Source organism: Caretta caretta, chromosome 14, assembly GCF_965140235.1.
Source record: "Caretta caretta isolate rCarCar2 chromosome 14, rCarCar1.hap1, whole genome shotgun sequence".
In the NCBI taxonomy this organism is placed as follows: Eukaryota; Metazoa; Chordata; order Testudines; family Cheloniidae; genus Caretta; species Caretta caretta.
In genome coordinates this window covers 32316042-32387200 of record NC_134219.1, presented here as the reverse complement: position 1 = coordinate 32387200, position 71159 = coordinate 32316042, and the positions used below count along the sequence as shown (strand labels likewise).

Here is a 71159-nt window from a genome sequence, read left to right as displayed (position 1 = left end):
CTTTCAACCCTGATATTCTATGATTCTATGATTCTATATCTATTCATGGTGCATCTCATTCTGAATCTATACAAGTGCTTTTGGGGAGTACCCTGACTGCCAAGACAAGGAGTCCAGGAGGCATGCACACAAGTGACATAGTAACCATAGTGACTCTGTGCTGCCATAACTTGAGTTAACCCATGCTTAAAGTGAAGATATGGCCTTAGGTATATTAAATGTTTCGGAGAGGTAACAGGAACAGTATGAGGGTAGACTAAGATTCATTCGGGTGTTTAGGCTTGTCATAAATATAAAGGGAAGGGTAAACACCTTTAAAATCCCTCCTGGCCAGAGGAAAAACCCTTTCACCTGTAAAGGGTTAAGAGGTAGGATAACCTCGCTGGCACCTGACCAAAATGACCAATGAGGAGACAAGATACTTTAAAAGCTGGAGGGGGGGGAGAAACAAAGGCTCTCTGGCTGTCTGTGTGATGCTTTTGCCGGGAACAGAACAGGAATGAAGTCTTAGAACTTAATAAGTAATCTAGCTAGATATGCGTTAGATTCTGTTTTCTTTAAATGGCTGAGAAAATAAGCTGTGCTGAATGGAATGTAGATTCCTGTTTTTGTGTCTTTTTGTAACTTAAGGTTTTGCCTAGAGGGATTCTCTATGTTTTGAATCTAATTACCCTGTAAGGTATTTACCATCCTGATTTTACAGAGGTGATTCTTTTATTTTTTTCTTCTATTAAAATTCTTCTTTTAAGAACCTGATTGCTTTTTCATTGTTCTTAAGGTCCAAGGGTTTGGGTCTGTGTTCACCTATGCAAATTGGTGAGGATTTTTATCAAACCTTCCCCAGGAAAGGGGGTGTAAGGTTTGGGAGGATTTTGGGGGGAAAGACGTTTCCAAACGGGCTCTTTCCCAGTTATATATCCGTTAGATGTTTGGTGGTGGCAGCGATAAAGTACAAGGGCAAAAGGTAAAATAGTTTGTACCTTTGGGAAGTTTTAACTTAAGCTGGTAAAAGTAAGCTTAGGAGGTTTTCATGCAGGTCCCCACATCTGTACCCTAGAGTTCAGAGTGGGGAAGGAAACTTGCCAAGTTTCAAGGCTCAGGAACAAAGAGACACATTAAAAAAAGATATGTATTTATTAAAATTTCTTGACTCGAGAGTGTGTAACTCATGATTTTAGAATTCTTGTGGTTGTAAAGGTATCTTGGGGTTGTAGATGTGTGTTCACTATATTTTGAAAGGCAAAACTATGAATGGGTTGAACAAAGAGTGCCTGATTGGCTGGTAGCCTGCAGGGGGCGGGCACTGGGGCTGTCTGTTTGTTTGTTTCAGGGAAGCCTGGCTGTTTAAAAATAGCCAGAGCTTCCCGAACCAGCAGAGCAGCACACAGCAGGAGTTTGCCTGGGAGTTCGCCTGGAGTGAGCCCAGTGACGCTTACATCTTGCAAACTTCTCTGAGGAAGCTCATAGTAGGAAGGTGATATGGAAGGGGGTGGGGGGGTTCAGCTGTTGTGACCTGCACTGGATGTGCCATGTTTGTCTTTCTTCCACAGGACAGAAGCAACTTTGTCTGTACAAAGTGCAAGCTGGTCTCCATATTGGAAGAGAAGATTGAAGGTCTGGAGCAACAGATAACGACCCTGCGTTGCATACGAGAAACGGAGGATTTTCTGGACAAAAGTCAGGATATGCTTCTACGGGCACAAAGCTCTAAAGATTTAGAGCAGGTTGCACAGCGGAGCCAAGAGGCCAGTGAAGAAGCTTGGCAACATGTGACCTCCAGAAGAAGGGGGAATGTCCGGGTTCCAGCAACGCGGACACAGGTAACTAACCGCTTTCATGTTCTCTCCACAGGTACCATTGCGGAGAGGTGACCAGATGATATGTCTGGGGGGAGAAAGCAGAAGGAGACTCCGCTGGTTGGAAGGCATGAGATGCACTGTCCTGAGATGGGGGGTTCCACGACCACCACTCCCAAGAGAAGGAGGCGGGTGGTGGTGGTCGGGGACTCTCTACTCCGGGGGACTGAGTCATCTATCTGCCGCCCTGACCGGGAAAACCGAGAAGTCTGCTGCTTGCCGGGAGCTAAGATTCGCGATGTGACAGAGAGACTGCCGAGACTCATCAAGCCCTCGGATCGCTACCCCTTCCTGCTTCTCCACGTGGGCACCAATGATACTGCCAAGAATGACCTTGAGCGGATCACTGCAGACTACGTGGCTCTGGGAAGAAGGATAAAGGAGTTTGAGGCGCAAGTGGTGTTCTCGTCCATCCTCCCCGTAGAAGGAAAAGGCCGGGGTAGGGACCGTCGAATCGTGTAAGTCAACGAATGGCTATGCAGGTGGTGTCGGAGAGAAGGCTTTGGATTCTTTGACCATGGGATGGTGTTCCATGAAGGAGGAGTGCTGGGCAGAGACGGGCTCCACCTTACAAAGAGAGGGAAGAGCATCTTTGCAAGCAAGCTGGCTAACCTAGTGAGGAAGGCTTTAAACTAGGTTCACCGGGGGAAGGAGACCAAAGCCCTGAGGTAAGTGGGGAAGCGGGATACTAGGTGGAAGCACAGGCAGGAATGTATGTGGGGGGAGGGCTCCTGCCTCATACTGAGAATGAGGGGCGATCAGCAGGTTATCTCAAGTGCTTATATACGAATGCATCCGAGACTGCTAAAGGAATTGGCGGCTGTGATTGCAGAGCCATTGGCCATTATCTTTGAAAACTCGTGGCGAACGGGGGAAGTCCCGGATGACTGGAAAAAGGCTAATGTAGTGCCAATCTTTACAAAAGGGAAGAAGGAGGATCCTGGAAACTACAGGCCAGTCAGCCTCACCTCAGTCCCTGGAAAAATCATGGAGCAGGTCCTCAAAGAATCAATCCTGAAGCACTTACATGAGAGGAAAGTGATCAGGAACAGTCAGCATGGATTCACCAAGGGAAGGTCATGCCTGACTAATCTAATCGCCTTCTATGATGAGATTACTGGTTCTGTGGATGAAGGGAAAGCAGTAGATGTATTGTTTCTTGACTTTAGCAAAGCTTTTGGCACGGTCTCCCACAGTATTCTTGTCAGCAAGTTAAAGAAGTATGGGCTGGATGAATGCACTATAAGGTGGGTAGAAAGTTGGCTAGATTGTCGGGCTCAACGGGTAGTGATCAATGGCTCCATGTCTAGTTGGCAGCCGGTGTCAAGTGGAGTGCCCCAGGGGTCGGTCCTGGGGCCGGTTTTGTTCAATATCTTCATAAATGATCTGGAGAATGGTGTGGATTGCACTCTCAGCAAATTTGCGGATGATACTAAACTGGGAGGAGTGGTAGATACACTGGAGGGCAGGGATAGGATACAGAGGGACCTAGACAAATTGGAGGATTGGGCCAAAAGAAATCTGATGAGGTTCAATAAGGATAAGTGCAGGGTCCTGCATTTAGGACGGAAGAACCCAATGCACAGCTACAGACTAGGGACCGAATGGCTAGGTAGCAGTTCTGCGGAAAAGGACCTAGGGGTGACAGTGGACGAGAAGCTGGATATGAGTCAGCAGTGTGCCCTTGTTGCCAAGAAGGCCAATGGCATTTTGGGGTGTATAAGTAGGGGCATAGCGAGCAGATCGAGGGACGTGATCGTCCCCCTCTATTTGACATTGGTGAGGCCTCATCTGGAGTACTGTGTCCAGTTTTGGGCCCCACACTACAAGAAGGATGTGGATAAATTGGAAAGAGTCCAGCGAAGGGCAACAAAAATGATTAGGGGTCTGGAACAGATGACTTATGAGGAGAGGCTGAGGGAACTGGGATTGTTTAGTCTGCAGAAGAGAAGAATGAGGGGGGATTTGATAGCTGCTTTCAACTACCTGAGAAGTGGTTCCAGAGAGGATGGTTCTAGACTATTCTCAGTGGTGGAAGAGGACAGGACAAGGAGTAATGGTCTCAAGTTGCAGTGGGGGAGGTTTAGGTTGGATATTAGGAAAAACTTTTTCACTAGGAGGGTGGTGAAACACTGGAATGCGTTACCTAGGGAGGTGGTAGAATCTCCTTCCTTAGAAGTTTTTAAGGTCAGGCTTGACAAAGCCCTGGCTGGGATGATTTAATTGAGGATTTGTCCTGCTTTTGAGCAGGCAGTTGGACTAGATGACCTCCTGAGGTCCCTTCCAACGCTGATATTCTATGATTCTATGATTCTATGAAAGAATTAGATCAGTCCCTCAGGATAAGTACATTGGCTATTAGCCAAGACTATCAGGGATGCAGGCCCATGTTCTGCATGTCCCTAAACTGTCCTTTGATTGCTAGATGCTGGGAGTGGACAATGGGATGGTTCACTGAGTCATTGCCTGGTCTGATCATTCCCTTAGAAGCACCTGGCATTGGCCACTGTCACAAGACAGGATACTAGATTAGGCGGACTATTGGTCTGACCCACAATGGCAGTTTTAATTTTATGCAAAAATTACAATAGATTTTTTTCAAGGGAGAAAGACATTATAGGAGATAGTATACTGCCTTTATTGAATATTTGAGATTCAAGTTGTACACAATGGCATGCAGAAAAACACTAAGAGCTCGACTGAGAGGCAAAATAACAGTTACTAAAATGCAATGCCCATTGGTGGATTGACTCAAAACAAAGTTTTGATGGTAGGCCAGAAATTCAGTCAGTTCTAAAATAAGAAGAAAAAATTAAATTTAAAAATTCAGGGAATTCAGGGAATACCAGCAGCAGATAAGACAACTTGGGAAACTGCTAGGAGACTCTATGCAATCAGATACAGTGACAAGGCATTCTTTGTTTCTGAAGGGGTATATGTAAAATGTTTCACTGAATTAAATCTCAGGGATTATCTACACTGGCAAATTAAAGCACTCTAACTTGCTGCCTCAGAGGTGTGAAAAAGCACCTCCCCCCTCCCCCACCGAGGGCAGCAAGTTTGAGCGCTTTAAAGCGCTAGTGTGGACAGGCTCAGCTCACAGTGCGTGGAGCTAATCCCCTCATCGAGGTGGATTACCAGGAGGACTGGCACCCGTTGCAGTGCTTTGAACTTTGTAGTGTAGACATACAAAGAGGAGCTGCATTGACTAGGCATTGGGATGCCTGTGCCTTTAAGAACCCAGCCCTGGGAAGCCCATGCTGAGAGGTGCTGTCTGTGAGAGGGGAAATAAAAAAAAGCCCCTTTGCCCCCGCCATTTTTGCAAACACTGGTGTCTCAATCCCACTGGAGTAACTGTTACACCCTCTGCCCCTGTCTGTGCCAGGTTTTGCCCTCTGACACCCTCTGCCAGTGCCTCACCCCAAGGTTAACTCCTGCTCCTTCCCCCCAGCCCTGATTTTGCCCTTTAGCCCCTCTCCTAATCCTGCCTCAAACTGCTTGACACCCCCCCCCGACCAGTCAATTTCTGCCCCCTGCTCAGACTCTGGCCACCCCCCTACTCCGACTGGCCCCCTTTGCCACTTTTTAACCCCTGTCAAAAGCAGTCCGCAGAGTCAAAGGGATAATAAGGGCAGGGTGAAGTGCAGTGGCTTCAGCAGATGTTACTGAGCATGCTCAATTTATGTGACTATACAAAAAAGCAACTTTGCTCAAATAAAAAAGCCTCTCGCCCCCCTCCCAACAAACTATTTTGCAAGCACTGGTGTCTCAGTTCCACTGGAGTAACTGTTACACCCTCTGCCCCTGTCTGCGCCAGGTTTTGCCCTCTGACACCCTCTGCCAGTGCCTCACCCCAAGCTTAACTCCTGCTCCTTCCCCCCAGCCCTGATTTTGCCCTTTAGCCCCTCTCCTAATCCTGCCTCAAACTGCTTGACCCCCTCCCCCCGACCAGTCAATTTCTGCCCCCTGCTCAGACCCTGGCCACCCCCCTCCTCCGTTTTGCCCCCTTTGCCCCTTTTAGCCCCTGTCAAAAGCAGTCCGCAGAATCTTAAGGATAATAAGGGCAGGGTGAGGGGCAGTGGCTTCAGCAGATGTACTGAGCATGCTCAGTAGAGCATAAGTAGCACAGTGCTGCGCAGAGCACTTTATTACACTACACCGGCCCTGGGTAGGAGTCCGCCTAGCAGGAGAAGCCCTGCACGTTGACCGTGAAGGTGTCCGTGTACTCAAAGTAATAAACCAGCATCACGGTTCCTGCCGCGATCACCATCTGGAAGTAAAGCATGCTGGTGAGCAGAGGGCACTGGCAGGGACTGTGGCTCTGGCGGCCCTGGCAGCCCCCTGCTCGGCTGCGCACTCCGCCCGCTCCCCGGAGGCATCCGCCAGGGGAGGAGGTGGCTAGTCCCAGGTAGCTGCATCGTCGTCGTTGTCGTCCGGGTGCAGGCTGGAGCACATGGGCAGCGCAGGAGGCTGGTTCGTTCCGGGCAGCGGCTCGGCCCATGGGCTAACGCTGGGCAGCTGCACCAGCACGGCCTGGGCACGAGCCCGTGCCCAGGGGCTGCTCCTGTCAGGTGGCTGCACACGGGCACAGGCCTGTGCACTGGAGGAGCAGATGGCGGCTAGACCGGGGCAGCAGCACCAGCTCCATCCAGGCACGTGCCGGGGGCGGCCGGTCCCCTCCCGGGAGCATCCCCTGGCCGCCAGAGCGGGGAGCCCGGCTAAGAAGCGGATCCGACGGTTCCCCTCTCCAGTGGAGCTGGGGCTGCAGCATTTGAGCCAAGCCCGCCCCTGGGCAGGTGCCTGACTCCTCTGCCCAGCCTCAGCCTTCCGTGGGAGGGAGGGGGGCAGGAATCCCAGTCACTCCGAGCCTGCCAGCTCAGTCCACAAAAGCCTGGCTCCTGACAATGCAGCCGCCGCTCCTGGGCTGCCGAATCCTCCACCCTTTCCCTTCTTAGGATTTTGTGTCTTTGTCCAAACAGCTGGAGCAATAATTCCCCCTGCTGAGCAGCCTTGTGCACAGCCCCTGCTGCTGCCTTCTCCACTCTAGCTGTAAATTCTTTTACAGATGTACCAATATATTCTTCAAAAAGTTATGCTCTGAGATCAGAACTCCAAAAAATAAATAGAGATAATAAGTAACTTTCAGGTTGTGCCCCAAAAGGACAAAAGCCAGAGACTGTAGTCAAAAAACTCAAATGGTCTTTTACAAGGCCATACTGTTAACCTTAAATCCATGTTAAACTTTACTTGGCTTTGTTACTGCAATCAATCAGTCTGATCTCAGTGGTGAACCAGCTTTGCCAGGTTTTTTCCCCCCTCTCCTGCCAGAGCAAAGGAACCTCCACAGATTTTGTGTCTGCTTTACCTTTTTTTGCTGTACCATACTAACAAGAAATACTCCCTACAGAAGGACTGGCTCAGTGTAGCATGGAAATCTGGCACTGGAACAGCAATAGAACCGGTTGGCAGATTCTGTCACTTTGGTAAAGAAAGTGCTAAACAGGAGAATATATTTAGTAGATGGGGAAAATTAGTCTTTCAAATGTAAGCAGAGTCAGAATGAGCTCTACCCTGACATTTGGTGGTGAGCTGTGGAAAAGGACTTCAGGGGCTGATCTCATTTGCCTAGCATGATAGACTGCTTGCTCAAATGGTCACTTTGGCTGCTGTGGGATCCCCAGTCTCTCTGTTATTGGGGCACTGGAGTAAGAAATGGTTGTTATCCTGGTTATGTGAATCAAGGACAGTAGAACTGTACTTGGCATTTTATGACGGAGGGACTCGCCCTCAACCAAGTAGCACTCGCTAGGCAAGGGACACGGGTTCCAAAACTCAAGGAATTGAAAGAGTGTATGCTGAATGCTACTTTGACTTCTCTCCTCAGTGTACCAATAGAGCTAATTTTGGCTTCATTAGGAGTCTTATTAAATGCTGAAGAGCTGAAATCACTGCCATTTAGGTCTAAGCATTAGACCTACTTTAGGCTAGTGGTGCACCAGTATTGAGGCTCCCCTACTACCAGCTAACAATCACTGAGAGCTGAAATCACTAAAGAGCTTGAAGTTGCTTAGAGCTGTGTTAAGGGGGAGGGCCTGAAGATAAGTTGGTGAGCAGACAGCAAGATGGCTAGAGAGGAGCAAATAGCTGGGTGGCTGGTGGAGATGAGTGGACAGCAGGAGAGCAGAGTGGATAGCTGGGTGGCTGGCGGAGAGGTATGGCTGGTGGTGAAGACTGCAGTAGAACTCCATGGAGAGGTGTGGCACTTGGCCTTCGACCTGAGCAGAGGAGCATGTAAGATACCCCCCATACCCCCCTCCACTTCCACCCAGGCTGGGAGGTAAACTCTCCAGATGAACTTCTGAACTCTGGGGGGGCTGCCAAGGACAGAAACTGTGGGGGGGGGGGTGGGGGGTGGGGATGGACTACTGGGTTGCTGGACTTAAGACCCTGAGGGGAAAAGGACACTGTCAAACTTACTTGGGAGGGTGGGTCTTTTGCTCATGGTTGGTGTTATGAATCCTGTTTGTGGTGTTTCCCCAACATAATTCCGCACTGTTTCCCTCCTTTATTAAAAGGCTTTTGTTACACTCAGACTCCGTGCTTGCGAGAAGAGAAGTATAGCCTTTTAGAGGCACCCACGGGGGTGGTATGTAATTGTCCCAGGTCACTGGGTGGGGGCTTGAGCCAGTTTTGCATTGTGTTATTGAAACAGAACCCCTAAATACTGAAGCCGGCCCTTGTTGCTGCCAACTCTGATGGGCAGAAGGGATACACAAACACATATACAGCTTTGAGAGAAGTCAGATTCACTTATACTGAAAAGTTGGACTCAGAATGTAAATTATTCACAGTTGATTAGACCAAGACAAGCATTTCTCAAACATTTCTCAATGCTTAAAATTAAATGAGTATACTAATAGGAAATTGTTTTATTTCACTAACTACAAATTCTCTGTTTTCATTTTTTTTAAATTTTAAACAGTCAAAAAAATTTGCAAAGTGCAAACATTTGTAAAAGCCAAAAACAAAGGGGGGAGGATGGCAAAAAACCTAGAGCCGGCCCTGGACCAGCCAGAGTTAATAAATCAAAGTGAGAGGCCCAGAGAACTGTGGCTCCTGCTTCCCTCTAGGGCTCCAAGCACTGTCAGCCCTGGAGTTATTTTGTTGTCCCAGCAAGAACAGTCCCCAGTCTTTCTAAAATTACCCTCCCCCAGGCGGGCTCCTGGAGTCTCCTCATTCATCGATTCCCTCCACGGCCAGAAGGGTCTGTTGTGATCATCTAGTCCAGGGGTTCCCAAACTTGGTTCATGGCTTGTTCAGGGTAAGCCCCTGGCGGGCTGCAAGACACTTTGTTCCCAGCCAATGGGAGCTGCAGGAAGCCCGGCCCGCGCTGCTTCCCACAGCTCCCATTGGCCAGGAATGGCAAACCACGGCCACTGGGAGCTGCGAGCGGCCGTACCTGTGGCCGCTCAGGTAAACAAAAAGTGTCTCGCTTACCCTGAACAAGCCGCGAACCAAGTTTGGGAACCCCTGATCTAGTCTGATCCTGTTAACACAGGCCACAGAGCTTCCCCAAAATAATTCCTAGAGCAGATTAGCAGAAAACATCCAATCTTGATTTTAAAATTGCCAGTGATGGAGAATCCACCATGGCTCTAAATAAACTGTTCCAATGGTTAATAACTCTCACTATTAAAGTGTATGCCTTATTTCCAGTCTGAATGACTAGTTTTAATTTCTGGCCACTTGATTAGAAAAAGTTGTTACAAGGAGGAGGGAGAAAAATTGTTCTCCTTAACCTCTAAGGATAGGACAAGAGGCAATGGGAGGTTTAGGTTGAACATTAGGAAAAACTTCCTAACTGTCAGGGTGGTAAAGCACTGGAATAAATTGCCTAGGGAGATTGTGGAATTTCCATCATTGGAGATTTTTAAGAGCATGTTCGACAAACACCTGTCAGGGATAATACTTAGTCCTACCATGAGTGCAGGGGACTGAACTAGAAGACCTCCTGAGGTCCTTTCCAATACTATGGATTCTATGGTTGTGTTATAACTGTCTCTGCAAGACTGAAGAGCCCCTTATCAAATATTTATTCCCCATGTAGGCACTTATAGACTGTAATTAAGTTACCCTTAACCTTCTCTTTGTTAAGCTAAATAGATTGAGTTTCTTGAGTCTATCATTATATACAGCCACATTTACCCTACAAACTTTGGTCAACACAAGTTACATTGGCATGCAGCTACCAAAGTCTATACATTGCTTGGGCATGTGTATACTTGGCTGCTTGTGTCAGCGCTGCGTGTATTCACCTGGAGTGCTTGTGTTAAAATCATAGGGTTAAAAGGGACTGCAAAGGCCATCTAGTCTAACCCTCTGCCAAGATGTGAGATAAAGCATCCAGAACAGATGGCTATCCAGCCTCCTTTGAAAACCTCCAGTGAAGGAATTTCCATGACCTCGCTAGCCAGTCTACCATTGTCCTACTGTTCCTACAGCTAGGAAGTTTTTCCTGACATTTAATCTAAATGTGCTATTGTCAAGGTTCCTTCCCCACTTTGAACTCTAAGGTACAGATGTGGAGACCTGCATGAAAACCCCCTAAGCTTATTTTTACCAGCTTAGGTTAAAACTTCCCCAAGGTACAAACTGTTTTACCTTTTGCCCTTGTACTTTATCGCTGCCACCACCAAATGTCTAACAGATATATAACCGGGAAAGAGCCCGCTTGGAAACGTCTTTCCCCCCAAAATCCTCCCCAAACCCTACACCCCCTTTCCTGGGGAAGGCTTGATAAAAATCCTCACCACTTTGCATAGGTGAACACAGACCCAAACCCTTGGATCTCAAGAACAATGAAAAAGCAATCAGGTTCTTAAAAGAAGAATTTTAATAGACGAAAAAGTAAAAAGAATCACCTCTGTAAAATCAGGATGGTAAATACCTTACAGGGTAATCAGATTCAAAACACAGAGAATCCCTCGAGGCAAAACCTTGTTACAAAAAGACACAAAAACAGGAATCTACATTCCATTCAGCACAGCTTATTTTCTCAACCATTTAAAGAAAACAGAATCTAATGCATATCTAGCTAGATTACTTACTAAGTTGTAAGACTCCATTCCTGTTTTGTCCCTGGCAAAAGCATCACACACACAGACAGAGAGAGAGTTTTTTTCTCCCTCCCTGTAGCTTTTGAAAGTATCTTGTCTCCTCATTGGTCATTTTGGTCAGATGCCAGCGAGGTTATCCTAGCTTCTTAACCCTTTACAGGTGAAAGGGCTTTTCCTCTAGCCAGGAGGGATTTTAAAAGGTGTTTACCCTTCCCTTTATATTTATGACAGCTATGCTGTAGTTTGAACCCATTGCTTTTGTCCTGCCCTCTGTGGCAAGAGAACAACTTTTCTCCATTTTTTTTATGGCACCCTTTCAAATATCTGAAGACTGCTGTCATGTCCCCCCTTAATCTCCTCTTTTCCAAACTAAACTAAAAATACCCAGTTCCTTCAGCCTTTGCTCATATGACTTGCATTCTATCCCTTTGATCATTGTTGTTGCATGCCTCTGATTCCTTTTTAGTTTCTATACATCCTTTTTATACATTGGTAACCAAAATTGGACACAGTACTGCAGGTGAGGCCTAACCAGCGCCGAGTAGAGCGGTACTATTGGTTCCTGTGACTTGCATGCTATGCCTCTGTTAAAGGGCTTATGCCTTCACCCACTTACTTCCCTGGTCCTTCTCGCATGAACAGAGAGCAACAATACCCGAAGTCCAAAGGTGCAAACAATTCATTGTTTATTGGGGTGAACTTCCAGCAAGCATGATTCCAGTTTCCTTCCTTAGTGTCCCCCTTCCCAGCTCTGACACCACAGAGCCTTACACCTGTGTCCCTGTTCCCATTCCCCCGCTTAGCAAAACATGATTCCAATTTCTCCTCCCCCTTACTTCCTGATTGACTGCAGACTATATAGTAAAACCTGAGTTCTGCTTAGCTATACCTTAACCAATCATTTTCCTGAAATTTAACTAACCATTCCTAACATATTGTAATATGATTATGTAACCAATTATATCCCACCACCTTAGTTTACACCCAGCAAAATTAATTATACAGCAGACAAACAATCACAGAACCAGACAGAGATTATACAGACAAACAATAGCAAAGTGGGAACTATAATGACAAAACAATACAGAAGTGAGGATTTCACAACTACATCTATAAAGACATAAGGGTTTCCCAGCTGTGTCTATTGATGTGAGTTCTTACCGAACAGAAAACTATCAAACTAAACTTCCTTTTACATCCTCTAGCTTTTCCCTTTCTCTAGAGGTGATAGATCGGATCACCTTTCTAACAGCCCCAGATTGCCTTATTTCAATGTGACTAGTTTGGAATGTGAGGATGTGACCATTCGCTTCCCAGCTTATGGCTGCTTCTGCTGCTTAGCCAAAGGCCTTAGCCTAAGAACAGGGCCTCAGACTGTCACAGTAAGAGAAGGCCCTTACACTGGCAGACAGTGATTTTGTTTCTTTCTTTTATACCTCTATAACTAGCTATGTGATAAGAATACACCTAAATTCTTAGAGGATAGGCCTTTACAGACAGGCCTGAATATCTATATCCTAACAGCCTCTGCTAATGCAACCTAAAATTGACTTCCTTTTTTTGCAATAGAGTTGCACTGTTGACTCATGCTGGGGATGTGATCCACAATTCCCAGATCCTTCTCAGCAGTGCTGCTGCCAAGCCAGTTATTCCCCATTCAATATTTGTTTTTTCTTCCCCCAGTGCAGCATCTTACCTTTGTCTATGCTGAATTTCATCCTGAGGTTCTGCCACCATGGCTGTTCCTCCCTGTTCTGCAGTGCTATCCCGTCCCATCAGCCAGTGCTAGTTGGCAGACTAGTCCCCTCAGTGGTCCCCTCAGGAAACTGTCATGTAAAAGTAACTGCTCTATTTCTTTCTTCTCTGCTAGCCATATTGCCTTGGCTGTCTCCCACCCATCTGAAGCTGTCCAGCTGCATGACTGCCCGTACACACAGAACAGCCTGTTCATATTAGGAACTGTCAGGACCATGGCCTCAACAGTAGCTTCCTCATGCTGCCTTACTGCAGTTTGAAAATGTCACTGGTGAGGGACAAAAAAAATGGATGAATGATGGGATGCCAGAAGAGGAATCCTAGGAGTTTGTTAGTTTGACCCCAAGTCCCAGTTGGTTGTGGTAGGCATCCCACAATGCACCATGAAAAAAATCCCACAATGCAGAGAGCCCAGTGGTGAAACATTGTGTCCTGGGGTATCTGCTCAGGATACTGCACAGTTATTTTGGCTAAAGTGAAGAGCAACAATTCAGAACGAAAGCAGCTAAAAGTGGCATATACAAAGAGAAGTGAATACACTCTTTCATGATAGTTATACTGATACAGTTAGAGCAGAAAAACATACACCAGAAAACTCTTTCCCATGCAGACATGGCCTAACTTCAATGAGTCTATCAGCCTAAAATTCAAATTCAAATGTAAACCTGTGGTTTCAATTTCACTGCGTTCTTCATTTCACCTGTCCTTACCACTAGTTCATACAAACAGCCGATTAACTTTACAATGGAATCTTTTAATATTAACACTCCCGCTCCAAACTCAGTTGATGAGATATTTTTGGAGTACAGAGAATTAGCTTCTATGTTTTTTCACTGTCCTGACTCTGAAGTGAACTCTGATATTTTTGTGTGTTTTAAGTGCCTGTATAAAAAAAGAAGAAAGAAACAGCGAGATAATTACAATGGAACGACAGTGCATTTAATGGACCTAGATTCTAAATGTACAAGGGATGATTACTCAGCCTTGTGGTCAGCCCCTTTGGTCTGACCTAGCATGGCTGTTGTTATGGAATAGGAACAAGTAAACGGGACATGCAGTTCACCTACTCATTACGGGGGCTCTGTAGTGTATACATGTATTGAAAAGGAGAACTGCAGACCCATGACAGTGTATGTATGTAACTTGACTGGCAGATATCATAGAATCATAGAATATAAGGGTTGGAAGGGACCCCAGAAGGTCATCTAGTCCAACCCCCTGCTCGAAGCAGGACCAAATCCCAGTTAAATCATCCCAGCCAGGGCTTTGTCAAGCCTGACCTTAAAAACCTCTAAGGAAGGAGATTCTACCACCTCCCTAGGTAACGCATTCCAGTGTTTCACCACCCTCTTAGTGAAAAAGTTTTTCCTAATATCCAATCTAAACCTCCCCCACTGCAACTTGAGACCATTACTCCTCGTTCTGTCATCTGCTACCATTGAGAACAGTCTAGAGCCATCCTCTTTGGAACCCCCTTTCAGGTAGTTGAAAGCAGCTATCAAATCCCCCCTCATTCTTCTCTTCTGCAGGCTAAACAATCCCAGCTCCCTCAGCCTCTCCTCATAACTCATGTGTTCCAGACCCCTAATATCCAGATATCCAGATATCAGTAACTCAGTCATCTACCTAAACCTTCTAGATCTGTGAATTCATAGTAACTACAGGGGAATAAAAAGCAGAATCCAAGTGTAATTTCAGCTGCTAGATTGCACAGTATAAAATAAACCCTTAAAGAGACTTTCCTGGAGGCCCATTTCACCCCACAAAGATAAATTTTCACACACTTGTCCTCTCCAGATAAAGGACTCTGAGCATTTGAGGAACTGGGATCTATCTCGTTCCTCCTTGTTCAAAGCAAGAAAAATCACAATTAAACCATCGCCTTGACTCAGTGCTCAGAGCCCAAGATAGGATGTTTTGAACCTGAGTCCAACATTACTCCTGTATGTATCAATTCCATTAAATAACACACTGGGAAGAATAAACCAGAAGTTACAAAGTAAAGATTGTTCTAGGTTTCTAGTACCAAACTTAAATGTAGGAGCTGAAGAGGGGGCACTCAAAGCTTCCTTGAGAAGTGAGAATCAAATCCCATCACAACGTCTCAGTCTCTTGCTCTATTGGACTCCCTTCCAGGAATGTGATTTTATTCTCTGCTTTAATAACCGTTACACGTCCTTGTTACCTGGCCACTCCAGCCTGGCCTGACACTCAGATTCATGGGAATCGGCAAAGGTGTTATCCATCCCATCCCTAGCCAGGACCCCTCTAGGGTTTGTGTCCGGTGTAGATTCTCTGATATGTATTAAAGTCTGCTCTGAGATGTGCCCTCATTGCATTTTTAGGGTTTCTATCCCATGTGTTTTCTCTGATGTTTGCTGAGGTCTGAGCTGTATTGGAAGCTTTTTCCACAGGTCAGGCATTTATATGATCTCTCTCCTGTATGGACTCTCTGATGTGCAATAAGATTGGAGTGCCAACCAAAGCTTTTCCTGCACTTGGGATATTCACAGGGTTTTTCACCCGTGTGGGTTCTCTGGTTTGAATCCAGGTGTGAGCGCTGACCAAAGCTTTTCCCACACTCGGGACATTTGTGGGGCTTTTTGCCCATGTGGGTTCTCTGATGTTTAATAAGTTTCCACTTCTGATTGAAGCTTTTCTCACACTGGTGGCATTTATAGGCGCTCTCCCCCATGTGAGTTCTCTGGTGTGAAATAAGGTGCGAGTTCTGGTGGAAGCTTTTCCCACACAGGGAGCATGCGTGCGGCTTCACTCCTGTGTGGCTTCTCTGATGGGTAATAAGGTACCAGCTCCGGCTGAAGTTTTTCCCGCAGTTGGGGCATTTATAGGGCTTCTCCTCTGTGTGGATTTTCTTGTGTCTGATAACCGATGAGCTACATTTGAAGCTTTTATCACACTTGGGATACTTATAGGGTCTCTCTCCCCTGTGGATTCCCTGATGTGGTGGGAGGTGGGAGCAGAGTCTGAAGCTTTTCCCGCACTCACTGCAGGTGTAGGGTTTTTCTCCCATGTGGTTTCTCTAATGTTTTGTGAGGTCTGAGCTGAGACTGAAGCTTTCCCCGCAGTCACTGCATGTATAGAATTTCTCTTCTGTGTGGATGTGCAATGAGGTTTCCGCGCTGGCTGAAGCATTTCTCACAGTCAGGGCACTTGTAGGGTTTTTCTCCTGTATGGATTCTCTGATGAGTAAGAAGAATGGATTTCCAAGGGAAGCTTCTTCCACAGTCTCCGCACATGTAGGGTCCCTCTCCAGTGGGGATTCTCTGTTGAACAGCTTCTTTGATTTTCTTGTTCCTTCGAGAGGATCCTCTGCTCCTTTGAGAGGATTTACACTGTATCTTCTCTGGCCTGCAGACTCTCATGGGCTTCTCGCTGCTTAGGACTCTGAGAAAAGTTCACTTCACCTCTTCCTGGGACCACCCTGTGTGATTCCACTGGCTCAGGACATTCCTGCTGAGAGTTCTCCCCTCCTTTTCACTCACTGTCCAGTCACCTGCTGGGACAGAGGGAAACCAGACAGGAGTCAGTCAGTATATTGAGGGGAGGGAACCAACCGAAATAGCTGATGGGGAGACTGAAATATTAGGAGATGAATCCCTCAAACCCAGCCACTCCCCTGCTGTCTCCTCTCCCGCACAGCCACACCACCACACGGCTGGTGCAGCTGGCTGCCAGACATGCTGCTCTGAGCAGCATGGTAAGGGTACCGGGGCTGGGGGGTTGGATAAGGGAGAGAGGGTTCCAGGGGGCAGTCAGGGGACAGGGAGTGGTTGGATGAGGCGGAGGTTCGGCAGGGGGGATGGTCGGGACAGGGAACAGGGGGCGGTTGGATAGGGCAGAGGTTCTGGGGATGGGAGCGGGGGTGCGGTCAGGGGACAAGGAGCAGGGGGGAGGGATAGCTCAGTGGTTTGAGCATTGGCCTGCTAAACCCCGGCTTGTGAGTTCAATCCCTGAGGGGGCCATTTAGGGATCTGGGGCAAAAATTGGGGATTGGTCCAGCTTTGAGCAGGGGGTTGAACTAGATGACCTCCTGAGGTCCCTTCCAACCCTGATATTCTATGATTCTATGATGGGTGGGGGTTTCTGAGGGGGGCAGTCAGGAGGTGGGAAGTGGGAGGGGTCAGATAGAGGGTGGGGCCAGGCTCTTTGGGGAGGCACAGCCTTCCCTACCCAGCCCTCCATACAGTTTCACACCCCGATGTGACCCTCGGGCCAAAAAGTTTGCCCACCCCTGTTCTATACACTATTTTCTACCGTGCTCTGAAAGATGAATGTGTGTTAGTTATTGTGATTCCTGCTTTGTAGAGAATATTTGTTAAGAGTCTGTAATTACAATATCCTGCAAATGGTAGGTTGTAAATCTAGAAACCATTTGGTCAAAAAGCAGCCAAACCCATAAGAGTGTTTCATGAAGAAACAGAACACTTCCCTCTTGTACAAGATGCCAATGTGGTATAGATATGATCTTTATCACCAGAAAAGAGATTTTATCAGATATGTATGGCTGAGAAAGAGTCCTGGATGTGAAAAAGAATAGGAGGATGTTTTTATTCAGAAAACCTCAAAAATAAGTAATGCTTAAGATGTGCTATCACAGTTCTAAACCAAGTCTTTTATAGCCATCATGTTTACAAAGAAAAACTTCAGTTAAACCCACACAAGGAATTCTAGAAATATCCTGATTGAAATTGATTTCTTTTGTAAACACACTAATGTCTTCATTCTTTAAATATGGAGAAAATGTATGGTCAACATAATTACATCACACAATGCATGAAATTTTTGTCATCCCTGAGCAATATAGCTAAGGTGACCTAAGTTTTAGGTGTTGACCTGACTTCAGCCTGTTCTTGTGTGATTTTTGTTCCTACACACACACTCCCCTACCCAAAACAATACTTAGCCAGACGCTCCTGGTTGGGTTCACATGCACCTTTTGTCTTAGGTAGGGCTTATGCTTACAGTTCTGTTGACTGAAGGGTAACTTCATCCCTACAATCTCAATAGAGTTTTAACTCAACCCATAACAAGATTTCACCCAACTCTTAATACAATGTCAAAGAACCCCTATGATTAAAAGTAGTGGGAGCCACACCCGAGTTGGCAGAAGACAAGCAATTAGTAAAAGCTGACCTGACATTGCTTGTTTATCAACTCTACATATTTTTAATAATTTTTAAAATTAAGTGCATTAGCATCCACCAATTAAAATTACCTCTTTCTACCTCACACCCTTTCCCAGAAGAGAGTGAGCCAGGGACCAATTCTACCTCCTCATCCCATCCAACTAGAGATGAGGGTAGGGGCTACAGGGTCACACACAACCGGTGAAACCCCCAGAGTGATGTCTGCCATGAGGATACAAAAACTATGTCATTTTAGCAGAATCCTCACCTGTGTCAGTATCTCTCGGGATCTCCCTTTTCTTGTAGCCCTGGAGATCGAGGACCCAAGGCTCCCCCCTAGTTCCAGCTGGGAGATCACATCCAGTTTGGAAATTGGAAATCCTGCTGTAGGGGGGTAGGGAGGAACAGGAACAAGGGTTGATCTTGTTCATTAAGGTCAGTGTACTTCCAGACCCAGGGTATGAGTAGTCCCCGAGAGAGGCTTCTTCCTCTCCCCAGCCCCACCTTACAGGGACTGGGCTATAAATCATACAAGATCCCAAGACACACTGGTCTGGAGCAAGGATTCAACCACTGCCTAGGGAACAGTCCTAATTTATTCCCTGGGGGAACTGAGCAGGTTGCTACACTCTCTAGGTATGTGGTTTGCAACTAAGTTTCCACGACAGATTACAACCTCTGCACCCCCTCACACATGTGCCCCCACCCACCCATAGGCCTCCACAACACAGGCCAGAACAGGAATATGTTACTTAGGTTGACCCAGCTACTTCACTCACAAGTGTGAAAAATGCACAATTCCTCCCCCTCCCCCACCCCGAGCAATGCAGTTATCCTGACCTAAGTCCCCAAGCAGACAGCACTAGGTTGACAGAAGAAATCGTCCACAGACCTAGCTGCTGCCTCTTGGGGAGTTGGATTTACTATAGTGAAGGGAGAACCCCTCCCATCATTGTATTAAATGTTTACACTGAATCACTACAGTAGCCCTGTCTACACGGGGATTTAGGCTGGCTTAACTACGTCACTCAGAAGTGTGAATTTTTCACACCCCTGAGCAGTGTAGCTGGGTTGATCTAATTTTCTAATGTGGACCAGCCCTTAGGCCATGTCTATACGTACAGTGCTGCAGCTGTACCACTACAACCTCAGCACATCCGGTGGAGACGCTCTACGCTATCGTAACATCCCTTAGGGCATGGCTGCGTTTGCAGATGTAGAGCGCTGTGAGTTAAACGAGCCCTCAGAAAGCGCAGTAGGGAAAGTGCTACAGTGTGTTCATACTGTCAGCTGCAAGCGCACTGATGTGGCCACGTTTGCGGCACTCGCAGAGGTATTGGGAGTGGTGCATTATGGGCAGCTATCCCACAGAGCACCTCTTCCCATTCTGGTATTGTGGCTTGGGTGGGGCATTCTGGGTCCTGTCCCAACGCCCCACGATGCATCGCTTTGCATCTCAGCAATCCCTGTGCTTCTGTCCACATTTGGCACCCTCTTTCAACGTTTTTTGTACTGTCTTCCCTTTCGGTCTGCGGGAATGGATCCTGAACTGCTGAGGAATATGCTGATGGGTCTCGCCAGCACATCATGAATGGCAGTCGAGTTACTCCTTAAGCTACCAACTGACAGTGAGGAGTCCGACGATGATGTTGACTTACATAATGCATACGACATGAGATTGCTTGTGGCATTCACGGACATGTTCATCACAGTGGAACGCTGCTTCTGGGCTCGGGAAACAAGCACTGAGCGGTGGGAATCACATTGTCACGCAAGTCTGGGATGACGAGCAGTGGCTGCAGAACTTTCAGATGAGAAAAGTCACTTTCATGGGACTGTGTGCTGAGCTCGCCCCCACCCTGCAGCGCAAGAACACGAGACTGAGAGCTGCCCTGCCAGTGGAGAAGCAGGTGGCTATTGCAGTCTGGAAGCTGGCAACTCCAGACAGCTACCGATCGGTCGCTAACCAGTTTGGAGTGGGAAAGTCGACCACTGGAATTGTGTTGATGCAAGTTTGCAGGGCCACTAATTGCATCCTGCTCAGAAGACCCGGGACTTGGATATTAGGAAAAACTTTTTCACTAAGAGGGTGGTGAAACACTGGAATGCGTCACCTACGGAGGTGGTAGAATCTCCTTCCTTAGAGGTTTTTAAGGTCAGGCTTGACAAAGCCCTGGCTGGGATGATTTAACTGGGATTTGGTCCTGCTTCGAGCAGGGGGTTGGACTAGATGACCTTCTGGGGTCCCTTCCAACCCTTATATTCTATGATTCTATGACTCTGGGTTACATGCATGCCATTGTGGCTGGCTTTCACAAATGGGTTCCCTAACTGAGGAGGGGCAATAGATGGGATGCATATTCCAATTCTAGCACCAACCCACCTAGCCTCCGAGGATGTTAATTGGAAGGGGTATTTCTCTATGGTACTCCAGGCGCTTGTGGATCACCGTGGGCATTTTACTGACATTAACGCTGGTCCAGAAAGGTGCATGATGCACGCATCATTTGGAACATGGAACAAGGCCTGTTCAGGAAGCTGCAAGCTGGGACTTTCCTCCCAGACCAGAAGATCACTGTAGGGGAAGTCGAAATGCTCATTGTGATCCTTGGAGACCCCGCTTACCCTTTAATACCATGGCTCTTGAAACCCTACACAGGGAGCCTTGACAGCAGCAAGGAGCGGTTCAACAGCAGGTTGAGTCAGCGCAGAATGACTGTGGAGTGTGCTTTTGGCCATTTAAAGGGCCGCTGGTGCTGTCTGTATGGGAAGCTGGACCTGGCCAATGACAACATCCCCACGGTTATATCCGTGTGCTGTGCCCTCCATAACATTTGTGAAGGGAAGGGTGAACGATTCACTCAGGCATGGACCTTAGAGGTTCAACACCTGGAGACTGAATTTGAACAGCCAGAAAGCAGGGCTATTAGAGGGGCCCAGCATGGGGCTGTAAGGATTAAGGATGCCTTGAGGGAGCAATTTGAGGCTCAAAGCCACTAGTAATGTTTGGTGCCCTACATGGGAGTGAAGTGCAGTGGTTCTAATGTTAGTAGGAATCTGTGTTTGCTACACTGACTTGCAGCGCCTGTTGCTTTCCATAGTAAAGAATGGTTTCAAAGCCAAAAAAGCCATTTATTTAAAAGAAAATTCATTTATTGAAAAGAAAAACAACTGCTTGGGAAACAGAAAGGGCAAGGGGGTCGGATGGGGAACGGTACACTCACAGATTTGCATGTGTCCTGTTATCATACTCAGCCTTCCTGTTTCGAGTGGTGTGCAATGAGTGCTGCACTTCTGGCTGGCTAAAATGCATGGTGATGGGAGTTGAGGGCAGTAGGTAATTTGCAGGGCTGGGTGGTGAAGCTACGGCTGCTGGAAGTGGCTGGTGGTGATAAGAACCTGGATGTGGGAGAAAGTGGGTTGGAGGTGACATAGGGGCACAAGGGAAAGAGTTTTGGGACAAGGGCTGCGGGGCGGGGGCAGGGGGTGCGGGCATGGAAGTGCTCTGCCTGCATTGCTATGAGCTCCTGTATCAAGTCCGCTTGGCTCTCCATAATGTTTAGCAGCCGCTCTGTGCTTTCGTGCCAGCAATCCACATTCTGCTGGCAGACCCTCCTTTCACTCTCCTGCCATCATGCACTTTTTGATTTTCATTAAGGGACTGCTGCATTACTTCATGCAGCACGTCCTCTTTGCTTCTACATGGCCGCTTCCTGATTCTTTAGAGTCTTTCGGCCAGTGATAACAAGGATGGCTGAAAGCTCAAGGCTGCATCTGTAAAGCCAAAATGCAACACTTAACAGAAGCAGCATTGTTCACACCAGACAGAGCAATGATTCGGCCGTACTTAAAGTAGACAAGCACAGTCTACACAATAGCAGAAATTGCCCATCCCAAAGTGATCGCACATAACCCACAGGAGCTCCAAAATGGTGAGTAAGCACAGGGGCAAGGGGGACTGATTGTTTCATGGCCGTACTGTCCTCTGTTCTGTGCCTTGGGGAGAGCCAACAGCTGCAGAGCGCCCCTATACTGAACGCTGTCCCCACATTTTCCACAGGAGTTCATCCTGAAAGACATCTTACTGCTGAGGGTGACCTGGGAAGCAAGGGAGGGTCTTCTACCACAATGCGGCTTCCGACTTGGCCCATATGCAGCTTGCCTGTGTGCAGCAATGGTCCCCCTCACGGCACAGTGGCATGGACATGTTAGCCTTACTGGGACAAGGAGCACAGTAGGTCTGCCAAGGAACCGGCCCAGCTTCTGTGTGAGACCTTTGAAGAGATCACCGAGACCAATTACTGTGATGTGAAAGAGCACACCAACGCCCTGTTCCACATCTAGGCATGCATGCAGCCCTAACCCTCCTCGCCCCAAGAGCCCGCGCTGAACAACTTCCTTCCCAAAATAAAAGCTGCTTACTGGGCACCTCTTCTGGTGTTTTTGTTCTTCCCCAAGCACCAGCCGCTGCGACTGGCTACCTTCCTCCTGGCTTGAGAACAGCTCCTGGCTGCCTACATCTAGGGATGCAGGGCTGTCTCCCTCCTCCTCAGCACCCTCGCTGGGCTCTGAAGTGTCCATGATGGTCTTCAGAGTGGAGGTGGGGTCGCCCTCAAGTATTGCGTCCAGCTCTTTGTAGAAACAGCAGGTCACAGGGGCAGCACCAGAGCGGCGGTTTGCCTCCTGTGCCTTGTGATAGGCATTCCACAGGTCCTTCACTTTAACCCTGCACTGCAGTGCGTCCTGGTTATGTCCCTTTTCCATCATGTCCCTTGATATCTGCCCGAAGATATTGCAATTCCTATGGCTGGAGTGCAGCTGGGACTGGACAGCTTCCTTCCCCTAAACACTGATGAGGTCCAGCACCTTGCCATTGCTCCATATTGGGGATCACCTGGCGTGTGGAGGCATGGTCACCTGGAAAGAGTCACTGAGAGCACTCTGTGCCTTGTTGAGCAAACAGGAAGGGGATTTTCAAAACTCCCAGAGAATTTAAAGGGCGGGTCTGACGGTTGGTCACCTGAGGGCAGGGCAGTAGAGTTCAAAGTGATGACCAGAGTGGCTAGAACAGGCATTGTGGGACACTTCTGGAGGCTGATCAGAGCGCATTAATAGAACAGGGCATCCACACTGGCACTCCAGCCGGGGAGCGGTAAGCTTCTTGTCGAGGTGGATTACCATGAGCACTCAAGCCATGGAGTCCAGGCACTCTACGTGCCTTGCCAGTGTGGATGCGTCATTAGTCAGGGCGCCTGGGGCTGCTTTAATGTGCTCTAAGGGCATGGCTACACTTGCAAGTTAGTCTCCTGTCCCGTGGGAGGGATGTGGAGGGGACTCGTAGGTTCTGGGGATTAGAGAGGCTGATTCTCCTGAAATCCAGGAAACCCACAAGGAACCCTGCACAGAAGCTTCAGACTCCACAGCTTTTCATACCTGAGGGGACAGAAATCCCTTACCTAGCGAGGTCACAGTCCCATAATTCTCCTGCATGTCATCCCTGTAGAGGGCTCTCTGACCCCTGTTCCTCTCTTACACAGCCTCTTCCTCAAGGATCAGGAGCTCTGCTGCAAGCACTTCTTTTTCCCATTCCTCTGGGGTATGGGATGATCTGGACCATTATTCTGCAGCCTGTCAAGGTGAGAAGGGAGACTGGGGCTTTGGTCCATTTCACACTCTGATTCCCCCCAGGTTCTTTCCCTGCACACAGATGCTCTAGACTCTGCCATGCTGAGGAAATGATTCAGCCAAGATTTTCATAAAGAGCAACCTAAAGTTAGGTCCCAAACCCACATTCATGTCTCTCAATAAGCAGTTGGAGTTCCAAAAATGCTGAGTCTGCAGCCCTGGGGTTTGGTTGTGAGTGGTCAGCACTGCTATCATCAGGCCATTTATTCAGCAGCCTGACAGGGGATTTAGAAAATTAACGTTAGGCTCCTATATTTAAAAATCCTGGTTATAATCACTAAATTACACCACAGACCCAGCTCCACTGAAACAGATTCAATCAAGTCAATGGGACCACACAGATGGCAAAGACAAGCCTATAAGGCTATGTCTACATTACTGACCTTACAGTGGCACAGCTGTACTGCTATAGTGATGCCACTTTAAGGTCTCCCACCGGCATAATTAAACCACCCTTAACAAGCCACGGTAGCTATGATGGTGGGAGAGCATCTTTCGCTGACATAGCGCTATCCACACTGGTGCTTTTGTCAGCGAAACTTATGTCTGTCCTGGAGGGGGGTGGTGAGGAAGAGGTTTCCGCACATCTGATCAACAAAAGTTCTACCAACAAAAATGCTAGTGTAGACATAGCCTAAGGGGCTTGTCTATGTAACCCACATATCTCCTGGGTGTGGGGTTCTGTCCCATCTAGTGGCACCAAGACCACTTAGAGAGATTAATGAGTCTGCTCTACAGCCTTAGCTAACAAGCATATGGCTTTTAGCTCATGAGTCATCCACCACTTCCACCCATTTGGTTTCATCTCCCACGCCTCAATTACAGTTTTGGGCTTCCCATCTAGGATGTGCCTTTCTATTTCCTCAGGAACACCCCCTAAGAACTGCTCCATTTGCATTAGGAAGGACAGATCTTCCAGAGATTTAAACGCTTGCTCCTGATATCCAGGCATCCCAATTTTTTTTACAATGTGGTAGGCGTGTCGGGGAAAATGTCATGTCTGGTTTCCACCTTAGGGCTCTGAGCAGCCAACGGGCATGCCCGGGTGTTAGCCCCATTCTAATTCTGGCCTTTTTTTAAAAAAAGTTCGTAGCTGTTCATGTGTTCCTTAGGCATTTTAGCTGCCACCTCTGCTAAGGGTCCACTGAGCTGCAGCCTCAGTTCCACCATATACCAGTCTGTGGAGATGCTGTACCCAAGGCAGGCCCTTTTGAAATTTTCTAAGAAGGCCTCTGTATCATCACCTACCTTGTAGGTGGGGAATTTTTTGGAATGGGGAGCGGTACCTGGAGAAGGATTGTCAGGGTTATCTGGTAGACCCAGCTTAGCACTTTCCATATCTAAGTGCTTCAGCTCTAATTCTGTATCCAAATGTTTCGCCTCTGCCTCAAACATTTTGTCTCCATTTCCATCTCCAAGTGTTTTGCCTGTTTCCTCTCCTCCGCTTCCAACTCCAAGCGCTTTAAGGCCATTTGTCATTCATGTTCTTTCTGTCTCTCTTCAGCTTCCAATCTGGCTAATTCTAGTTTCTTTTGGACCTCACTTTCTGTCATCCTAGCCTCCCTGCGGTTAGCCTAGCCTAACCCCAGAGCTAGAAAGGGGGGGACGACACCAAAAAACACCCCAACAGCTTGTGAATTCCCTTGCTGTAACTCAACTCCTCTGCCTCCAGGCAAAGTGGGGGGAGGGGGGGATTTCCAGCTGCTCTCAGTTTAAAAACAAAACAAAAAAAAACCTCCCTGGTTTTCAATCAGCCAAAAGAAAAAATGTTTTCTTTTAAAAACCTGTGCTCTGGTTCAAAATGATCCCACCACACTGCCACTATGTCAGGGTTCCCTCCCCACTCTGAACTCTGGGGTACAGATGTGGGGACCCACATGAAAGACTGCCTAAGTTTATTTCTACCAGTTTAGGTTAAAAACTTCCCCAAGGTACAAGTTCTTCCTTGTTCTTGGATAGTATCGTTGCCACCACCAAGTGAGTTAGACAAAGACAGTATCGGGGGATCCCCCAAAGCAGCTGCTTAGATTCTGCTCTTTGACTGCACAACTTCAGCCTAAAGGGACCAGTTCCTTTGCTTATAACATGCTCAGAATTACTAGATGGACCTTGGGTCTGATCCAGTCTGGCAAATTTTATGTTCATCTTTAAGGTTGACAATTTCTGTTGATGGGTGAATTTGTTTTAGAAACTTTTCAGTAAACAACACTTAGCCTGTTTTTGAGAAGGGGCTGAACTGGGGGGCGGGGGGGGGGGGGAAATTTAAGCAAAATTTCATCACTTTAAAAAGTTCTCAGATTTTCAATAGCTCTAACATGTTAAACATTTTGGCTGTAAACTTTATATATGACAGGTACAGACTTACTAGGTCAGACACTCTTCTCTCTATAGACTGGAAAAAAATTGTGTTGAGGTATATGTGTGTAGGGTAGCGCTTGAATAAATCTCCCTTCTGTATACATACAGATTCCTCCCCATTTGACAAGAGTTGTTTACTCACTTAGGGCTTGTCTACACTTAACAGACTGTGCAGCTGAATTACTGCAGTGAAGACATTACTTACGCCAATGGGCACAGGTACTCCACCTCCCTGCCTTACCAAGTGGGGGAGGGGTGGGGGTCAGTGCTAACAGCCCACTTCCACCTTAATTGAATTGGCTTATTAACAGTTGAAAAGAAGGGGTGGAAATCACTTTCATAGTGCTAATGAGGCCAATGTAAACAAGGTGGCCCATTTCAAATGGCCTACATTTAGTAAGGCAACTCCCATCTTTTCATATGCTGTGTATTTATACCTCCCTACTATGGATACAATTGGATACAATTAAATTTGCAAATTCCAATTCAGCAGTCTCTTGTTGGAATCTGTTTTTGAAGTTTTTTTGTTGAAGGACAGTCACTTTGAGATCAGAAATCGAGTGACCAGAGAGATTGAAGTGTTCTCCGACTGGTTTATGAATTACCAACAGGAGGATGGGGGGGGGGGGAGAAAACGTGTATTTGTGCTGGAAATGGCCCACCTTGATTATCATACACATTGTAAGGAGAGTGATCACTTTAGATAAGCTATTACCAGCAGGAGAGTGGGGTGGGGGGGGAGAGAAAACCTTTTGAAGTGATAAACACCCATTTTTTCATGGTCTGTGTGTATAAAAACCATCTTCTATATTTTCCACAGTATACATCCGATGAAGTGAGCTGTAGCTCACGAAAGCTTATGCTCAATTAAATTGGTTAGTCTCTAAGGTGCCACAAGTACTCCTTTTCTTTTTACTCAAACCTGTAGCACTTCGAATCATAGAATATCAGGGTTGGAAGGGACCACAGGAGGTCATCTAGTCCAACCCCCAACTAAATCATCCCAGCCAGGGCTTTGTCAAGCCTGACCTTAAACCTCTAAGGAAAGAGGTTCCAATACCTCCCTAGGTAACGCATTCCAGTGCTTCACCACCCTCCTAGTGGAAAAAGTTTTTCCTAATATCCAACCTAAACCTCCCACAGTGCAACTGGAGACCATTACTCCTCGTTCTGTCATCTGCTATGACTGAGAACAGTCTAGATCCATCCTCTTCGGAACCCCCTTTCAGGTAGTTGAAAGCAGCTATCAAATCCCCCCTCATTCTTCTCTTCCACAGACTAAACAATCCCAGTTCCCTCAGCCTCTCCTCATAACTCATGTGTTCCAGTCCCCTAATCATTTTTGTTGCTCTCCGCTGGATGTTTTTCAATGTTTTCACATCCTTCTTGTAGTGTGGGGCCCAAAACTGGACACAGTACTCCAGATGAGGCCTCACCAATGCTGAATAGAGGGGAATGATCACATCCCTCAATCTGCTAGCAATGCCCCTAAAATGCCATTAGCCTTCTTGGCAACAAGGACACACTGTTGACTCATATCCAGCTTCTTGTCCACTATAACCCCTAGGTCCTTTTCTGCAGAACTGCTGCAACCAGCACCAGAACCATTGCCAGCACTGAATCCAGCGCTTGCAACCCCATCTACAACTCCCAACGCCAGAGGCCAGTACCGAGCCTGCCCTGGCAGCAGCAGCTAACCCTGTGCAAGAGGTTCAGCCAGAGCCTGAAATACAACATAGTGCACCAACGGAGAGCAGTTCACTGTCAATGGAAACAGCCCAATCACCAACATTGCTTCCAGAGGGACCAAGCCCAAGTCCACAATGCAGTCAGGAACTGATGTCTCCAGCATCAAGAGAACAGTTCCAGGCAGAGCAGGAAGCAGATGAAAGCCTCCAGCGAGTTTGGACCATGGCACGGAGCAACCCACCGCCTCTCAACTCTTTTAATTGATCCCGGGTTGTTGTAGAAAGAGGACTTTTATACAAGGAAACTCTTTCTGGTGGGCACCAGGAAAACTGGCATCCTCAGAGACAGTTGGCAGTTCCAACTAAGTACCTGGTAAAGCTCTTGAGCTTAGCCCACGATCATCTTAGTGGCCATGCTGGGGTGAACAGGACCAAAGACCATTTGGGGAAGTCATTCCACGGGGGGGTGGGGGGTAAGGGGGGAATGGGCAAGGATGTTTCTGCCTATGTCCGGTCTTGTGAGGTATGCCAAAGAGTGGGAAAACCCCAAGACCAGGTCAAAGCCCCTCTCCAGCCATTCCCCATAGTTGAGGTTCTATTTCAGCGAGTAGCTGTGGATATTCTGGGTCCTTTCCCAAAAAAGACGTGAAGAGGAAAGCAGTACATACTGACTTTCATGGATTTTGGCACCTGATGGCTGGAAGCATTAGCTCTAAGCAACACCAGGGCTAAAAGTGTGTGCTAGGCATTAACAGATATTTTTGCCAGGGTAGGTTGGCCCTCCGACATCCTTACAGATTCAGGAACTAATTTTGTGGCAGGGACCATGAAAAGCCTGTGGGAAGCTCATGGAGTGAACCACTTGGTTGCCACCCCTTACCACCACCAAACAAATGGCCTGGTGGAGAAGTTTAGTGGAACTTTGAGGGCCATGATATGTAAATTTGTAAATGAGCACTCCAACAATTGGGACCTTGTGTTGCAGCAGTTGCTCCTTGCCTACAGGGCTATACCACATCCCAGTTTAGGGTTTTCACCATTTGAACTTGTATATGGCCACAAGGTTAAGGGGCCATTACAGTTGGTGAAGCAACAATGGGAGGGGTTTACGCCTTCTCCAGGAACTAATATTCTGGACTTTGTAAACAACCTGCAAAACACCCTCTGAGACTCTTTAGCCCTAGGTAGAGAAAACCTAAAAGATGCTCAGGAAGAGCAAAAGGCCTGGTATGATAAACATGCCAGAGAGCATTCCTTCAAAGTAGGGGATCGGGGTCATGGTCTTTAAGGCACTCCAGGCCAGTAAGATAGAAGTGTCGTGGGATGGGCCATTTATGGTCCAAGAGCACCTGGGAGCAGTTAACTATCTCATAGCATCCCCCACCTCAAACCTAAAGCGTACCATGTTAATTTTCTAAAGCCCTTTTATTCCAGAGAATTAAAAGTGTTTGTCAGTTTACAGCCCAGGGAGGAGATGACGCTGAGTGGCCTGAAGGGGTCTACTATGAAGGAAAAACTGACAGGAGCGTGGAAGAGGTGAACCTCTCAATGACTCTTGGATGTATACAGTGACAGCAGATCAAGGAGCTGTGCACTAGCTTTACGCCGATGTTATCAGCCACCTCAGGACGGACCAAACGGGAGTACCACTCCATTGACACAGGTAATGCTCGCCCAATTAGAGCCCAACCTTACCAGGGGTCTCCTCAAGCCAAAACTGCTATAGAACGGGAGATCCAGGACATGCTAAAGATGGGGGTAATCCGCCCCTCTAACAGTGCATGGGCATCTCCAGTGGTTCTAGTTTCCAAATTGGATAGGGAAATACACTTTTGCGTGGACTACTGTAAGCTAAATGCTGTAACTCGCCCAGACAACTATCCAATGCCACACACAGATGAACTATTAGAGAAACTGGGACGGGCCCAGTTCATCTCTACCTTGGACTTAACCAAGGGGTATTGGCAGGTACCGCTAGATGAATCTGCCAAGGAAAGGTCAGCCTTCATTATCCATGTAGGGCTGTATGAATTTAATGTGTTCCCCTTTGGGGCAAAATGCACTCGCCACCTTCCAGAAGTTTGTAGATTGTCTCCTAGCAGGATTGGGAGAATCTGCAGTCACCTACCTTGATGATGTGACCATCTTTTCTGATTCATGGGCAGAACACCTGGAACATCTACAAAAAGTCTTCGAGCGCATAAGGGAGGCAGGACTAACTGTTAAGGCTAAAAAGCGTCAAATAGGCCTAAACAGAGTAACTTACCTTGTACACCAGGTGGGTCAAGGAACTATCAACCCCCTACAGGCCAAAGGGGATGCTATCCAAAAGTGGCCTGTCCCAAAGTCAAAGAAACAGGTCCAATCCTTCTTAGGCTTGGCTGGATATTACAGGCAATTTGTACTGCAATACAGCCAAATTGCCGCTCCACTGACAGACCTAACCAAAGAGAAACAGCCAAATGCAGTTCAGTGGATTGAAGAGTGTCAAAAGGCCTTTAACCAGCTTAAAGCAACATTCATGTCTGACCATGTGCTAAGGGCCCCAGACTTTGACAAACCTTTCCTAGTAACCACAGATGCATCTGAGCATGGTGTGGGAGCAGTTTTAATGCAGGAAGGACCAGATCAAGAATTCCATCCTGTCAGTTTTTTGCTGAGAAACACGTCTGAGAGGGAAAGCCACTGGTCAATCACCAAAAAGGAATGTTATAATAAAGAAAAAAAGTAATTATTTTAAGAACCAAATTGGTTTTTAGTGTCCTAAAAACCCAAGGGCCTGGTCTCTGCTCATCTTGTTTACCTATTTGGTTGGTGTATTATTCTCAAGCCTCCCCAGGAAAGGGGGTGAAGGGGTTTGGGGGGATATTTTGGGGAAACAGGAACTCCAAGTGGTCCTTTTCCTAAATCTTTGTCTAACTCACTTGGTGGTGGCAGTGATACCATCCAAGGACAAGGAAGAACTTGCGTCTTGGGGAAGTTTTTGATGTAAGCTGGTAGAAATAAGCTTAGGGGGTCTTTCATGTGGGTCCCCACATCTGTACCCCAGAGTTCAGAGTGGGGAGGGAACCCTGACACACACACACCCGTCTCTCTCCTGTCCCCTCTCCCCTCAGGCTGGAAGACTCCATCCCTGGCCCGGTAGCGGGGCGTTGGGCGGGGATGGAAGTCAGGGAGGGCAGCAGCTCTGGGACTCGCAGACCCCTGCCCCTCCGGGAGAAGAGCTGGGACGAGGAGGGGCCATTGGTGCAGAGCCACTTGGCTCAGCGGCTGGTGTCAGCAGAGCATGAGGCTGCCTCCAGCCCCCAGAGAAAGTCTCCCCAGCTGGGCACAGAGGGGTGCTATGGAAGGGCTCTCCCTGCACACACCCCACTGGGGAATGGCAGCAGCTCAGCCTGGGCTCCCGGCTCACAATGGAGGCGGCAGCAGCCTGAGATCACAACCCAGGAAGTTAAAATTTCAGATCTCCTGCGTGGACAAAGAGTTAGAGGCAGAGAGGAGCAGGAACAGCAGCCGCTGCCACCCCGCACTAGCCAGGGCCCTCTAGTGACCACTGGGAATGCAGTCCCCCCCCGGGGTTCCCCAGGGGACAGAAACAGCACATGGGGGGACCTGGTCTGATTCCTTCCCTCCTGCCTCAACAAACAGAAACCTCCTGGGCAAATGAGCCAGACAGAGGCTCACCAAGCCCTAAAGGAACCTGCTCCTGCTGTGGGACCATGGCCTGGACCCACCAGCCCTGCAGCTATTTATATTGTGGTCCCCGAGGGAACAATCCACAGCCCTAAAGTTACCCCCTGTGTCTCCTAGAGTCTCCTCATCCCCACCTTCTGTGTTGGGGGGGGGGGAGAGACACTGCTGGGTGTCCAGGCTGCCCCTAAGGAGAATGGGGGTGCCAGGCAGGGAACTAGCGGGGGGAGGGGGTGCTCTCACAGCTGGACATGGACCTACCAAGGCGGTCATGGTGGGTGGCAGAGAAATGATGGGCAGGGCTGTGAGGGCTGGTAAGGAGGCGGAGACAGCCCCAGGAGCTGCCAGAGGGAACTGGCCCTAGAGCTGGGGTGTAATGGACACAATGGCTTTGTTTTACATCCCCGCGGTGGTGATTACAAACCAAAATGACCAGATATCCATCTGGTGTAAGTCCGCCCAGCTCTGCTGATGCCACCAGAGCGATGGCCTGTTCACATCAGTGAATTTAGTTACAAAGCAAAAGGAATGCTGGTGAGACATTCAATGACTGGCGGGGGGCTCATAGAATCATAGAAGATTAGGGCTGGAAGAGACCTCAGGAGGTCATCTCAAAGCAGGACCAACCCCAACTAAATCATCCCAGCCAGGGCTTTGTCAAGCCGGGCCTTCAAAACCACTGTGGAATAATCACTTCCCTCGATCTGCTGGCAATGTTCCTACTAATCCAGCCCAATATACAGTTAGCCTTCTTGGCAACAAGGCCACACTGTTGACTCATATCCAGCTTCTCATCCACTGTAATCCCCAGGTTCTTTTCTGCACAACTGCCGCTTAGCCACTCAGTCCCCAACCTGTAGTGGTGCATGGGATTCTTCCATCCTAAGTGCAGGACTCTGCACTTGTCCTTGTTAAACCTCATCCGATTTCTTTTGGCCCAATCCTCTAATTTGTTTAGGTCACTCTGGACCCTATCCCTACCTTCCAGCGTATCTACCTCTCCCCCCAGCTTAGTGTTGTCTGCAAATTTGCAGACGGAGCAATCCAGATTAATAAAGATGTTGAACAAAACGAGCCCCAGGACCGACTCCTGGGGCACTCTGCTTGATACCGACTGCCAACTAGACACCAAGCTGTTGATTACTACCCCTTGAGCCCAACGATCTAGCCAGCTTTCTATCCACCTTATAGTCCATTCATCCAGTCAATACTTCTTTAACTTGCTGGCAAGAATACTGTGGGAGACTGTATCAAAAGCTTTGCTAAAGTCAGGGTATATCACATCCACTGCTTTCCCCATATCCACAGAGCCAATTATCTCATCATAAAAAGCAATCAGGTTGGTCAGGCATGACTTGCCCTCGGTGAATCCATGTTGACTGTTCCTGATGGACATGAGGCCCAGTCCAACCCCACAGCCACTAGGCCATCCTTTCCTCGAGCTTCCTCTGCCAGGGAGTGAAACCTGGCTGATGGCAATGTTCCAAACAGCCTCCCAGGAAGCAGACACTCAGTGCACACAGCATCCTCACTTCCTGCAGGGGTGCCCTAGCCTGGGGCTAGCTCCTGTGAAAGTTCTGCCTGTGAGCAGACAGGTTCATTGCTCCAGTGAATGTTGCTGCCAGCAGAGCGAGCTCCGGACAGTCCCAGGGAGCAGTTTGGAAATCAAATGGAGCCCTTCAGTAGGGTGTCGATATAGAGTCAGAAGCACCAGGGTGGTATATTCAAGTCCAGGCCACTGCTCCCCACCCAGGTGGTGCTGGGCAGTGGGAGGGCTGGGAGATGGTGCTGCTCCCATCTGATGGGAAGGAGACATACAGCTGGGTAGCCTTTTTGTTTTGCTTACGTTCCAGCCCATGTTGTGTCTCCAGCTGCAGAATGGACAGTGGTGAGGGGACTGAGCCTTGCTAGATCCAGAAGGGGATCTGGCAGCAAGATCTCTGGGCAGGGAACTATCTCCCCAAGGGAAAGGTTAGGAAGCAGTTTGGGGACCAAGGAGACAGGGTTGTAAATGCATCTCCCATTTCCATCTCCCTTGTGGGCAAGTTCAGAGGGGGCAGGACTCTCTTGGGGGTGTAAGGATATGGTTCTCTACCTGTAATGGGGTTTGACTCATCACCACGGTGCCTTCTGCTGGCTGTCCTAGGAATTAGCTCAGGGTTACCAGTGCACCCTCCTCAGGTGGTGTCGCACCCCTTGTCACTCCTGTCTCTGCATTCAGGACCCACGTCACTCCCCAGACCACTTTGTTCTGTTCTGGATAAAGCCCTCCAGCTATGCTCCACTCAGTTCTTTCCCTGCTTCCAGGGGACAGATAGTCCTCAGTCCTACCACATGCCTCATTGGCAATCTGCAGTCCCTGTTCTAGCCACTCATCTCAGTGGCAGACTACAGTTAATGCACTGGCCACTTCCCTCAGTAGCCAGTAGGGGGGGAGAGGGGCAGGCCAACCTACTACTCAAGGCCCCATCCCAGGGACCCTATAGCCAACAGCCACATACTGTCCCTCCTCCAACTCCACCATCTCCTTCCCTGGGCTACTTCCCCCTAGCCCCAGCACCTCTCCACTGCCCTTGTATCAGGGCCTCAGTCTAGCAACCATCAGCCTGGAGCTTCCTCCTACTCTGTAACCCTACCAATCACTGTTCTGTCCATAGCACTCCAGCTCTCTAAGCAACCAGCCTTCCTCCCTCAAACTCCAGGGAGTGACTGCCTCTACTCTACTCAGCAGCCCCTTCTTATATAGGCCAACCTGGCCCTGATTGGCTCCTCCAATAAACCTTCTCCTAATTAGCTGGCACTACAAGCCTTTTCCTTATTGGCTACCGCCCACAGAGCCTCCCCAGGGTTGCTTTAGCCCCTTACATACCAGTGTGGGGCAGCTGCCCCAACACACGACCCCAACAATCTGGGCAGAAACCCGTTCGCTCCCTGTCCTCTTTTATCCCCCCATGCCAAATCTCTAACCCTGCATCCAGCAGCAATGGAGATGCAGATTAATGTTAATGATGAGCTGTTAACAATGTAAATGTCATCATCAGGGATTATTGGCATGGATGGGGACAGTCCCCAGTGCTCAGTGCTATTGTGTCAGCTGTCTGTGAACTTAGGCAGACACACCTGCATCAGTTACACTCAATCCACATTTTTAAGATGTTCTTTGCAGTTGTAAGAGCTTGCCACAGAATTTATTTTAAAGGACAGTTTAGATTCTGGAGCAGAATTACTTTAACGGTGGGTGGATTCTGCTGCTTAATCTGCAGCCAAGAAATTGCAGAAAACATGTGGCCCTGGCAGTAATGAAGAATCCTCTTTTGACTGAGTGATACAGACAGGATGGAGACAAATGGGGAATCCCATCAATAAGCCCTGATCTATGTGGCAAAATTTTACATAAAACTAGTTTTTGTATAAACACATTTTTCCACCAAATCTAATCTCTCTCTCTCTCCCCATACCTCCCCCCCCATCTAACCTATCTATCCCCATACACCCCTATCTAATCTATATATTGAATGACTTCTCCAATTTAATTAACACTCTTTAGAAGTGCCATAATTCTATTCTGGAATGATTTATATCAGTATTAAGGTTTGCATGGACACATCCATATTTTTGATTAACAGTTTGTCTTCCAGAGGTCCTCCAGCTGCTCTTCCATACTGCATTGTATCGCACTGGAACAGCCAATCTCTTAATTTATGTGCCCTCTACTGCTCCAGGGTCATCTTGGCTGGATGTCACTTTCCTATGTAAATGCTAGCACATAGGCAGGTGTGCCCCTTTGTGATTGCCATGTTCACACACCCGAGTCAACTTTCCATGATAGCAGCTATGCCCCATGCTTCCACATGGTCCTGTCTCAGGCCCTGCATGACCTTGCCCTCTGAGGAGAAGACATGTTCAGTCCCATCTGAATGAGTGTCTCTGGAATGCCAGGATCTATGGATGCCTGGCAGATACAATTGGGCAATTTTAGTGGGGGAATGCAAACAATTTACTCACCCCAATAATGCAGTTTTGGTTGACCCCAACTCAGTCTCAAATAGTTTTGGCTGAACCAAAACATCAAAATTTTAGAAATGTTGAAACTTTTTGTTTCAACCTGGCCTGACAATTTTTGTTTAGCTTTTGGGCACAGGGAAGTGCCCAGAATGATTCTATAGGGTAGTGGTTAGGACACTCACCTAAGGGTGCGGCCAATGCCAGTTTAAGTCCCTGCTCCAATGGCTACTTACTTATTGATAAAAAGGGAATAGCTTCAGCAGGAGAGACTGAGAAAGCCTCACATCAGACTCTCTCTTAGCCAGTGGGTAGAGCACGCTCCTGCAGTATGAGACCCCCAAATTCAGATCTCTGCTCCATATCAGGCAGAGGGGGGAATTGAAACCACATATCTGGGGAGGTCCCTAACCACTTGCTGAAAGGTTATAAGGGAGGCTGCCTTCACTGTGTCCCCTCAGCCATTTTGTTAATCAGGTCTTCCCTGGGGTTTTGTCAAAACCAAAATGAAAACTTTCAGGTCATGTCGAAACAGAATGTTTCATTTTGACTCGGCTCAAAAACACTTTGATGTTTCAATTTGCCAGAAATTTCAAAAACATTCCATTCAACCCAAAACCAAACTTTCTGTCAAATTTTCAAACTGAAAAATCCCTTATTTACTCATCTCAACTGGCAGAGCCCTTGCAGGAGACAGGTCAGTCCCAAGACATGGCCCAGCACTGTGCCAAGTCAAAGGAGCTTCAGCAGAGCTGTGGGAACACAAGGGATGAAAACGGGACCTGCACCCATGCTCCCAGGGCCTGCCCTATATGAACAGCAGGGCCAGATTTTTGAAATGGACGCCACCATCAAACCCTATCATGGGGTTCAGAACAGTATGGAGCTGAGCATGGAAGGCACCCAAGCCTAGGACACAAAACAGGAGGTGATTGCACCATACAGCCAATCTCTCTTCAGTACACTGAGCCCTGAGGCACAGGAACAGGAAGTGAGGGCACTGGTGGTGATTCCCCTCAGAACCCAGGCACACTTCTGAAGGAAAAAAAAGAGAGCAAGGGAGGACATGTTCACAGACCTCATGACTGTATCCTACCAAGAAGACAGAAGAGCAGAGGGAGGTCTCTGCAGCAGAAAGAGAGGCTCCCAAGGGAGATCCTGGACAAAGGAGAGGATAGGCAGGAAAGGATGCTGGACTATACCCTTCAGATAGGGGCAAACAGCTCTGCTGGAGAACATTGTGGTGCTATGGTCACTGCCAGCACCCTACCCAGCCATGTCCTGCAACTTGTGGAGAACACAGGATTCTGGGAGCCTCTTTTTGTTTCCCCAAATGACAGGACCTGCCCACACCATTCCACCCCCAAACAAGGAGAACACGTCCCACTTACACATTTGTTGTGAGCCCATCAGCATAGCAATGAGTGTACGCTCAACACTTTGGGCATGTTCTGCCACACATCCATTGGTTGTCACTTTTCACGGTTACATTAAATCCATAAATGTTATGTACAAATCAACTGAAAACTTTCACTGAAGTGCGGCTCCCCCCAGTAACACCAATTCTTAATCAGATCTTTACACAAACACCCTGCATTCATTTCCTTGGCTACAGGACATTCATTTCCTACCACAACCCATCCCTGACCCCGTGTCCCTGACCACTTGTGGCTGGCTGTTAATAAGGTACAGAAAGTGCCATCATCTTCACCTCCCAGCCATTGGTGAGGATCTCCCCCTGGCTCTCTCAGATGTTGTGTAAACCGAGCAAGTGCCTATCACATAAGGCAGATACTTTTCAGCAGCCTTCAGCCACGTCAGGAGGCATCTCCTCCTTTCCTTAAGTCTTCCAACCACCCTCCCCACAATTGTTCTTCAGCTATTCCAGGTACAGTCAAACAGATCCTTTCTCCCGCCCTTGTCTCCAGGAAAATGATTCATAAGCCAGGGAAGCAGAGGATAAGCTGGGTCTCCCAGAATGACAGGAGGAATCAAAACACTGTAAATTTTTTAACACTGAGAGTAATTAACCAAAGGAACAATTTTCCAAGGGTTATGGTGTATTCTCCATCCCTGATAATTTTAAAATTGAGATTGGATGTTTTTCTAATAGCTCTGCTGTAGGAAGTATTTGGGGGCAGGTCTCTGGCCTGTGTTATACATGATCACAGTGGTCCCTTCTGGCCTTGGAATGTATGAACAATATCACCAATATCCATAATGGCCATGGGAGCAGAAGTTCTCTTTTTCTTTGCAGAAAACAGAGGTGCATTTCTGAAGACCCTGGCATCATGGACCTGTCCACCCCATCCCATGGCAATCAATCAGGCCTCGCAGCACCATAGAAAAATACCCATTCTTGTCAATAAACTCTAATCTGGTGTAAGGGGGGTGGGATCGTCAGATGGGTTTGATCAAGGGCTCCTGTACAATTTGGGAACCCCAGCTATGCAAGGCCATCAGTAGCCTCCTGTGCATTGGCAAGTGTTATGTTCTAGCCCTGCAGCTCCCTCCTGATAGCAGTGTACACCTACATGACAACAGTCCCGGCAATTTATCTCCCAGCACCAAACTGTCTAGCTACTGAACAGCAGTTGTCGGGAGTTGGGAGCTTCCAGATGCTGATGGCCACATACTGCTCCACGCTGAGGGGGACTCTCAGGTTGGTTCTCCACCACTGCAGCTTGGTGGCGAGCTCCACCCAGATGTCTAGGGAAGTAGCCTTCTGCAGCCTAAAGTTCTGTGGTCACTGCTGTTCACCCCAGCTCTGCAGCACTGTCTTGTCCCACCCATCAGTGCTAGGGGGCCATGAACAGAAGAGGTTCTCCAGCAACTGAAGCCACTGTGGGAAAACTGAATGTAAGAGTAACCGCTTGATCTCATCCTCTTCCTCCGACCACAATGATTCATAAAGGAACTAGCTTAAGCTACAGTAAACAAAACAGTATAGATGCATCCTTTCACCGTAGCTATACTGGTACAGATAGAGCAGAAAAACATACATGTGAAAACTTTCCGATGTAGACCAGGCCTAACCTCAGTGATTCCATCATATTCCAATTCAAGGTAGACAAATTGGATTCTCTCATACCTCAGTGACTGTAATTACTGTGATCTTCTTTTCGCCCACCATTACCACGAGTTCATACAAGCAACAGATTAACTTTAAAATGGAATCTCTTGGTAGTATCGCTTTTGTTGCATCTTCAGTCACATGGGTATTTTAGATTCCAGAGAATTAGCTTCAAAGTATTTACAGTGTCTTGACTCTGAAGTGATTTTTTAAAATATATTTTTGTGATTATTGCCTATACTCAAAAAGTGAAATAACAAGCAAACTACAATGGAACTAGTGTAGTTAATGGGCCTGGCTTCGAAATGTACAAGACCCCAATGACTGATGAGAGAAAGAAGCTTTCCCTCCTTAGCAATAACTAGAGCCCTCAGCATTACTGGGTTAACCCCGTGGCTGCTGGAAAATGCTCCTGCAGGCAGTATCCTTGTCTCCAGTTGCACTTGAGAGTATTATCCCCTGGGGCAGAGGGAATTTCTTGTTGAGTATATTGTGTCACTACTGGACATTGCTGCAGGGATGGAGGCAGCAGGAGACACTAGAAATCTGGAGTAGAATTTTGCACATTATGAGGATTTTGTAGAATTTACCTTTCTTGTTTTGGAGAACCTGCTGGAACATCACTGGTGTCTGGAGCTGAGAGGTGAGAACCGCCTATTTATCGCCATAGACTGTTCGCTCTGAATCATAATGGTAACATATCGCATTCCAGTATTGATAATACTTTCTCCTGCTCGTTGTGCTTCATCCATCTGGGTGGATGGCCTAATAATTTGACAGAGTTCTTCAAAGGGAGAAAGATGCAACTTCTGCAGGAGAGGTTGGTTTATCTTCCTACTGTTTTTCATTTGTTTGGAATTCATTGGATTTCACGTTGCTTAGCTGACATACAGATGAGAAGCTTTTTATTAATCAGCTTTAGTACTCAGAACAGAATTTGAAGATGAACAGGGCAGAGTGCATGCAGTTACAACAAAAAATGTTAAGACAGGGGTTAACCCCCACTTACCAACAAGAAATAAATAAAACCACAAAGATTTACCAATCAATAGGAAACGTACTCTAGCATGGAGTGGGGGCTTTTACTACAACACTGAATCCTTAGTACAGGGCTAAATCAATTTACCAGTCAAAATTTGTAACCCAAAGTTATAGGACTGTGAGTGGCAGCTCAACAAAGAGCCATTCTTAAAAGGCAACTTTTAAACAATTGCTTGGTCACTGACGTGTCAATTCAGTTTAAATTTGCCTTGGGACAATGACAATTCAGAGCCAAGCCTCTTCCTTTCACAGAGATATCTCACATTAAAGTAACTTTGATACTGGTTACCATGGGGCTATTTATATGGCAATTCACCAGAAGGTGTAACCATAAATACTCTGCAATCCCAGTCGTGGTGTACTGGAAGCTCCTCTACTACTTTCACCAAGTGGTAAAACAATGATTTATAAAACTACCCAAATTTAAGAAAGCGTCATCTGTGACTGAGCTGCAGTGAGTGCCCATCAGTCCACCTACAGGCTACCAGCTCCTCTTTGGGGTATGCGCAAACATCTTCCTGACAAAGTAGCTCTATGCTGAGCTAGTATAACAAATCCCCAAGTCACATTTACTAACTAAATTTTAATCCTAGACAGCCAGGGTGAGGCTGGTGTGACAAGCAGGAATTTTCTGCAATATTGTTATGGTTCTTGGGCATGCCTCAGTTTCCTTCTGTACTCTGCATAGCCACCCAGTGGGTGAAAAAGGGTTCAAAATGCGGCTTTTGTGGCAGAGCAGCAGACATGAGATGTTGTATCATGTAGCTGACTGGGGTGCAGTGACTGGGACATTAAAGGATGGACTGAAACCGACCCTTTTTTAAATGCCAGGACATTCAGACCCAGGAATCAAACCAAAAGGAAGGAGTTTTCCCCCCACCTCTCAGCAGGGAAGCAGAGCAAAGGCCCCAGCTCAAGAACAATGGGTTGAACTGGTGTCAGGATACTGGGATAACTCCTGGCTTTTACAAAGAGTCTGGAGCTCTCACCTGGGATGACACAGAGAGGAGAAACAGAGACCAAAACAGATGATAGCTGGTTGCACTGGTGTAGCTAGCACAGACCATGTGTTAACCTTTGCCCCACTGTGCTAACGTAAGGACTTTCAGATTCTATACGCCAGGTAACTAAGGAATTGTCACCTTCTGTTGAATGGGCCACTTGGTGTCACTGCAGATATTCACTGAGAGCACTGTGTCCTGCAGGACTCTGGCTGGGCTGGATTCTCTGTGGGGAGCCACAGACAGGGATTGCTGGTGCCGAAGGCCCAGTCTGGGAGTCATGAAGGCCACAGACCTGCCTCTGTGGAGCTGTGTGGGTCCTTGGGTTAGGCACATTAAAGAGGTCACTCCCACGGGGCTGATGACAGGCTGGGGCCAGACCAGACCCTGTGACTCTGTGACAGCTGGCTATTGCCACACAGAACACAATATACATTTAAATCACGTACAGGCTTCTATGAACTCAGGGACACGCTTCCCAACACTTAGAATGACCGATCTGTCGCTGGGCCAGAGCAGACATATGTTTAATTCTTTGTTACTTATCGGGTGAAACCGGGGCATAGATAAACTTTCTCAGGGGCGTCTGTATCCAAATGCATGCATAATGTGAGATATCTCTGTGAAAGGAAGAGGCTTGGCTCTGAATTGTCATTGTCCCAAGGCAAATTTAAACTGAATTGACACGTCAGTGACCAAGCAATTGTTTAAAAGTTGCCTTTTAAGAATGGCTCTTTGTTGAGCTGCCACTCACAGTCCTATAACTTTGGGTTACAAATTTTGACTGGTAAATTGATCCAGCCCTGTACTAAGGATTCAGTGTTGTAGTAAAAGCCCCCACTCCATGCTAGAGTACGTTTCCTATTGATTGGTAAATCTTTGTGGTTTTATTTATTACTTGTTGGTAAGTGGGGGTTAACCCCCTGTCTTAACATTTTTTGTTGTAACTTCATGCACTCTGCCCTGTTCATCTTCAAATTCTGTTCCGAGTACTAAAGCTGATTAATAAAAAGCTTCTCATCTGTACGTCAGCTAAGCAACGTGAAATCCAATGAATTCCAAACAAATGAAAAACAGTAGGAAGATAAACCAACCTCTCCTGCAGAAGGTGCATCTTTCTCCCTTTGAAGAACTCTGTCAAATTATTAGGCCATCCACCCAGATGGATGAAGCACAATGAGCAGGAGAAAGTATTATCAATACTGGAATGCGATACGTTATCATTATGGTTCAGAGCGAACAGTCTATGGCGATAAATAGGCGGTTCTCACCTCTCAGCTCCAGACACCAGTGATGTTCCAGTGGGTTCTCCAAAACAAGAAAGGTAAATTCTACAAAATCTTCATAATGTGCAAAATTCTACTCCAGATTTCTAGCGTCTCCTGCTGCCTCCATCCCTGCTGCAATGTGTTTATAAAAGTGTTTGAAATCGAAAACAAAACAATCCCTCCCTTCCTAGAGATAACCATCTGCCCCAGTCCTCTGTGTCCCAAAACCAGATTCCCAGACCCCACTGAGCAGCAGCTCCCTGGAGTCTGCCAGCCAGGCCGACCCTGGCTCCAGGCAGCTCCTTCTGAGCTGGCATGGAGGGGCAGGGATATCAGGAGATGCCAGTTTCTACCCTGTGTGGATTCTCCGATGCGTAAGAAAATTGGAGCAGCGAATGAAGCTTTTCCCACAGTCAGGGCAGTCATAAGTCTTCTCCTCCCGGTGGGTCCTCTGGTGTTTGATCAGGGCTGAGCTCACGGTGAAACTCCTCCTGCACTCAGGGCATTCGTAGGGCTTCTCTCCCGTGTGGATCCTCTGGTGCGTCATGAGGTTCGAGCTGCGATTGAAGCTTTTCCCACAGTCGGGGCACCGATATGGTCTCTCTCCCGTGTGGGTTCTCTGGTGTCTAATCAGGTCCGAGCTGTTCCTGAACCATTTGTTACAATCAATGCACTTATAGGGTTTCTCTCCGGTGTGCACTCGCTGATGGTTGATAAGACTGGAGCTCTGACTGAAGCTCTTCTCACACTCCTCACATTTGTAGGGTCTCTCCCCTGTGTGAATTTTCTGGTGCCTGATGAGGTAGGAGCTGACGCTGAAGCTTTTCCCGCACTCGGGGCACTTGTAGGGTCTCTCCCCTGTGTGGGTTCTCTGATGGGAAGTGAGGTTGGAGCTCTGGTTGAAGCCTTTCCCGCAGTCAGGGCATTTGTAGGGTTTCTCTCCGGTGTGCAGTCTCTGGTGGGTGATGAGGGTGGAGCTGTCGCTGAAACTTTTCCCGCAGTTGGGGCACTTGTAGGGCTTCTCCCCCGTGTGCAGTCTCTGATGGGTGATCAGGTGGGAGCTCCGGCTGAAGCTTTTCCCACAGTACAGACATTTGTAGGGTTTCTCTCCGGCGTGGAGTCTCTGATGGACAATCAGGTTTGAGCTGCGACTGAAGCTTCTGCCACATTCCTCACAGATGGTGGGTCTCTCTTCATTGGGGATTCTCTGGTGGATGGTGTCCACAGGCCTGTGACAGGATTCATCCAATCCTTTCCCTGGCTGGGTTCCCAGCTGCCTCTCCAGTCTGTGCTGATTCTCCCAGGCTTCTCCCTGCTCAGCGCTCTGGGAAACATTCCCTTCAGCTCTTCCCGACATCCTCCTGGGTGGCTGCTCTAGCTCAGGACCTTCCAGCTGAGAGTTCTCCTCGCTCTCACTGCCCGTCCTGTCTCCTGCTGGGACAGGGAATCCAGACAGCAGTCAGTCCTCAGAGAGGCTGACACAAAAAAAGGTGAAACAAATCAGGTTCCAAATCCCCCCAAATCCTTCCCCAGAGGAGAGAGGGGAGGGGGATAAGCCAGGCAGCAGACAGGGTTGTTGGAATCCCATGCGTGACATCTGCCATGAGGACATAAAACTGGGCTAGGAGCTGACCAAAGCAGTCCCTCACCTGTGTGACCGTTTCTTAGGATTCCCCTTTCTTCAGAGCCCTGGAGATCCTGGCCCCACGGTTCTTCCCCTCGGTCCAGCCGGGAGATCTCACTTGGCTTGGGAACAGGAAACCCTGCTCAGGGGAAAAAGCAAGTAGACTCACATACACTCTCTGTTTATAGGTTGGGGAGGCTGCTGCAGGGTGCCCAGCCCCTTTCTTTGCTGCAGGGAGATTTCATATGAACAGACAGGGAAATGCTCCCGGAGCCCACTGGGAAAGCCCAGCATCTGGGAGAGACATGCTGTGTCCCCTGAAGTGAGCTCAGGGTTCCGCACAGACAGGGAACTTGGGCCAGATTTCTAAAGAGGTTTAGGCACCTACAGTTGCAGACAGGGGCCTAGTGGGATTCTGTAGAAGCAAAATGGAAGTTAGACACTGAGAAAATTTTGAAAATCTCACTCAGTGCCTGTCTGCATCTTTAGGCAGCTACCTACCAGGAAAAATCTGGCCAGTGGGGCCTCAGGCAGAGCAGAGTCAGGAGACACATGTGCATCCCTGATGGAGCAGAGGCCCCAGAAGTGGAATCTGCCCTGGGAAGTGGGGGAGACAGTGAGTTTGTCCCACTTGGGAGCCCGGGTTACAGAGAGAACAGCACCATCATTAAGTCCCCGGATCTCCAGTCCTGTGTCAGGACAGTCTCTCCCACATGGGGTCTGCGGACTATGGGGCTGTTCCTCCTGAACATTAAGGGACCAGAACAGAACCCGCCCTGGGCACTTCAGGGACACCCAGCTCCTGATACCTGAGGGGACAGGAATCCTTACCCAGGAGGTCCCTGTAAAGAACTCGGTGACATGGATTCAGCAGAGCCCACTGCCCCTCAGGGAAATACACAGCCATCTCCTCGAAGGTCACCGACCCCTGGAACAGCAAGCATCCACCACTCAGTGCCTGCTGCCCAGACGCAAGCACACTAGCTCAGCCACGGCCTCTTCCAGCCTCCCTCACCATCTGCTGCAGCTCCCACAGGCCTTGGGTTACATCCCCTGCCCACCAGCCTCTCAGGACGGTCCCTAATCACCCCCTCCCACAACCCACACAGACCTGCCCCTGCACTGTTACTGGATCAGGACCTCCCCTTGCTCCACAGGAGAGACTCCGCCTCCCTCTTGCCCCCTGTGCGCCCAGCTCTCCAGCCTCCCCCACTTGGGGGCTGCATCTGGGCCTTGGCTGGCCTGACAGACAATGCACGTGTGGGCTCCATGCTCCTGCCACCACCTAACTGGCTGTTCGGAGGCCACTTCCTATGGCTTTCTCTGAACAGCTGGGCACCTCTGTCCCATTCCCTGCCCCCTCCCTCACCCTCTGTGGGGAGAACTGGGCCTGCAAATTCACTCTAAAGGTGAGCGTGAGTTCATAAGGCTTCACAAAAACCTGTAATAACAAACGGTGATTGGAACCAGTGCAAGGAAACCAGACTGAGACTGGTTTGGTCTAAACCGAAAATGCCACATTGATGTAATCCAATGGCTGCTGAAACTAATGCTGGTTAAAAATGGGTGATATGGAGCTGGAAACTAATGAACCAAAATTGGTGTGTTGGATCTTGGGCCTAACTGGTGGACAAAATACTGTGGGGATGGGCTGTTCTACCCACGACTCCCTTTGTGTCTCCTTAAAGAACGAGACTTTGTGAGGACAAGTCAGAAAGAACAGACAGAGGCTAGTGGGGTGAGCTTCACCACCCTGGCCACCCCCCCGCCCCTTTCCCAGGATCCGGGATACTCTTCGTCCTGATCCTGAGAGCTGTCCTGACCAGCCCAGGCCAGAGAAAGGGACCCATATGACATCACCACCTGTACCGGCTCCAATGGAATCCCAGTGAAATAGGATTAGACTTTAACAATAGCTCCAGCCCACCTCAATTAACTTCTCCTTTTTTCCCCTAAAGGACAGATATTACCATCTCTGATATCAGGTAAGAGACTGCGAGACAAGTGGCTTTTTCCTTCTAAAACCCTCTCCAGCTGAAGCAAAAGGGAACACGGGATGTCATTAAAACGAAAGCCTCATTTAGCGCTTTACATGTCAAATGCTGTATCTTTAATAGAAGGTTCAAAGGGTGTTTAGTGGTGAGTGTGCCATGGTCAAAAAAGGCTGTGGTCTCTGTACACCAAGCCCTGACCCTTGTTTAATGTTAGACAGGGACTGGGTTACGTAAACCTCTTTGGCCCCTTTGTTCCATCTAAATTTATGCTACGCCCCCCCACAACACTTTACATAGGAGCTCAGCATCATTATCCCCACGTTACAAAAGGGGAAACTTAGGCTCAGAGTGGGGCAGTGACTTGCCCAAGGACAGGCCATAGGCCAGCAGCATTGCTGGGAACAGAAGCCAGGTCTCCTGAGAGTCAGTTAGGAATGCTAGCCACTAGGCCACACTGCCTCAGTTTAAACACAGCCCAATGGGGAAGTTCCTCACTCAATGCACTAACCCTCCCCCTTCCATATGGTGGTTACTCCTCCTGCCACAACCCACTTCCCCTGGATAGAACCCCTACCTGAGCGGGATCTGCTGTAGCCATGTCCCTTCCCCGTCCCCCAGCAGATGGGGACGATCTGGAGCAAAGTGCGGACGTGGTTCTGCAGCCTGTCAGGGCGAGAAGGGCCAGTGGAGAGATTTCAGAAGGGGTTTTGGTGCATTTCACAGCTCTTCAGTTCAGCACAGGCTCTTTCCCTGCAGACAGACACTCAGGACTCTGCAGTGCTGAGAACAGGATTCAGCCACCTTATTCCAGCGCCGACCCGGCCTCTCCCACCAGGACTAACCCCACCGAGACATTTTAACGCCCCCAGTAACAGAGTCCCTGAGCCAACACTGGAAAAGATCAGAATCGAAGGAGCCGCTTTGGGGGATCCTCCTGACACTGTCCCCAGGGCAGCGCTTCCCCCCAGCAGCGCGGGGACCAGGCAGAGGCAGGAACTGGCTTTTCCTCTCCCTGCGCCTCACTCTGTCCCAGGGAAGTCAATCTGCCCGGGGTGCTGCAGGGAACGCGGCTGGGCAAGGCTGGGCAGGGCAGGGCAGGGCAGGGAGCCGGGACCTCCCTCCTCACTGATTGCTCCTGCTGCCCCTGCCAGTCTCTGCCCCGTCTCCCTCCTGCTCCCTCCCCTCCCCTCGGGCTGGGAGACTCGGTCCCTGGCCCGGTCGCTCTCCCGGCGCTGGCTCGGCTTCTGCAGGCGCTCAGGGGGGCAGAGCCGGGGGGGGCAGCAGCACTGGGACTCGCAGACCCCCCCCACCCGCCGGGAGCGGAGCTGGGGCGAGGAGGGGCCGTTGGTGCAGAGTCACTTTCCTGCCCAGCCCCAGCCCTTCCCCCGGGTCTCTCCCCTCACCTGCAGGCTCCGGCTCAGGGGCTGGTGTCGGCAGAGCCCGGGGCTGCTTCCAGCCCCCGGAGAAAGTCCCCGCGGCTGGGCCCCGAGGGGCGCTAGGGAAGGGCTCTCCCCGCACAGACCCCGCTGGGGGAGCAGCAGCGGCTCAGCCTGGAAAGGAATCCGGGCTCGCAATGGAGGCAGCACGAGCAGCCTCTGACCCAGGAAGCTCAAACCTGGTGTCCTCAGACAGGGAAACACCCACTGGTAGAACTGTCCATAGTCAGCATCCGACAATAGCCAGGGCCCTCTGGTGGTCACAGTTAGTGGCACTAGATGAGTCACGATTCCCTCCCCCCCCCCTTCCTGGGGAGTAATTCAATGCAAGAGGCGTTTTTCTGCTGGCATAAAGAACCCCCATGAATCTCCCCATGTAGGTACTTATAAACCAGGATCAAGTCACCACCTAACCTTCACTTGAATAAAACGAACCGATGGATCTCTGTAAGTATCTCGCTCTGAGGCAAGTTTTCCAGACCTATAATAATTCTGGTGGTTCTTTTCTTTCCCCTTTTAAGGTTGTCAACTTCCTTGTTGAAGTGAGAACACAAGAAGTGGATAGTGTGTCCAGTAATGGTCTCCCTAATGCCCTATATCGAGACAATACCTCCTGTCTGTGCCTACTCAGTATTTCCCTGCTTCTACATCCAAGGATTATATTGATTCTCTGAGCCCTGGTCTACACTACAGGGTTAGGTCGAATTTAGCCATGTTAGGTCGATTTTAAAATGGATGCGTCCACACAACCAACCCCATTCCGTCGACTTAAAGGGCTCTGAAAATCGACATCTGTACTCCTCCCCAGCGAGGGGAGTAGCGCTAAAATCGACCTTGCTGGGTTGAATTTGGGCTAGTGCAGACGCAAATCGAAGGTATTGGCCTCCGGGAGTTATCCCAGAGTGCTCCAATGTGACCGCTCTGAACAGCACATTCAACTCCGATGCACTAGCCAGGTACACAGGAAAAGCCCTGGGAACTTTTGAATTTCATTTCCTGTTTGGTCAGCGTGGCGAGCTCAGCAGCACAGATGACCATGCAGTCCCCCCAGAATCGCAAACGAGCTCCAGCATGGACCGAAAGGAAGACACTGGATCTGATCGCTGTATGGGGAGAAGCATCTGTGCAGGCAGAACTCCGATCAAAAAGAAGAAATGCCAATATATTTGCCAAAATCTCACAGGGCATGATGGAGAGAGGCTACAACAGGGAGACACAGCAGTGCCACATGAAAGTCAAGGAGCTCAGGCAAGCCTACCAAAAGACAAAGGAGGCAAACGGGCGCTCCACGTCAGAACCCCATACAAGCTGCTTCTATGATCAGCTGCATGGCATTCTAGGGGGGGGATCTTACCACTACCCCACCACTGTTCATGGACACCTGCAAGGGGGGAGTCTCACACAATAGGGAGGAGGATTTTGTGGATGAGGAAGAGGAGGAGGAGGCGAACACACAGCAGGCAAGTGGTGAATCCGTTCTTCCCAGCAGCCAGGACCTTTTCATCACCCTGGAGCCAATACCCTCCCAAGGCAGGATCCCCAACCCGGAAGCCGGAGAAGGCAGCTCTGGTGAGTGCACTTTTGTAACTACAGTACAGGGTTTAAAAGCAATAGTGTTTAATATTTGATTTGCCCTGAAGAATTGGGATGCATTCGTGGCCAGTAAAGCTACTGGAAAAGTCTGTTCACATGTCTGGGGGTGGAGTGGGAATCCTCCAAGGACATCTCCATGAAGCTCTCCTGGAGGTACTCTGAAAGCCTTTGCAGAAGGTTTCTGGGGAGGGCTGCCTTATTTCGTCCTCCACGGTAGGACTCTTTACCACAGCAAGCCAGTAGCAAGTATTTTGGAATCATTGCAGCACAAAGCATCGCAGTGAATGGTCCTGGGTTTTGGTCACATTCAAGCAACATTCGCTCTTTATCTTTCTGTGTCAGTGTCAGGAGAATGATATCATTCATGGTCACCTGGTTGAAATAGGACAATATTTGCAAGGGAACAGTAAAAGAACCCCGTTCATGCTGGGCTGTTTGCGCTTGGCTAAAAGGGATCATCCTGGAGAATAGCCACACGGTGAGGGGAGGGGTGAAGGGATCATCCCAGAGAATAGCCACGTGGTGGGGTGAGGGGAGGTGTGTGCTGCACATCCACCCGAAAACCACAGTCCTTCCTTTTAAATGTGAAACCCAACCCATTGCTTGCTATGGGAAAGGATGGCGCTGCAGTTTGAAACCATTCCCACATGTTATGCGTAAGAAGCCAACCCTGCGTACCCTGTGCCTTACCATGGCTGCTTGGAAACCGAATTCTGTTGCCCAGCCATGTGTGATGTGTCACCATACCGGCAGGCACTCAATATAAAAGGCAAAATGTGACCTTGAACCTAAAGCACATGTGCTGTCTGCTGTGAATTGCTTGATTCACTGTGAAAGAGTATCCCTTTTGTTCTCAGAAATGTATCTTCTTAAATTTTACTTTCCCTTTTTATCTCCCCCCAGGTGCAAATGTTTCTATGCTCCCCATATCATCTCCGTCCCTGAGGTTATCGCAGATTACAAGGCGAAAAAAATGCACTCGTGACGACATGTTTTCCGAGCTCATGCAGTCTTCCCGCACTGATAGGGCACAACTTAATGCATGGAGGTATTCAGTGTTAGAGGCCAGGAAAGCATTAAGTGAGCGCGAAGAGGGGAGGCAGGAGTGCGAAGAGCAGAGGCTAAAGGGGGAGCAAAAGGACATGATGAAGCATCTGGCGGAGCTGCAGGAAAGCCAACAGGAGGTGCATCCATTGTATAACCGCCTGACCTCCTCCCCAAGTTCCATATCCTTCTCACCCAGACACCCAAGAATGAGGGGGGGAGGCTCTGGGCACCCAGCCACTCCACTCCAGAGGATGGCCCAAGCAACAGAAGGCTGTCATTCAAACAGTTTGATTTGTAGTGTGATTTGTACAAAAAGCAATGTGGCCTTGTCCTTCCCTCCTCCCCCACCCCACCGGGGCTACCTTGTCACTTATCACACTTTTTTTTTTTAATTAATAAAGAAAGAATGCATGGTTTCAAAACAATAGTTACTTTATTTCAAAGGGGGGAGGGAGGGTGGTTTGGTTACAGGGAATTAAAATCAACCCAGGGGCGCAGGTTTGCATCAAGGAGAAACACATACAACGGTCACACCGTAGCCTGGCCAGTCATGAAACTGGTTTTCAAAGCCTCTCTGATGCGCAGTATGCCTAGCTGTGCTCTTCTAATCGCCTGGTGTCTGGCTGCTCAAAATAGGATGCCAGGCGATTTGCCTCAACCCCTCACCCAGCCATAAACTTCTCCCCCTTACTCTCACAGATATTATGCAGCACACAGCAAACAGCAATAACAATGGGAATGTTGGTTGCGCTGAGATCTGACCGAGTCAGCAAACAGCACCAGCGAGCTTTTAAACATCCAAAGATGCATTCTACCACCATTCTGCACTTGCTCAGCCTATAGTTGAACTGCTCCTTACTACTGTCCAGGCTGCCTGTGAACGGCTTCATGAGTCATGGGAACAAGGGGTAGGCTAGGTCCCCAAGGATAACTATTGGCATTTCAACATCCCCAATGGTAATTTTGTGGTCTGGGAAGTAAGTCCCTTCTTGCAGCTGCTTGAACAGCCCAGAGTTCCTAAATATGTGCGCGTCATACACCTTTCCCGGCCATCCCACATTGATGTTGGTGAAACGTCCCTTGTGATCCACCAGCACTTGCAGCACCATTGAGAAGTACCCCTGGCGGTTTACATAATGGTTGGCAAGGTGGTCCGGTGTCAAGATGGGGATATGTGTTCCGTCTACTGCCCCATCACAGTTAGGGAACCCCATTGCAGCAAAGCCATCCACTATATCTTGCACATTTCCCAGAGTCACTACCCTTGATAACAGAATGTCAATGATTACATTGGCTACTTGGATCACAGCAGCCCCCACAGTAGACTTAGAATCATAGAATCATAGAATATCAGGGTTGGAAGGGACCCCAGAAGGTCATCTAGTCCAACCCCCTGCTTGAAGCAGGACCAATTCCCAGTTAAATCATCCCAGCCAGGGCTTTGTCAAGCCTGACCTTAAAAACTTCTAAGAAAGGAGATTCTACCACCTCCCTAGGTAACGCATTCCAGTGTTTCACCACCCTCCTAGTGAAAAAGTTTTTCCTAATATCCAATCTAAACCTCCCCCACTGCAACTTGAGACCATTACTCCTCGTTCTGTCATCTGCTACCATTGAGAACAGTCTAGAGCCATCCTCTTTGGAACCCCCTTTCAGGTAGTTGAAAGCAGCTATCAAATCCCCCCTCATTCTTCTCTTATGCAGGCTAAACAATCCCAGCTCCCTCAGCCTCTCCTCATAAGTCATGTGTTCCAGACCCCTACTCATTTTTGTTGCCCTTCGCTGGACTCTCTCCAATTTATCCACATCCTTCTTGTAGTGTGGGACCCAAAACTGGACACAGTACTCCAGATGAGGCCTCACCAATGTCGAATAGAGGGGAACGATCACGTCCCTCGATCTGCTCGCTATGCCCCTACTTATACATCCCAAAATGCCATTGGCCTTCTTGGCAACAAGGGCACACTGCTGACTCATATCCAGCTTCTCGTCCACTGTCACCCCTAGGTCCTTCTCCGCAGAACTGCTGCCTAGCCATTCGGTCCCTAGTCTGTAGCTGTGCATTGGGTTCTTTCGTCCTAAGTGCAGGACCCTGCACTTATCCTTATTGAACCTCATCAGATTTCTTTTGGCCCAATCCTCCAATTTGTCTAGGTCCTTCTGTATCCTATCCCTCCCCTCCAGCGTATCTACCACTCCTCCCAGTTTAGTATCATCCGCAAATTTGCTGAGAGTGCAATCCACACCATCCTCCAGATCATTTATGAAGATATTGAACAAAACCGGCCCCAGGACCGACCCTTGGGGCACTCCACGTGATACCGGCTGCCAACTAGACATGGAGCCATTGATCACTACCCGTTGAGCCCGACAATCTAGCCAGCTTTCTACCCACCTTATAGTGCATTCATCCAGCCCATACTTCCTTAACTTGCTGACAAGAATACTGTGGGAGACCGTGTCAAAAGCTTTGCTAAAGTCAAGAAACAATACATCCACTGCTTTCCCTTCATCCACAGAACCAGTAATCTCATCATAAAAGGCGATTAGATTAGTCAGGCATGACCTTCCCTTGGTGAATCCATGCTGGCTGTTCCTGATCACTTTCCTCTCACGCAAGTGCTTCAGGATTGATTCTTTGAGGACCTGCTCCATGATTTTTCCAGGGACTGAGGTGAGGCTGACTGGCCTGTAGTTCCCAGGATCCTCCTTCTTCCCTTTTTTAAAGATTGGCACTACATTAGCCTTGCCCTCTCCAAATTGATTCCTGACTGAGGGGTAGCAGTCAGGCATTGCAAGCTTCCACAGGGCTATCGCCACACGCTTCTCAACTGTCATGGCAGCTCTCATCTTGGTATTCCTGCGCTTCAGGGTGGGGGAAAGCAACTCACAGAGTTCTAGGAAAGTGGCCTTACGCATGTGAAAGTTTTGCAGCCACTGTGAATCATCCCATACCTGCAACACTATGTGGTCCCACCAGTCTGTGCTTGTTTGCCTGGCCCAGAATCAGCGTTCCGCTATACCAACCAGCCCCATGATGTCCCAATTGCCACAGCCCGTGCTTTTAGGAACATCTGTGTCCATGTCCTCATCAAAATCCTCCTCGCACTGGCGTCTCTTAGCCCAGTTCTCCATATACTCCAGGATAATGCACAAGCTGTTTACAATGCTCACAACAGCAGCGGTGACGGTGAGCTGAGTGTGATATGGCGTCTGCAGGAGAGCAGAGTTGCAGCGGAAATGGTGGATGATGATGGTTAGCAGTCCTATTGCACCGTCTGCTGACAGCAGCACCCAGGACACAACAGCCGCAGTGACGGTGAATTGAGCTGAGCGGGCTCAATGTTTGCCGTGGTATGGCATCTGCACAGAAAAAAGGCACTAAATGATTGTCTGCCGTTGCTTTCACGGAGGGAAGGGCGACTGACAACATGTACCCAAAAACACTCGCGACAATGTTTTTGCCCCATCAGGCATTGGGAGCTTAACCCAGAATTCCAATGGGCGGTGGAGACTGCAGGAACTGTGGGATAGCTACCCACAGTGCACCGCTCCAGAAGTCGATGCTAGCCATGGTAGTGAGGACGCACTCCACTGACTTAATGCGCTTAGTGTGGACGTACACAATCGACTGTATAAAATCGATTTCTAAAAATTGACTTCTATAAAATCAACCTAATTTCATAGTGTAGACATACCCTTAGCAACACAGCGTCATGCCAGGAGCCTGTGTTCAGCTGGATTCCACCATGAATCCTAAATTTCTACCCAGAGTCACTGCTGTCAAGGATACGAACAGTCCTCCAGCCTTTATGTGTGACCAGACTTTGCTCCTACATTTGAAAATAAAATTAAACAAATAAGGAAAAAACCCCATAATATCTTTTGAAACAATATTTTCAAGGTTTGAAATTTTTCAAAATCATTACAATAAAAGATCATTTTGGCAGGGATATTAATCCTGCTTCTTCAGGATTTAATTCAGTGTCTATTATAGAGACCAAGCCTATGAAGGGCCAGATTATTTTGCGTTTGTTACTGCAGAGTTCTTACACAGGCAGGCCATTCATCCGGTTTTAAGACAGACAATCGGGGGGGGCGGGACAGGGTATGGTTTTTCGGCTGTCCAGTACTGAGACAAAATCAGATGTGGTTTTGTCCAGTATCACACACAGAGGACACCATTTTTAAGAGCGTACCACTCCACCCTCACTGCCATGGCCTTGCAAATACTGACCAGTAGAGATGAGAATGGGGAAACTCAGTGCATGTCACAGAAACAAAACACTAATATCTGAGGTGCTAAGGACAGGAAAACTCAATGTACAGACCAGGAACAAAGTGTTGAGACCCAGGGAACAGAGAATGGGGAAATTCAATGCATGGCACAAGCACTCAGTGCTGAGACTGAGATCTGGTAAAAAGAAAAGGAGTACTTGTGGCACCTTAGAGACTAACCAATTTATTTGAGCATGAGCTTTCGTGAGCTACAGCTCACTTCATCAGATGCATACCATGGAAACTGCAGCAGACTTTATATATACACAGAGAATATGAAACAATACCTCCTCCCACCCCACTGTCCTGCTGGTAATAGCTTATCTAAAGTGATCAACAGGTGGGCCATTTCCAGCACAAATCCAGGTTTTCTCACCCTCCACCCCCCCACACAAATTCACTCTCCTGCTGGTGCTAGCCCATCCAAAGTGACAACTCTTTACATAATCAAGTCGGGCTATTTCCTGCATAAATCCAGGTTTTCTCACATCCCCCCCACCCCCATACACACACAAACTCACTCTCCTGCTGGTAATAGCTCATCTAAACTGACCACTCTCCAAGTTTAAATCCAAGTTAAACCAGAACATCTGGGGGGGGGGTAGGAAAAAACAAGAGGAAACAGGCTACCTTGCATAATGACTTAGCCACTCCCAGTCTCTATTTAAGCCTAAATTAATAGTATCCAATTTGCAAATGAATTCCAATTCAGCAGTTTCTCGCTGGAGTCTGGATTTGAAGTTTTTTTGTAAACTCAGAGTATGCCACACACAAACAGAGGTGAGACACACATTCACTCAGTGCTCAGACCAGGGAAGCTGACAATGGGGAAACTTGGTGCATGGCACAGACATGCAGCACTGAGAACAGGGGAGCTGAGAATGGAAAAACTCAGCACATGACAGACATGCAGCTGAGAACAGGGTAGCTGAGAAGGGGGCAATTCAGGGGAGGGCACCCACACTTAGTGCTGAGACCAAGGGAGCTAAGAGCGGGGAAGTTAAGTACACGGCCCCAAACACAGAGTTAAGACATGGGCAGCTGAGAATGGGGACACATGGTGCAGAGCACAGACAACCAGTGATAAAACATGGGGTGCTGAGAATGGGGAAACTTGCAGCACTGACACCAGGTGAGACGAAGTGGGGGGTTCTCTTGGTTTTTTATTTGTTTTTCCAATGGTTTGCGTGCAGCGGGGGTGGGACTCAGTTTCCATGGGTATTACTGGTTTAACGAGGTGATGGGAGAGGGAGTTTTGTTACAGAGGACGAGCAACAGAACTTAGGACCCCAGCCAATGGCCTGGAGAATGGATACCTCAGTGACTGGTGTCCTGGTGAACGGGAGGCCCAGCTAGAGAATCACAGCTAGTTCTGGCCAGTGGGAGGACAATGGCCTGCGAAGAGAGGACCCCAGTGACCTGATCAGCGGTTCCAGCAAGAGTGGTACAAAGAACAACTGAGAGGAGAGGATGCCCAGGTGACCTTGTTTACCTGGACAGAAGACAATGGACAGAGGAGGGGCTTGGGGGAGGTGATGTCAGATGCCCAGCTGGAAAGCACGGGGGCTTGGGACTGGAGAGCGAGAGCAGGCAGAGCCCACCTGGATGAAGGAGAAACTTAGATGTACTGTGCTGAGGGAGGCCAGGCCTGAGGACCCTGAGAGTTTCCTATGCTCTGTTCAGACGCTCAATAAACCCTCCTGTTTTACACTGGCTGAGAATCACTCCAGTCTAGAGAACAGGGTTCCTCTAGGCAATCTAGTGACAGAGGATGTGGAAAAAGCTAATGTACTCAATGCTTTTTTTGCCACTGTCTTCACGAACAAGGTCAGCTCCCAGACTACTGCACTGGGCAGCACAGAATAGAGAGGAGGTGACCAGCCCTCTGTGGAGAAAGAAGTGGTTCAGGACTATTTAGAAAAGCTGGATGAGCACAAGTCCATGGGGCTCTTTGGATGAGGGGAAAGCAGTGAACGTGTTATTCCTTGACTTTAGCAAAGCTTTTGGTACCATCTCCCACAATATTCTTGCCAGCAAGTTAAAGAAGTATGGGCTGGATGAATGGACTATAAGGTGGATAGAACACTGGTTAGATCATCGGGCTCAATGGGTAGTGATCAATGGCTCCATTCTAGTTGGCAGCCGGTATCAAGCAGAGTGCCCCAAGGGTCGGTCCTGGGGCCAGTTTTGTTCAATATCTTCATTAATGATCTGGAGGATGGCATGGATTGCACCCTCAGCAAGTTTGCAGATGACGCTAAACTGGGAGGAATGGTAGATATGCTGGAGGATAGGGATAGGATACAGAGGGACCTAGACAAATTAGATTTCTTTTGACCCAATCCTCTGATGAGGTTCAACAAGGACAAGTGCAGAGTCCTGAATTTAGGATGGAAGAATCCCATGCACTGCTACAGACTAGGGACCGAGTGGCTAGGCAGCAGTTCTGCAGAAAAGGACCTAGGGGTTACAATGGACGAGAAGCTCGATATGAGTCAGTGTGCCCTTGTTGCCAAGAAGGCTAACGGCATTTTGGACTGTATAAATAGGAGCATTGCCAGCAGATCGAGGGATGTGATCATTCCCCTCTATTCGGCATTGGTGAGGCCTCATCTGGAGTACTGTGTCCAGTTTCGGGCCCCACACTACAAGAAGGATGTGGAAACATTGGAAAGAGTCCAGCGGAGGGCAACAAAAATGATTAGGGGGCTGGAGCACATCATTTAGAGGAGAGGCTGAGGGTACTGGGATTGTTTTGTCTGCAGAAGAGAAGAATGAGGGGGGATTTGATAGCTGCTTCCAACTACCTGAAAGGGAGTTCCAAAGAGGATGGATCTAGACTATTCTCAGTGGTTCCAGATGATAGAATAACGAGTAATGGTCTCAAGTTGCAGTGCGGGAGATTTTGGTTGGATATTAGGAAAAACTTTTTCACTAGGAGGGTGGTGATGCACTGGCATAGGTTACCTAGGGAGGTGGTGGAATCTCCTTCCCTAGAGGTTTTTAAGGTCAGGCTTGACAAAGCCCTGGCTGGGATGATTTAGAGGGGGATTGGTCCTGTTTGAGCAGGGGGTTGGACTAGATGAACCTCCTGAGGTCCCTTCCAACCAGGGGTGAAAGTAAGTCTAGGAACTTACTGGTACGTGGGTAGGCTGGAGCCAGCTCTGGCCCCCGGAAGGGGCGGGGCTAGGGGAGGTCAGAGCCAGCCCCGGCCCACCCTGTACCGGCAAGTGCCTCCTTTCCCCTCCCCAGGGTAACAGCAGCAGCCGGGGGCCCTGGGCGGTAGCGACGGCCGGAGCCCTGGGCCCTTTAAATTGTCCCCAGAGCCCCGCCTGCCACTACGGTCCCTGGAGCCTGCCAGAGCCCTAGGGAAGTGGTGGTGGGGCTCCGGAGACGATTTAAAGGGTCCGGGGCTCGGCTGCCGCTACCACCCCGGGCCCTTTAAATCAGCGCCCCAGCCCCGCTGCCGCTACCCCAGGGCTCCGGCAGCAGGGCCGGGGGCTCCAGCTGCTGCTAGGAGCTCCAGGCCCTTTAAATTGCACCTGGGGAAGCCGATCCACGCTGGTATGGCGCACCAGCTCTTGCCGGTATGCTGTACCAGGGTGTACCAGCTTACTTTCACCTCTGCTTCCAACGCTGATATTCTATGATTCTATGAACCCAGTGCTCAGACCACAGCAGCTGACAATGGGGAAATTTGGTGCATGGCTTAGACACACAGCACCGCCACCATGGATCTGAGAGCAGGAGAAGGCTGTGCCTGGTACAGACACACTGACACTAGGAGAGTTGTGAGTGGGGGAAGGCTGTGCATGGCACAGACGCACAGCACTGATACCAGGAGAGCTGAGCGTGAGAGAAGGCTGAGAATGGCACAGATACACAGCACCAACACCAGCACCTCCTGCTGGTCATCTTGGGAATTAACTATCCAGCATACAGAGCACCTCCTACTGGCCAGTGTCTCACCTGCTGCTGCCCCTGTGTCCCTCCTGGTCCCTTTTGCCCTGGGGTTCTGCCCCAGCAGTACCCCCACATTCTGGGTCTCCCCTCCCAGGGGCCCTCTCACCCACCTTGCCTCAGTGGCTACTGCCAGTCATCATTTAGCCCCCCGCTCACTGGGGCAAACTGCTGTCTGTCATGGCCCCACATCATTGGCAAGGAGATTGGACCAGCTGCCTCTACCTATCTCTGGGCTGTACCTCTCAGCCCCAGTACCTACATAGGCCTTTAACAAGGCCTCAGCCTGGGGAGTTGCCAGGCTGGAGCTCCCCAGCTCCTCTCACCTAGTCTAGCCCCTCCCTTCCCCAGCCCTGGGTACCCTTTTCTCCCCAGCAGCTAGATCCTTCTATCTTCACAGCTAGAGAGAGAGACTGACCCAGCTCCTCCCTCAGCCCTTATAACAGGGCCAGGTGTGGCCTGATTGGGGCGTGGCCCCAGCTGTGGCTCCTTCCCCAATCAGCCTCATCTTTTTTTCTAGGAGTGGGGTAACTGCCCTACTACAGTAGTACAGACATACTGCACTGAGGTCAGGACAGTTGTGAGTGGGGGAAGGCTGTGAATGGCACACAGACAGTACTGAGAGTGTAAGAAGGCTGTGTAGGGCTGGGTTTCTGTAGTGTAAGCTAGGTTTCTGTGGTGTAGTGGTTATCACGTTTGCCTAACACTCAAAAGGTCCCTGGTTCAAAACCGGGCAGAAACAAGCCCTGCAATTTTGGGGGGAGGGATAGCTCAGTGGTTTGAGCATTGGCCTGCTAAACCCAGGGTTGTGAGTTCAATCCTTGAGGGGGTCATTTAGGGATCGGGGCAAAAATCGGGGATTGGTCCTGCTTTGAGCAGGGGCTTGGACTAGATGACCTCCAGAGGTCCCTTCCAACCCTGATATTCTATGACACACAACAGTGAAACCAGGAGAGTTGTGAGGGAAGCAAAGCTGTGCAAGACACAGCACTGAAACCAGGAGAGTTGTGTGTGCGGGAAGGCTGTATATGGCGTGGACACCCAGCACTGACACTAGGAGAGTTGCACGTAGGGGATGGCTGTGCATGGCATAGAGACACAGCACTGAGACCAGCATAGCTGAGAATGGGAGAAGGCTGTGCATAGCAGTGAGACAGCACTGAGACCAGAAGAGCTGAGAGTGGAAGAAGGCTGTACATGGCAAATACACACAGTACTGACACCAGGAGACCTGCGAGTGGGAGAAGGTTGTATATGGCACAGACACACCGCACTGAAACGAGGAGAGATGAGAGTTTGGGAAGTCTGTGCATGGCACAGACACACAGCACTGACATCAGGATAACTAAGAGTGGGAGAATTCTGTGCATGGCATAGACACACGGCACTGAGACCAGGAGAGTGGGTGTGACAAATTGGGAGATTTTCTTGTTTTTTTCAATGGTTTGCATGCAGAGGGGTTGGTACGCAGTTTCCCTGGGTGTTACCAGTTTAACGAGGTGATGGGAGAGGGAGTTTGTTGTGGCACCTTATAGACTAACCAACTTATTTGAGCATAAGCACCGCACCTGATGAAGTGAGCTGTAGCTCACGAAAGCTCATGCTCAAATAAATTGGTTAGTCTCTGAGGTGCCACAAGTCCTCCTTTTCTTTTTGCGAATACAGACTAACACGGCTGCTACTCTGAAACCTGTTGTTACAGAGCACCAGCGACTGAACTTGGGACCCCGGCCACTGGCCAGGAGAATGGATACCCCAGCGACTGGTGACCAGGAGGCCCAGCTCGGATGCCACAGCTGGTTCTGGCCAGTGGGAGGATAATGGGATGCGGAGAGAGGACCCCGGTGATCTGACCTGCAGTTTCCAGCCAGTGGGGAACAAAGAACAGCTGAGAGGAGAGGAGGCCCAGGTGATCCTGTTTACCTGGACAGAAGACAAAGGACAGAAGCGGGGTGTGGGGGCAGGTTATTTCAGATGCCTAGCTAGAAAGCGTGGGGTCTCTGGACTCAGGGGGAGAGAGCAGACAGAGTCCACCTGGATGCAGGGGAGACTTAGATGTACTGTGTTGAAGGAGGCCGGGTCTGAGGGCCCTGATTGTTTCCTATGCTGTGTTCAGACACTGGGTAAACCCTTCTCCTTTACGCTGGCTGAGAGTCACTCTGGTCTGGAGAACAGGGTTGCATTATCCCCTCTGGGAGTTGAGGCCCCGGGGGTCCAGAGAGCATGGACTCCCTGAGGCAGCCCACAGCAAAAGACAGGCATGCTAAAGGCTCAGAGAAGTGTGGTTCCAGGATGCAGAGGGGCTTAACCCCTGAGAGAGAATGGAGCCCCGAGAAGGGCTGTCACACTGAAGGGGGTTCTCCGCAGGGACCATACAGGGCCAAGAGTGGGCACAACCTGAGAGTCTGTGACATGGGGGAAGGCTGTGCATGGCAGAGACACATAGCACTGAGACCAGAAGGGGTGAGAAAAATGCATGTCACAGACAAAGTACTGAGATGAAAGGAGCTGAAATGGGGAACATCAGTGCATGGCAGAGAGACACAGCACTCATAGGAGAAGAGCTAAGAACAGTGAAACTGAGTGTAGAGCTCAGACACACAGTGTTGAGAGCTGTGGATCTGAGAATGGGGAAATCTGTTAGATAGCATGAGACACGCAAGGCTCAGATCAGAACAGCAGGCAATGGGCAAAGTGACAATATTTCAGTCACAGACACCAAGCAAGGAGACCAGGGGAGCTGAGAACAGGAAAACTCAGTGCATGCCCCAGACATACAATACAAAAAAAAAAAAGGGATATTGAGAACAGGTAAATTCAGTGCCTGGCACCCAAACATGGGACTCAAATGAGATCAGCAGGGAATTGGGTAACTCGGAACATATCAGTCACATTGAGACCAAGTGAACTAAGAATGGGGAAATTCAGTGCATAGCACACATGTCTAGAGCTAAAAGCAGGGCAGCTGAGAATGGGGAAAGTAGCGCATGACACAGACGCACAGCATGGAGACCAGGGAACAGAGAATGGGGTGACTTGCTGTATAGAACAGAAGCAAACATTGAGACAATGAGAACTGAGAACAGGAAAAATGTGTGCATGACACAGACACACAGTGTAGAGATCAGGGGAGGTGAGAATGGGAAAAGTTTTTACATGACACACACACACAGCACTGAGACCAGAGAGGCTGAGAATGGGGAAAATGTCAGCACGTCACAGTCACGCAGCACAGAGTTCCAATGCAGCTCAGAATGGCAAAACTCAGTGGAGGGACAGACAAATAGCACAGAGACCACAGGATGTGAGAACAGGAAAACACGGTGCATGGCACAGAACTGAGACACTGGGAACATAAAATCAATGCATGTGACAGACACACAGTGCTCTGACAAGGAGAAGGGAGAAAAGGGAGTCTTGGTGTAGAACACATATACACGGCGCTGAGACCAATAGAGCTAATAGGGAAACTGGGTGCATGTTACAGAAACACAGCACTAATACCTCAGAAGCTATAAATAGGGAAACTCAGTATATGGCCCAGACACCGAGTTACAACCCGGGGAACTAAGAAGGTGGAAAACTGAGATCATGATGCCACAGATACACAGAGGCAAGACCAAGGAGCTGAGAACAGGGAAATTCAGTGCATGGTGCCCACACCCAGCGCTGAGACCAGGTGAGCTGAGTATGGGTAAACAAGGCGCATGGAACAGACACACAGCACCACGATTAGCAGAGCTGAGAAAACGACGCAAATGCCTTACAAAGTGCAAGCATATTACAGCAACATAATCATCATTATCAGCCAAATAGGTGATCTCATCAGAGTATGAAATCCGATTTCTTTGGTAAGAAGGACCTTAGCCTCCGGAGGCCCCGGAAGACTGGTGGGTGACGGCTGGTGAACTTTTAGCATGCAGATAGGAACTTTTATTGTGTTAATGTTTTCTCTGTAATGCTGCCACAGTAAGAATAAATGTGGTAGCTTATAAAGCACTACCTTGTAACTTGTGGTTTCTGGCAACTACAACTGTTCATAGCCTTCAAAGAGAAAGCAAAGCACAGAGGCTGGCCGGGTTTGGCAGTCTGGCTGGTTGGGGATAGCACAGTGTAAGCAGGGAACTGTGCAGTCTGGTAAAACCTCTGGCAGGAGAGAGAGAGATAAGGGGCAGATGAGGACCTGAGAGCCTAGAGGGGTGCCCTCAAGGGACCATGGAGGGGGAACACAGGTGCAGTAGTCCTGAACTGTGACAATTCTGATTAAAAAATTAGCACTATGCAGTATCAATGGATTAAGTATTCGTTAACTGACAGATCTCAAAAAGTGGCCATCCATGGGGAATCATCTGTGAGGGGGGTGTTTCTAGCAGGGCTCTGCAGGGATCGGTACCAGGCCTGACTCTATTCAACAGTTTCATCTGCAATCTGGAAGTAAATATCAAATCATTGCTGACAAAATTTGCAGAGTGGTAAATAATGAGGACAGGGCAACCGGCGTGGTAAATAATGAGGACAGGGCAACCGGAGTGGTAAATAATAAGGACAGCAATGAGGATCGCTTGGTAAGCTGAGTCCCCTCAAACGTGTTTTAATACAGCCAAATGCAAGGCCATACATCTAGGAACAAGAATGCAGGCAGTATCTACAGAGTGGGGACCTGTGTCCCGGAAAGCAGTGACTGTGAAAAGGATCTTGGGGTCATAGAGAACAAGTGACTGAGAGTGAACTCCTACAATGCATTGCAGCACCATTTCCAAGTAGAAATATTTCTGTTTTCGGGTGTTTAGTTTCTGACAACAAAAACATGTCCCATGGAAACCAGACACTGTTTGTGAAAAATATGTTTTGGTGATAACCCAATTTTCAGTTCCCAATTTGGCGCTCAGACTAGATGACCCTTCTAACCCTATGAGTCTATGAATCAGTCGCAACAGCGTTTTTGTGGAAAATATTTGGCCAGAGTTGGGGTCTAGGCCACCTGTGCCTCCCCTTCCACCCCACTCCTGGGGTTAAGGGTGTGCAGAGCCCCTTCTCCCTGAACAGTGCCCCAGTATGATATATGGACCCCAGGCCCCCACCCAGTGCTGCTTCCAGCTGGTAGCTACAGTTCTCAGCTCCGTGGCTACCAGCTTCCCTCCTCTCTCTGTCCCTCTCACCCCACTGGGGCTGGTAGAGGGATGCAGCAGGTAGCTGAGGGGCCACGAGGTCTGTTCAAAAGGTCTCCCTGACCCATTCATGAGAATTAGTGAGAATGGGATAGAAGCGCTGTCCATCTAATAAGCCCCACCCATGTGAGTCACCAAATTTCATACAGTTTAAGGCCAGAAGAGACCATGAGGTCATCTGGACTGATCTCATGCAAGCCCAGGCCAGAGAATTCCCCCTTTGCCATGGGCTTCATGCAGTACCATTGAACTGGGAAGCATTTGCTGCCCATTGGGTAAGGCAGAGGGACTTGGTACACTGCTGGGTTCTCCCTCCCTGGGGCAGAATTAAGGTTGTGGGGCTGTGTTGGGTTGGAGGCATCACCTCTACTCTGCAGTTCCTGGTTTTCCAACATTTGGGTTTTGTTTTTCCTTCCAACCTTCTATAAAGGGGGATCTAAGGGGCACTGTAACCTTGCATGTCCCAGTTTGCCAGAGCCTGAGTTTGGGAATTAAACTCTCCCATTCACAAGGAACCTAGGGCTCTAGCAAGAGCCTCTGCCATAACCCCTGGAAGGGGTCTGCACAGGATCCTTAGTTGGGCGGCATGGTGGGTCTCAGAAGTGTCCTAACTGAGGGAGCATGAGGCACTGCTGTCTGCCCAGGTGGGGGCTCAGGAACAGGGCAAGGCCTAGAGCAGAATTCTCCCATTCGTGTATAGTATCAGGGGGTAGCTGTGTTAGTCTGAATCCACAAAAACAGTCCCATTCGTGTATCTCGTTCGACTCGGGTCTTTTTCCATAGCCTGATCTCAGGTACTAAGCCTCCCCCTCTGGATTCTGTCTGTGGACTCAGCAGGAATGTGCGGAGATCCTGAGGTGTCCTAAATAAAACTTCTAAGGAAGAGGGACACTTTTCTCTGACCTACTGTGTAATTTTACGTCCCACTTAGAGTAATGAGTTGTGAGTCCTCAGTTTCTGCTGGATCAGAGAAGATTGAGATTGAGAAGAACTTTTAACCTCTAGCCTAGGCTTTCACCCTCAATATTCCTTTGGCTAGTCTTATTGAATGTACACCTGTTACTTTGAACCTCACTATCCATTTCCCCTCTGTTACTTTCTTTTTCTCCTTCACAAAGGGTGGTCTCTGTCCCGTACCTGTCTTTTCAAAGCTAAACCCCATCTCAGTATTGCCAAATCCAATGTTTAAGAATTATAATCCCCTAAAATCATGAGATTATTTTTTTTTAAATCTCATGATTTTTTAAAGTACGATGTGTTGGTTCTTTCATTTGCCTTCTAGTGTTTGAATCTTCAGGGGTCACATTTTCAAGCCTTTCTCTGCAGCCTCAAGATCTAGAAACTTACTTTTTTCACCAGTGGAAACTGAGATTCACCCATAAACACATGACTCTGTGAGCTTGGGTATTAATAAAACACCACATATTGCAAGACTGGTGATAAAATTGTGAGAGGGGTAACACTGCTTATTCCACTTCCTTTGAAATATTACATTGTACAAAAACAATAAGCACAGCTTTTTTGTTTTAATGTGAAGAAGTCAGAAACAGCCATGGTTCTCCACTAGAAAGGAATTGCTCAACAGTTTTCTAGTGGAATGTTTTTCCATCAGAAGATGTTGATTTGATTAAATCAAAACATTGCTCATGGACTTATTGACTTCATTAAAATTTTCTATGGGAAATTATTGAAACGTTTAAATTTGATGTTGTCATTTCAACGATATTAATTATGTGATATGATATATGATATTATAATCCACATCAATGGAGGCTTTTAAGAACAGGTTGGACAAATAGCTATCTGAGATGGTCTAAGCTTACTTGGTCCTGCGTCAGCTCAGAGGGCTGGAGAAGATGTCCTCTTGAGTTAACTTCCAGCCCAAATTTCTATATGTCTATAATAATATGATATAATGAAATACAGTCAAATTATAACATTAAAATGAAATGTTTAGCTCTTACTGAAACATTTCCATAATGTCAAAATGAAATTGTTCTGAATATTTCATTTTGTGAAAAATTCTGAGAATTCTACTTTTTGTCCCAATTAGGGATGAAATGAAATTTCAGAATCTTGGAATTTTCTGTGGGGCAGGAATTCTGTTTGTGACCAGCTCTCCTCTCAAGGAGCATGCACCTTAGTATATTGTATTTCTGCTATGGTAAAACATAGCTCAAACTCAACCCAAAGGCCAATTTTCAGCAATTCCAGCCAATGCTGCTAAAAATCACATTTCACTCTTTTCACCACTCCTGATACACATTTCAACAGCTTTAATCACATTTGTACAACGAGGGAAAATGCAGCAGGTGGATTTTACAACCAGTAACTGGGTGAAGGGGCTGGAAAGGTGGAGGTTAACACAAATAACTGATGCTGTGGTCACTGGGACAGCTACATCACAACATAGCAAGGAAGGATTAAATGACAAAGTAGATTTGGTGGTTCTTGTTTGTTTCTTTCACATCTACCTATTCCATTGCCTACAATTAGTTTGTAGATTCTGCTTGGTCCAATCATGTAATTGTTTATCTTCTACCTACTGTTAATGACTTTTTCTGCCCATTTCCTTTTTAAATTTTAGTTCCCAAAGTTCACCCCTTTGATAGGAGTGGAGGTCAGTGCTCCAGCAAAGTCCTTATTCCTACACAAACTCACAAAGGTCTAATTAACATAGTGTAAACACCTCAAGCTAAACCAAGCCAAGCAAGGTTGGAAATATGAACATCACACATACAGCTGTGCCTGCTAAACTAAATCAGTTTATAATTCTACCTTTAATTAGGGCTTGTCTACATGGGGAAACTGACTAGCTACTGCTATTTTAGAACAACTCTCCACATGGACCCTAAATCTCAATACGAGAGCGTCCACATGCAGTGTCATTAGGGGATATCTGTAGCACTTCAAATTCACACTCTCCGTTATTCTGAAATAACTTCCCTGCTCGGAGAGGCCCTTAGACTGGGGTAATTTTTTGTCTGTAGAGACCTGAACTAATCAATTTAGTCTAAACCAAAATGAGCCTGGATTATAGCGTGTTTACACAGCCTATTAAACCAGGTCAACGTCTCCCTGTAAGTTAAAGGGCTGTGAATGAGCCCTTCTGCACTATACCCTCTGCAGTAACACTTGGCCTCTGCAGAGGCCTAGCCCTCATTTGGGAGGGGACTTGGAAGGTTTGTCTACCAAGTGGGTTCTCTGGTGAGCAAACAGGTTTGATTTCTGAATGAAACTTCTCCCGCACACGGGGCACTCATAAGGTTTCTCGCCTGTGTGGATTCGCTGGTGCCTGCTGAGGTTTGAGCTCTGAGGGAAGCTTTTCCCGCAGTCGGGACATTTATAGGGATTCTCCTCCGTGTGAGTTCTCTGATGGGAAGTCAGGCTGGAGCTGTAGCGGAACCTTTTCCCGCAGTCAGGACACTCATGGGGTTTCCCCTCCATGTGGGTTCGTTCGTGGGAAAGAAGGCTTGCGATCTGAACGAAGCCTTTCCCGCACTCGGTGCATTTGTAGGGTCTCTCCCCCGTGTGGATTCTCTGGTGGGTCATGAGGTTGGAGCTCTGAGTGAAGCTCTTCCCACAGTCAGGACATGGGTAGGGACGCTCTCCCCCGTGGGTTCTCTGGTGTCTGATCAGGTTGGAGCTCTGGCTGAAGGCTTTCCCGCAGTGAGTGCACTTGTAGGGCTGTTGCCCCGTGTGGGTCCTCTGGTGTGTGACAAGGGTGGAGCTCCGATTGAAGCATTTCCCGCAGTCTGGACAAATGAAGGGTTTATCGCCCGTGTGGGCTAGTTGGTGCCTCAGGAACCCAGAGCTGTTCTTGAAACATTTGGTGCAGTCGGGGCATTTGTAGGGTCTCTCTCCCGTGTGCACTCTCTGGTGAATTATGAGGTTCAAGCTCCGGCTGAACCTTTTCCCGCACTCCTCACATTTGTAGGGTTTCTCTCTGGCACTGTTGTGACTCCTCTGGTGCAGGCTGAGGGCGGAGCTGCAGGGGAAGCTTTGCCCACATTTACCACAGGCAAGTGATCTCTGCTCAGCTGGGTTTCTTTGCTGGCTTGTTTTGCTTGTTTTTGCATAGATGTTCTTGTCCCCTCTTTTCCCACGAGTAGATTTACCCAGTCTCTCCTCTGACTGGTTTCCATGCTCCCTCTCTGGCCTGCGCTGACTCTCACAGGCGTCTCCCTGCTCAGGGCTCTGGGAAACATCCCCTTCAGCTCTTCCCAATACTATCCCATGCAGTTTCACTTGCTCAGCACCTTCCTGCTGAGATTTCTCCTCCTCATTCTCACTCACCATCCCATCACCTGCTGGGACAGAGAGAGAACCCAGGAGGGAGTCAGTCCCTGTGGCTGTGGGAATGGGAACTCCAGAAAGGGGAACTAACCTCAATATCTGCTGAGGAGATGGAAAACTGACAAGACCTATTTCCCACAATCAATGCCTCAGAGGAACGAGGGGAGGGTCCACAGCCAGACATCAGATTGGATAGATCACCAATTTAAATTCTACTGGGGGTGTTTGCAAATAGATGCATATTTATGCAAATATATTCATATTTAAATTCTACTGGGGTTTTGTGGACTGAAGTGGATCGACAGCTGAGAGTGGTCTCTGGCCCATGGCGATGTTGCCCCCTGCCATTCTCCCAGCCCTGCGCACTGCATGTATGCTACGCCCAACCCCAGCTATGCCCCACTCTGGTGTCACAGAGTTTAAGGCCAGATGGGACCACCAGATCATCCAGACTGCTATCCCACATATCACAGGCCCCCAACACTACCCAGCACCCACACACCAAGCTCAACAACCAGAATTAGACCAAAATATCACAGCTCACAGGAGACTAGACTATTGTGTGCCACAGGCAGAGGCAGGAGGGACTGAGGTGCACCAGTGCCCGAGGCCCCGCCAGTGGCAGGGGAATGTCAAAGTGAGATATACGTGGATAATCCTGGCATGTGACCCACACTGCAGAGAAAGGTGTGAAAACCTAAAGTCACTGCCAATCTGACCTGGGGGAAAATTCCTTCCTAGGCCCACGTATGGCGACCAGACAGACCCTGAGCATGGGAGGAGGAACCAGCCAGCCTAGCACCTGAGAGAATGCTCAGTGCCACCTCTGAGCCCTGCCCCCACCATCTAGTGCCCACCGCCAGCCATGGGGATACTTCAAAGAAAACAGATTAAAAACACCCCACATCCCTTGAATGCATTGGGGGGAATCCCTTGCTGACCCCTGCACTGAAGCCCTGAAGCATGTGCGTTAGGAATATAAGACAGGAACTGGAAAGGACTCCCGGGCCAGCTGACCTCTTTCCCATCATATACAATCCCATAGCACAATCTCCCTCATTAATTTGTCCAGCTCTCTCTCAAAAAGCATTAAGTGGTTTGTCCCCAGGCTAGAAATCATCTTTTAATTTCCAGCCTGAATTTGTTCAGCAAGTTTATCCCCATGTGTTCTTGCCCAACGTTGTCCTTTAGCCTAAAGAGTTCTTCTCCCTCCCTGGTGCTCCCCGCATCCTCTGACGTATTTATAGTGAGATATCACATCTCCTCTTAGCCTTCGTTTTCCTAGGCTAAACAAGCCAAGTCTTCTGGCCTCCTCCCAGAAGATTGGCTCTCCATACCCCCGAGCATCCTACCAACCCTTCTCTGCACCTGGGCCACTTTGAATTAATCGTTTTTGGCCATGGGTGACCAAGACTGTGCCCAGCATCCCAGAAGAGGTCTCCCCAGCACCTCGCAGGATGACATCCACACACTTCCCTAGCTCCACTGGAAATGCCTCACTTCATACATCCTAGGATCACATTTGCCTGCTTTGTAGTCACACCACATTGGTGGTTCATAGTAATCCTGTCAGCGAACCCTGACTGACAGCTGCCTGGGCGCTACACTCCTCACACCCTACAGCCTCTTAGCTTGGGGTATGGCAGAGGAGCAGGGGGACCTGGGAGCCGATCAGCTGTGGGGAGCTCAGCCCCAGCCCTGCTCCTGCTGCTGCCCCAGCACAGACACAGCTGGCTGGATGCGCTCTGGAGCTGTGTGCCCGCGGTGGGCAGCGCCCTGACTGCGGCAGGTGGGCACTAAGGGGTGGGGATGGGGGCAGAGCGCAGACACAGCCAGCAAACCCCAGGGCTGGGTCCTCGGCTGGTGCCCTGCAGGGTCAGAGCAACCGGGGGGGCTGTGAGAGCCAGAGCCTGGCGAGGGTCAGGGAGGGCAGCAGCTCTGGGACTCGCAGACCCCCGCCCCCCCGGGAGCAGAGCTGGGGCGAGGAGGGGCCGTTGGTGCAGAGTCACTTTCCTGCCCGGCCCCAGCCCTTCCCCCGGGTCTCTCGCCTCACCTGCAGGCTCCGGCTCAGGGGCTGGTATCGGCAGAGCCCAGGGCTGCCCCAGGGGCTGATTCCAGCCCCCGCAGAAAGTCCCCGCGGCTGGGCCCCGAGGGGCGCTGGGGAAGGGCTCTCCCCGCACACACCTCGCTGGGCAGCGGCAGCGGCTCAGGCCCGGCTCCCGGCTCACAATGGAGGCAGCAGCGGCGTCTGACCCGGGAAGTTCAACCCCCGATGTGCTGAGCAGGCAGGCAGACAGCAGCAGCCGTCTCCTTCCCGGAGCAATAAGCAGAGCAGGGCCCTCTGGTGTTACTGGGCATCATTTCGTTAGCCAGCTCCCTGCCGGACCAGGGTCCGTGTCTAGACAGGGCTGCTGCCCATTGTGGAGGCATGAATGGGTTTCATCACATGACAGAATCTTTCATTACAGATTAATCTTCAATCCAGGACACTCTGGAGGGCAGGCAACCCTAGTCCAGCATTTCCAGTGTCTCCAATCCCAGCTGAGGTTTTTCTTCCCCACACGGCAAGCTCTCTACAACCCCCAACCACAAGGAAACTCAGCAACCCCCCCTTCAAAAGTCACTTATCGCATCTGGGGAGATGATACATCTGGATAAGATTGGTTTCAGAGTAGCAGCCGTCTTAGTCTGTATTCGCAAAAAGAAAAGGAGGACTTGTGGCACCTTAGAGACTAACACATTTATTTGAGCGAATGCATCCGATGAAGTGAGCTGTAGCTCCCGAAAGCTTATGCTCAAATAAATGTGTTAGTATCGAAGCTGCCACAAGTACTCCTTTTCTTTTTTCTAGATAAGATTGATAACATCGCCTGTCTCCACCCTCTCAAGTGACTCAAACCTTCCCTCCTACACCTGCACTGTGCACTTGAGTGTTGGTGGGCAAACAGCTGCTGTATTTTCAACAGTTTTGATCTGTTATTGCTTAAACCACAGAAGTGGGAACACGGCAGCATCTTCAGCTGGACATAGAAACTTTTAACATTAGCTATCCCAGTGCATTACAGGATGTAGAGGACCTGATTCTCTGCTCACATGCACCAGTTTTTACACAGCTTTGCCTTCTGAGAAGCTGCTCCTGATTTTACGGCCATGGGAGGGAGATCAGAATCAGTCCCGCAGCACCACAATTACACCCAGTGCTTTGCATCAGCAGAGCCCAGAGCACTTCACAAAAGAAGTCTGTATCAGTATCCCCATGTCACAGGGAAACTGAGGCACTCAGAGGGGCAGCAACTTGTCCAGGTCACCCAGCAGGCCATTGGCAAAGCCAGGAATGGAATCCTGTCTCCTGATTCCTGGTCCAGTGCTCCATCCACTAGGTCACACTGCTTTGAAAAGAACCCCCATCAAGCTGGGGCGAAGACTGGAAGATGGCAGTCTCTTTCACTCCAACCCTCAGCTTTGGCCATTTGCTGGAAGTTATTTATTCTTCTGGGTACCAAAACATTATCATCACCATGTGTAGTTCTCTGCTGTTACACATAAAATATTCATATTGGTGAAATGATTTTAATAAACCCACATAATGAATTCTTGGGAAATATGCTGTCTGTTTTCTTAGCTAAAGTCCAGGCTATAAAGTTAATATACCACATTAAGGCCTTAAAAGCCAGAGGCTAAGCGACCAAGGGGAGCTAGCCAACAGGGGAGTTTGAGAGGGAGTTTGTGGGAGGGAGTCATTCTATAATTGCTTTGATTAGGAAGGGCCATATCGCCAGTGCTAACGCTGCTCCTGTCTCCTCCACCTGCGCCTGTACCCAGACAGACAACCATGGATGCCTCTACCCAGATCCTGGTATGGATTTGTAGAGACTGTGGCCTGCATTTCCCACTCACAAAAAGCCAGGAAGGGGGACCATCCAGGGTGAAAGGTGTCTGCTGGTGGAATCATAGAATATCAGGGTTGGAAGGGACCTCAGGAGGTTCATCTAGTCCAACCCCCTGCTCAAAGCAAGACCAATCCCCAACTAAATCATCCCAGCCAGGGCTTTGTCAAGCCTGACCTTAAAAACCTCTAAGGAA

At 48.8% G+C, this 71159-nt stretch overlaps 2 protein-coding genes, 1 long non-coding RNA gene and 1 other non-coding gene across 4 annotated transcripts; 2 read left to right on the top strand and 2 right to left on the bottom strand.

The window, feature by feature from the left end:
- Window positions 1-11641: 11641 nt before the first annotated feature.
- Window positions 11642-69465, bottom strand: LOC125629145 (uncharacterized). Its single transcript, XM_048834448.2, is given in 3 exon segments — window positions 11642-16103; window positions 65943-67087; window positions 69130-69465. Coding segments are annotated over 2 exon segments (2163 nt in total). The 5' UTR covers window positions 67080-67087; window positions 69130-69465; the 3' UTR covers window positions 11642-15077.
- LOC125629162 (uncharacterized) lies at window positions 41890-46903 on the bottom strand. Its single transcript, XM_048834474.2, has 5 exons — window positions 46702-46903; window positions 45873-45961; window positions 44136-44232; window positions 43330-43443; window positions 41890-43114 (listed from the first exon to the last, which is right to left on the bottom strand). Exons 2-5 carry the CDS (start codon window positions 45894-45896, stop codon window positions 42030-42032), a joined length of 1320 nt encoding a protein of 439 aa, XP_048690431.1. The 5' UTR covers window positions 45897-45961; window positions 46702-46903; the 3' UTR covers window positions 41890-42029.
- Window positions 47051-49799, top strand: LOC142069229 (uncharacterized). The gene is made up of 2 exons (XR_012665025.1): window positions 47051-48303; window positions 49231-49799. It is a non-coding gene; the product is annotated as an uncharacterized LOC142069229 (long non-coding RNA).
- Window positions 58282-58354, top strand: TRNAV-AAC (transfer RNA valine (anticodon AAC)). The gene has a single exon. It is a non-coding gene; the product is annotated as a tRNA-Val (tRNA).
- Window positions 69466-71159: the final 1694 nt, after the last annotated feature.

What these genes read in the sequence shown, in the direction of transcription:
- LOC125629162 (XM_048834474.2), bottom strand. Translation starts at nt 45,896, where the DNA reads ATGGCTACAGCAGATCCCGCTCAG. An exon ending in CTACAGCAGATCCCGCTCAG is followed by an intron (nt 44,233 to 45,872) that starts GTAGGGGTTCTA and finishes TTGCTGTTCCAG; the next exon opens with GGGTCGGTGACCTTCGAGGA. An exon ending in CCTAAGAAACGGTCACACAG is followed by an intron (nt 43,115 to 43,329) that starts GTGAGGGACTGC and finishes TCCCTGTCCCAG; the next exon opens with CAGGAGACAGGACGGGCAGT.